The 72,089-nt window shown below is 44.6% G+C and overlaps 1 protein-coding gene across 1 annotated transcript; it reads left to right on the top strand.

Annotated features, from left to right (window-relative positions):
* Nucleotides 1–19,953: 19,953 nt before the first annotated feature.
* Nucleotides 19,954–47,811, top strand: SLC17A9 (solute carrier family 17 member 9). The gene is made up of 13 exons (XM_044299009.1): nt 19,954–20,339; nt 29,644–29,841; nt 30,369–30,508; nt 30,941–31,040; nt 31,124–31,254; nt 31,958–32,054; nt 34,306–34,402; nt 34,671–34,758; nt 36,701–36,735; nt 41,525–41,640; nt 41,745–41,800; nt 43,166–43,195; nt 46,899–47,811. Exons 1-13 carry the CDS (start codon nt 20,212–20,214, stop codon nt 47,054–47,056), a joined length of 1,374 nt encoding a protein of 457 aa, XP_044154944.1. The 5' UTR covers nt 19,954–20,211; the 3' UTR covers nt 47,057–47,811.
* The last annotated feature ends 24,278 nt before the right edge of the window (nt 47,812–72,089 follow it).

The following is a 72,089-nucleotide window of genomic DNA, read 5'->3' on the forward strand; positions in this document are numbered from 1 at the left end:
TCCTAAACTAAGGAACCAGAGAGTAAGCCCTGTAACAAACCTGGCTCTCTCCCTTACTGCTCAGCCTATGCAAAAATCTCTATGGTAGAAGATTGCATATCCTCGTTCCTCGACTGTATGGCACCTGAACACCCTATAATAGTGAGGGGACACGACCACCGGCTCCCTACACTTAATACGGAGGGAGTCAGGGTCACCTAGGATCCAGCAAACAGGAAAACAGAAATGAATGAACAAACTTATCTGTAGAAGACTCAGTAGTAGCATCCAGCATGCACACACTCCAGGAAGTTGTATAAACCGCAAAGTGATGCAGTATGGGAAGGGATTTAAAGGGATGCAATCAGTGCAACTACATGACAGCTGAGAGAGGCTAACGAGATGAGAAAACGAAAGCAAAACAAATGGAACCTCAAGAAGGAGGTTCTAGTGAACGTCTGTCAGAGCTTCTCAGATGTCTGGTGGTGACAGAACTACATTGGCCAGGTGGATATCCCTAATTGTGAATCACCACAATTGTAGCCTCAGAAAAGGATGGTGGTAACTCTGAAGTCTCCAAGGCATATTTGAACAACTTGCTTAACCGGGCACTAAGGCTCTCCCCCTTCCCCATTCTTGCACAACCCCTTTAAAAGTAAATTATGAAATGCTTCTAATTGTACTTCATTGTATAATAGAAACATCTGCCAAGCAGAAAACTTGGACAGGCTTGAATCATGGCTTTAAAGCAAGACCAGTATCCACCCATCTGAGCTAGAGCAGGGTGAAGTGTGAGCATGTACTTGCAGCGCTCACTTCATCTTGTGTGAAGAGCAGTATCTGTGATTTCCCTCTTCTGCTCCTCTATGGCTTCAGATTGCTCCAGGGGGAGGGGTAACATAGACCTTTGCACATGTTATCACTTCCCTTATCAGTACTTGCCATTTGGTTGTCACAAATGGTTGTCGTTTGGTTCTCTTTTTTTGCAGTTTCTTTACTCTTGCATGAAGGTGTTTGTATTTTTACACATGGCATGCTGTACACTCAGGGGCATAGCTAAAAGCTCATGGGCCCTGGTGCAAGAGCTCAGCTTGGGCCCCTGTCCCTCAGTGCTTGTTGGCAATGGGCAGGGGAGCACATATCCTTCCTGCTGCCTGAGGCAAACATTGAAAGGGCACCCCCTCATGCCAAATTCTTAACCTAACTCCTTCCCTCCAGCCAGAGGTGTAAATTGGCCAGTATGCACTTTCTATAATGCTCCTGGGCCCGGTAGCGACTGCTACCTCTGCACCCCCTATAGCTACACCCCTGTGTACACGCTACAAAATGTAGATTACGGTAGCATAGTAGCCATTTGTGGTATATATTTTAACACACTCGAGGTTGACCAACAAACATTGTACAGCTTCGATTTCAGTGTTTTTGATAGCACAGGCTCTTGTTGATGTAGATTCGTGTCATACTGGATATCTTATCATTACTACATTCATCTATTACTTTTACGTTGTTTTTGTGTACATGTGAGTTTTAAGCTTAAATGTACAATTTTTTTAATCATTTCAGTTTGTATTAAAGTTACATGAAGGTGGACATAGCTGTCAACAGTACATTAAAGGGGTTTTCTGAGATTTTCATATTGATGGCCTATGCTTCCTAGGCCATGTAGGTCACATGTCAATCACTAGTGAATGGGGATGAGCTGTAATATCAAGCATAGCTGCTATCCAATGGACGGCGCTGTGCTTGGTAAACTGCGATACTCACCAGAGCTCTGGTAAGCACCGTGGCTTCCTCAAACAGCCGATCGGCCGTGGTGCCGGAAATTGGACCCTTACTGATCTCATATTGCTGACCTATCCTGAGGATAGACCATCAATATAATAATTCAGGAAAACATAAGATTATCTGCTTTCAGGAAATACAGTATACCGGGTTTGGGTGTGTAATCCCTGTATTTCATAAGTTTGTTCCTGGAAAAAAAATCCATCTTGAAAGTAGATTTTTTGATTCTGGACCAAAGAGAACTCCAGCTATTAGAAAAGTATCCTATGAATCTTGTTGTACCAAGCAAAATGGCCACCACAGGCTGAGAAACAGATGGAGTAGAGAAGACAGGGGACTCTTCAAGCACAGTGTCCTCCCCAGCCAAGCTCTCCTTCCCCATGACCATTTTAGTTGGCACAGCAGGAACAGAAGAACCCCATTCACCCACCACATGGGGGTCCCAGAGGCAGGATAAATTATTAATGGAAATGGTCAGATTACCCCTCTAACAATGTACAGTATATGGACCCCCACCTGTATAAAAATCGGTGTACACATGCATTAATGGATAAGTGTAGAAAATGGAAACGTGTCAGAGTTTCCAATTAGTGCCGATACTAATCCACCATATTGAGCATGCCAGTCAACAAATTCAGATGAGAAGACAAAGTGAAGGGGCAAAAGTAACTTCAGCCATATGAGGGTGGTTTACACATGTATAGTTAAGTCTGGTCTATATGGTAGTTCTCAGCAGTGTTCTTCTGATCCAGGGGACGGGATGTACTGATCATCATCGTACAATGACTCCAAAACACCAGCCACCCACCTAATGTGTATGGGGACCTCCTGACTCTTTTGACGGAGATAAGGATTCCCTAAAGCAACTATTGTCGTCAGTCGCTGGCTTACTAGAGGAGGAGACTGCTCCTATTACATGCATTTTGATTCGTTTGCGATCATTTTAAGAATAATCTGCCCATGTAATAGGGCCTTAATTTGTATGGTTGGCCTTGACGGCAGGAGGATGTATTCTGGATAGATCAGCATCTGATCGGCGGGGGTACGACACCCGGGACCCCCGGCGATCAGCTGTTTGAGAAGGCAGCGGCGCTCCAGGAGTGCCGCGGCCTTCTCAAACAGCTGATCGGCGGGAGTCCCCGGTTTAAACAAACTGCAGAACCCCTTTAATCTCACGCTGGGATCTCCTAACTCAGTTCTGCCACATTGTATTTACAAACCTCAGATATTCTTTGGCAAATATTGATCATTGTGATAAGGATATATAGTGTCAATACTGTGCCGGAGAATAAACCTGTGTGCTCAGCAAGAACAATTTGTATTAATTACTGGCTCATCATGGCTACTGACTTTATTATGTATGAAGTGGGGCAGATTTACCAATGCGGTCTAAGATTAAAGGCGCCCATACACCTTCAATAGCTGTTGACTGAACCCGTTCAGCTAGCAGCTCTCTCCTGACTCCTCCATACATATACTCATGTGCAGCGAAGCCGCCCCCCAGGGCCCTCTGTCGCAACCCAGATTTAGGCCTCTTGCACACAGCTGTTGTGGTTCCGTTCCGTGCATTGGGGACCACAATTTGCGGTCCCCAATGCACGGGCAACGTCCGTACGGCGGCCTTGACGGATCCAGACCCATTCAACTTGAATGGGTCCATGATCCGTCTGTTCCGCAAAAAGATAGAACAAGTTCTATTTTTTTTGCGGAATGGAAGCATGTATCGGAACCCCATGGGAGCACTCCGTAGTGCTTCCGTGGGGTTATGTTCTGCACTGCATCTCCGGATTTGCAGACCCAATCAAGTGAATGGGTCCGCATCCGTGATGCGGAATGCACACAGCCGGTGCCCCGTTTATGGCGGAACCGCCGTATGCGCCCCGCAATACGGCCACAAGAGCACAACAGCCGTGTGCAAGAGGCCTTAGTAGGAAATGCCGAGTGGTGTAGTGCGGCCTAAATGTCTCTTTATGTGTGTCATAGTGCTCCTACCTGGATACTACTGGACCCCAGGCTTTGGCTCCGAAGCAAAAAAAAGGGGGAATAATTGAGAGATTTGAAAGAAAGATTGAGTCCAGACCTTGTATGTAGTTAAACAGCAGGAGCAGCTTTACTTGAATAAACGTTTGTCAAAAAACATCTTTAAGCTTTGTCTTGGTCCCAGCAGGCTTTGGTATAAACTAGCAGGCCTTCTCAATAACTCTGCTTGCTTTCTCACTCTCTCTCTCTCTGCTGTACTGACAGGCTTGCATAATACTCCGCTTTACTTCTTTAACACGTTAGGGACCGGGCTCATTTTCAACTTAAGGACCAGGCAATTTTTTGCAAATCTGACCAGTGTCACTTTATGTGTGAATAACCTTAAAACGCTTTGACTTATCCAGGCCATTCTGAGAGTATTTTTTCATCACATATTGTACTTCATGACACTGGTAAAATGGAGTCAAAAAAAAAATCATTTTTATTTATAAAAAATACCAAAATTACCCAAAAATTTGAAAAATTAGCAAATCTTTCTTTTTCTACTTTTATAGTAAATAGTAATACCTCCAAAAATAGTTATTATTTTACATTCCCCATATGTCTACTTCATGTTTGGATCATGTTGGGAATTACATTTTATTTTTTGGGGACGTTACAAGGCTTAGAAGTTTAGAAGCAAATCTTGAAATTTTTCAGAAATTTTCAAAAACTCACTTTTTAAGGACCAGTTCAGGTCTGAAGTCACTTTGTCAGGCTTACATAATAATAGAAACCAAAATAATAGATTTTACAAACGTCGTCAACCCTTTAGGTGTTCCACAGGAGTTAATGGCAAATGGAGATACAATTTCAGAATTTAAATTTTTGGGCTAATTTTCCATTTTAATCAATTTTTTCCAGTAACAAAGCAAGGGTTAACAGCCAAACAAAAGTCAATATTTATTGCCCCAATTCTATAGTTTGTAGAAACACCCCATATGTGGTTGTAAACTACTGTACAGGCACACAGAAGGGCGTAGAGGGAAAGGTGCGCGGTGTGGTTTTTGGAAGGCAGATTTTGCTGAACTGGTTTATTTACACCATGTCCCATTTGAAGCCCCCCTGATGCACCCCTAGAGTAGAAACTCCATAAAAGTGACCCCATTTTGGAAACTACGGGATAAGGTGGCTGTTTTGTTGGACTATTTTTAGGGTACATATGATTTTTGGTTTATCTATATTACATTTTTGTAAGGCAAGGTTACCAAAAATAGAAATTCTGAAATTTCATCTCCATTTGCCATAAACTGTTGAGGAACACCTAAATGGTTAATAAAGTTTGTAAAATCAGTTTTGAGTACCTTGATGGGTTTAGTTTCTTAGATGGGGTCGCTTTTATGGAGTTTCTACCCTTGGGGTGCATCAGGGGGGCTTCAAATTGGACATGGTGCAAAAAAAAAAAGGCCATCAAAATCTGCCTTCCAGAAACCATACGGCGTTCCTTTCCTTCTGCGCCCTGCCGTTTCGTCATACAGCAGTTTACGACCACATATGGGATGTTTCTGTAAACTGCAGAATCAGGGTAATAAATATTAAGTTTTGTTTGGCTGTTAACCCTTGCTTTGCTACTGGAAAAAAACTGTTTAAAATTGAAAATTTGCCAAAAAATAGCTGTTTGGCATTTTTTGCGGGATGAGAGGACGGTTTTATTGACACTATTTTGAGGGACATATGACTTTTTGATCACTTGCTATTACACTATTTGTGATGTAGGGTGACAAAAAAAAATACCTTTTTTTGCACTTTTTTTTTTTTTTACCGTGTTTATCTGAGGGGTTAGGTCATGGGGTATTTTTATAGAGCAGATTCCTACAGACGAGGCGATACCTAATATGTCTACTTTTTTAATTTATTTTATGTTCTTTCCATACTTTTATTACCGCAGTCATAGAAGTAAAACATCTAACTGGGTATTTACCCATTCTGTACAGAAGGTTTGTCAGAGACTCATAAGAACCCAGGAGTGCCGCTTCCAACACTATTGCCGGGTTATTGGCATCTGCCCTTACCCACCAACTTGAATATGTCAACTGGACAGCACAGTAATATCTATACATGCCTGGCAAAGCCAGCTCATCCCTAGTGTATGGCTCTTTTAGAGTTTCCCTGGCCAGCCTGGATTTTAAATTGGCCCAGAGGAATGGAGTCAGTAGTTTGTCGATTGCCACGAAGTGGGGTTTCTGAAGCACAACTGGCGCCGCCCTATATACATATAACAGTTTGGGTAAAATTATCGTGTTAAAGATATTGATACGACCTACCAGGGACAGAGCGAGAGTCTCCCATGCCTTGTTTTCGGTTAATGTATTCCACGGTCGGTAACATGTTGAGTGGGATAAATTGCTGTATATCTTTATGCACTATTATTCCCAGATATTTAAATTGATCAACCACCAATAATTTGCATATGGGCGAGACCGAGGTTCCCTCCTCTTCATCAACCAAATATAGCACTGATTTGGCCCAATTAACCCTCAGACCATAAAAACTGCCATATTCATTTACTACCTCCAAAAGCGCCTCCAGTGACCCAACAGTGTCTCCCAGATACACCAACATGTCGTCCGCATATAAGGATACCTTCTCAGTTATCTCCTCGATGTTACAGCCTTCTATACGGTTACAGCTATATAATAGACATGACAGAGGTTCCATTAACCAATGCAAATATTAGTGGCGATAGGGACATCCCTGTTGTGTACCTCTATGTATGGGGAACGGTTCTGACAGATATCCGTTAAATCCGACTCGGGCGTGTGTTGCCGGTATAGGAGTCGCAACCATTGCAAGAAGTTCCCTGGGAACCCAAATCTCTCCAGGATCTCCCATACAAAGATCCATTCTACTGAGTCAAAGGCCTTTTCATTATCTAATGAGGCTATAGCTCTATTGCCCATATTATCATGCTTGATCTTTATATTAGTTTAAAGGCGTCTAAGATTGATATCTGTAGATTTCCCCGGCATAAAGCCGGATTGATCTGTCACCACCACAGATAGGATAACCCTCGTCAGCCGTAGTGCCAGTACCTTAGCCAAAATTTTGGCATCCAAATTTATAAGTGAAATAGGTCGGTATGAACTTGTCATGGAAGGTGTACAGAAAACTAGAAGACACAAAATGAAGATCCGACTGACTGGATCCTAAACTAAGGAACCAGAGAGTAAGCCCTGTAACAAACCTGGCTCTCTCCCTTACTGCTCAGCCTATGCAAAAATCTCTATGGTAGAAGATTGCATATCCTCGTTCCTCGACTGTATGGCACCTGAACACCCTATAATAGTGAGGGGACACGACCACCGGCTCCCTACACTTAATACGGAGGGAGTCAGGGTCACCTAGGATCCAGCAAACAGGAAAACAGAAATGAATGAACAAACTTATCTGTAGAAGACTCAGTAGTAGCATCCAGCATGCACACACTCCAGGAAGTTGTATAAACCGCAAAGTGATGCAGTATGGGAAGGGATTTAAAGGGATGCAATCAGTGCAACTACATGACAGCTGAGAGAGGCTAACGAGATGAGAAAACGAAAGCAAAACAAATGGAACCTCAAGAAGGAGGTTCTAGTGAACGTCTGTCAGAGCTTCTCAGATGTCTGGTGGTGACAGAACTACATTGGCCAGGTGGATATCCCTAATTGTGAATCACCACAATTGTAGCCTCAGAAAAGGATGGTGGTAACTCTGAAGTCTCCAAGGCATATTTGAACAACTTGCTTAACCGGGCACTAAGGCTCTCCCCCTTCCCCATTCTTGCACAACCCCTTTAAAAGTAAATTATGAAATGCTTCTAATTGTACTTCATTGTGTAATAGAAACATCTGCCAAGCAGAAAACTTGGACAGGCTTGAATCATGGCTTTAAAGCAAGACCAGTATCCACCCATCTGAGCTAGAGCAGGGTGAAGTGTGAGCATGTACTTGCAGCGCTCACTTCATCTTGTGTGAAGAGCAGTATCTGTGATTTCCCTCTTCTGCTCCTCTATGGCTTCAGATTGCTCCAGGGGGAGGGGTAACATAGACCTTTGCACATGTTATCACTTCCCTTATCAGTACTTGCCATTTGGTTGTCACAAATGGTTGTCGTTTGGTTCTCTTTTTTTGCAGTTTCTTTACTCCTGCATGAAGGTGTTTGTATTTTTACACATGGCATGCTGTACACTCAGGGGCATAGCTAAAAGCTCATGGGCCCTGGTGCAAGAGCTCAGCTTGGGCCCCTGTCCCTCAGTGCTTGTTGGCAATGGGCAGGGGAGCACATATCCTTCCTGCTGCCTGAGGCAAACATTGAAAGGGCACCCCCTCATGCCAAATTCTTAACCTAACTCCTTCCCTCCAGCCAGAGGTGTAAATTGGCCAGTATGCACTTTCTATAATGCTCCTGGGCCCGGTAGCGACTGCTACCTCTGCACCCCCTATAGCTACACCCCTGTGTACACGCTACAAAATGTAGATTACGGTAGCATAGTAGCCATTTGTGGTATATATTTTAACACACTCGAGGTTGACCAACAAACATTGTACAGCTTCGATTTCAGTGTTTTTGATAGCACAGGCTCTTGTTGATGTAGATTCGTGTCATACTGGATATCTTATCATTACTACATTCATCTATTACTTTTACGTTGTTTTTGTGTACATGTGAGTTTTAAGCTTAAATGTACAATTTTTTTAATCATTTCAGTTTGTATTAAAGTTACATGAAGGTGGACATAGCTGTCAACAGTACATTAAAGGGGTTTTCTGAGATTTTCATATTGATGGCCTATGCTCAGGACGGATCATCAATATGAGATTGGTCGGGGGTCCTACTCCCTGCACCCTGTCGATCAGCTGTATGGAAAGACTGCGGCGCTCTGAGTGCTTAGGCATCTTCCTAGGCCATGTAGGTCACATGTCAATCACTAGTGAATGGGGATGAGCTGTAATATCAAGCATAGCTGCTATCCAATGGACGGCGCTGTGCTTGGTAAACTGCGATACTCACCAGAGCTCTGGTAAGCACCGTGGCTTCCTCAAACAGCCGATCGGCCGTGGTGCCGGAAATTGGACCCTTACTGATCTCATATTGCTGACCTATCCTGAGGATAGACCATCAATATAATAATTCAGGAAAACATAAGATTATCTGCTTTCAGGAAATACAGTATACCGGGTTTGGGTGTGTAATCCCTGTATTTCATAAGTTTGTTCCTGGAAAAAAAATCCATCTTGAAAGTAGATTTTTTGATTCTGGACCAAAGAGAACTCCAGCTATTAGAAAAGTATCCTATGAATCTTGTTGTACCAAGCAAAATGGCCACCACAGGCTGAGAAACAGATGGAGTAGAGAAGACAGGGGACTCTTCAAGCACAGTGTCCTCCCCAGCCAAGCTCTCCTTCCCCATGACCATTTTAGTTGGCACAGCAGGAACAGAAGAACCCCATTCACCCACCACATGGGGGTCCCAGAGGCAGGATAAATTATTAATGGAAATGGTCAGATTACCCCTCTAACAATGTACAGTATATGGACCCCCACCTGTATAAAAATCGGTGTACACATGCATTAATGGATAAGTGTAGAAAATGGAAACGTGTCAGAGTTTCCAATTAGTGCCGATACTAATCCACCATATTGAGCATGCCAGTCAACAAATTCAGATGAGAAGACAAAGTGAAGGGGCAAAAGTAACTTCAGCCATATGAGGGTGGTTTACACATGTATAGTTAAGTCTGGTCTATATGGTAGTTCTCAGCAGTGTTCTTCTGATCCAGGGGACGGGATGTACTGATCATCATCGTACAATGACTCCAAAACACCAGCCACCCACCTAATGTGTATGGGGACCTCCTGACTCTTTTGACGGAGATAAGGATTCCCTAAAGCAACTATTGTCGTCAGTCGCTGGCTTACTAGAGGAGGAGACTGCTCCTATTACATGCATTTTGATTCGTTTGCGATCATTTTAAGAATAATCTGCCCATGTAATAGGGCCTTAATTTGTATGGTTGGCCTTGACGGCAGGAGGATGTATTCTGGATAGATCAGCATCTGATCGGCGGGGGTACGACACCCGGGACCCCCGGCGATCAGCTGTTTGAGAAGGCAGCGGCGCTCCAGGAGTGCCGCGGCCTTCTCAAACAGCTGATCGGCGGGAGTCCCCGGTTTAAACAAACTGCAGAACCCCTTTAATCTCACGCTGGGATCTCCTAACTCAGCTCTGCCACATTGTATTTACAAACCTCAGATATTCTTTGGCAAATATTGATCATTGTGATAAGGATATATAGTGTCAATACTGTGCCGGAGAATAAACCTGTGTGCTCAGCAAGAACAATTTGTATTAATTACTGGCTCATCATGGCTACTGACTTTATTATGTATGAAGTGGGGCAGATTTACCAATGCGGTCTAAGATTAAAGGCGCCCATACACCTTCAATAGCTGTTGACTGAACCCGTTCAGCTAGCAGCTCTCTCCTGACTCCTCCATACATATACTCATGTGCAGCGAAGCCGCCCCCCAGGGCCCTCTGTCGCAACCCAGATTTAGGCCTCTTGCACACAGCTGTTGTGGTTCCGTTCCGTGCATTGGGGACCACAATTTGCGGTCCCCAATGCACGGGCAACGTCCGTACGGCGGCCTTGACGGATCCAGACCCATTCAACTTGAATGGGTCCATGATCCGTCTGTTCCGCAAAAAGATAGAACAAGTTCTATTTTTTTTGCGGAATGGAAGCATGTATCGGAACCCCATGGGAGCACTCCGTAGTGCTTCCGTGGGGTTATGTTCTGCACTGCATCTCCGGATTTGCAGACCCAATCAAGTGAATGGGTCCGCATCCGTGATGCGGAATGCACACAGCCGGTGCCCCGTTTATGGCGGAACCGCCGTATGCGCCCCGCAATACGGCCACAAGAGCACAACAGCCGTGTGCAAGAGGCCTTAGTAGGAAATGCCGAGTGGTGTAGTGCGGCCTAAATGTCTCTTTATGTGTGTCATAGTGCTCCTACCTGGATACTACTGGACCCCAGGCTTTGGCTCCGAAGCAAAAAAAAGGGGGAATAATTGAGAGATTTGAAAGAAAGATTGAGTCCAGACCTTGTATGTAGTTAAACAGCAGGAGCAGCTTTACTTGAATAAACGTTTGTCAAAAAACATCTTTAAGCTTTGTCTTGGTCCCAGCAGGCTTTGGTATAAACTAGCAGGCCTTCTCAATAACTCTGCTTGCTTTCTCACTCTCTCTCTCTCTGCTGTACTGACAGGCTTGCATAATACTCCGCTTTACTTCTTTAACACGTTAGGGACCGGGCTCATTTTCAACTTAAGGACCAGGCAATTTTTTGCAAATCTGACCAGTGTCACTTTATGTGTGAATAACCTTAAAACGCTTTGACTTATCCAGGCCATTCTGAGAGTATTTTTTCATCACATATTGTACTTCATGACACTGGTAAAATGGAGTCAAAAAAAAAATCATTTTTATTTATAAAAAATACCAAAATTACCCAAAAATTTGAAAAATTAGCAAATCTTTCTTTTTCTACTTTTATAGTAAATAGTAATACCTCCAAAAATAGTTATTATTTTACATTCCCCATATGTCTACTTCATGTTTGGATCATGTTGGGAATTACATTTTATTTTTTGGGGACGTTACAAGGCTTAGAAGTTTAGAAGCAAATCTTGAAATTTTTCAGAAATTTTCAAAAACTCACTTTTTAAGGACCAGTTCAGGTCTGAAGTCACTTTGTCAGGCTTACATAATAATAGAAACCAAAATAATAGATTTTACAAACGTCGTCAACCCTTTAGGTGTTCCACAGGAGTTAATGGCAAATGGAGATACAATTTCAGAATTTAAATTTTTGGGCTAATTTTCCATTTTAATCAATTTTTTCCAGTAACAAAGCAAGGGTTAACAGCCAAACAAAAGTCAATATTTATTGCCCCAATTCTATAGTTTGTAGAAACACCCCATATGTGGTTGTAAACTACTGTACAGGCACACAGAAGGGCGTAGAGGGAAAGGTGCGCGGTGTGGTTTTTGGAAGGCAGATTTTGCTGAACTGGTTTATTTACACCATGTCCCATTTGAAGCCCCCCTGATGCACCCCTAGAGTAGAAACTCCATAAAAGTGACCCCATTTTGGAAACTACGGGATAAGGTGGCTGTTTTGTTGGACTATTTTTAGGGTACATATGATTTTTGGTTTATCTATATTACATTTTTGTAAGGCAAGGTTACCAAAAATAGAAATTCTGAAATTTCATCTCCATTTGCCATAAACTGTTGAGGAACACCTAAATGGTTAATAAAGTTTGTAAAATCAGTTTTGAGTACCTTGATGGGTTTAGTTTCTTAGATGGGGTCGCTTTTATGGAGTTTCTACCCTTGGGGTGCATCAGGGGGGCTTCAAATTGGACATGGTGCAAAAAAAAAAAGGCCATCAAAATCTGCCTTCCAGAAACCATACGGCGTTCCTTTCCTTCTGCGCCCTGCCGTTTCGTCATACAGCAGTTTACGACCACATATGGGATGTTTCTGTAAACTGCAGAATCAGGGTAATAAATATTAAGTTTTGTTTGGCTGTTAACCCTTGCTTTGCTACTGGAAAAAAACTGTTTAAAATTGAAAATTTGCCAAAAAATAGCTGTTTGGCATTTTTTGCGGGATGAGAGGACGGTTTTATTGACACTATTTTGAGGGACATATGACTTTTTGATCACTTGCTATTACACTATTTGTGATGTAGGGTGACAAAAAAAAACACCTTTTTTTGCACTTTTTTTTTTTTTTTACCGTGTTTATCTGAGGGGTTAGGTCATGGGGTATTTTTATAGAGCAGATTCCTACAGACGAGGCGATACCTAATATGTCTACTTTTTTAATTTATTTTAGTTTTACAAAACAATATTTTTGAAAAAAGTAATTATTATATTTTTTTGGGGTGTCTCAAAAAAATTGGGGAAGGGAATTATAAATTGAGTACTCCATGGAAGTGTGATATTCCCTGAAGCAACCAATAATGCAGAGGCCCGGATGATCAGTGCACGTGTCACACTGAGTGGTGGTGTCCTTCCGTATCCCCCTCTTGTGACACACTCTGCACCTTTTTTGGGTCCGTCTCTTCTTTACAGGCTAGGGCAGCGCTAAAGTACGCCAATCAGTGCCGGTGACATCACTAGGCTTACTGCTGGGCTGAAGCCTCCGCCTGGCAGCCCTAAGGAGCCCGGTACGTCACCAGAACTCCAGAAAATGCCTTTGCTTGAACTGCTCCAATGCTCAAGTTAGGGGGGCTGCCTGGGTGAAAATGGGGATATGTCCAAAGAACTATTCCTCTGGCCCCCTCTGCCATTTGCGCTGCCACCTGCTGGTGAACCAGGCACAGTACATGTAACAAAACAGTTGCATAAAGATATTATCATTGCACCATGTAGAGGACCTAAACAGAAATACACAGATGACATTCAGGTTAGCCCATTTGAGATAGCAGCCAGGTGCAGGAGTAGTAACATCACTCCGGGGTGTTACACATGTATGTGTTTTCAATGGGGGGAGGAGAAGGTCCCTGCAGACTCCCCTGACAGCAACGTATCCCCCAGAGGCTGACATTGAAATTTAACAGGCCCACCCAATCTTTCTTTTCCCCAACATCATCTGTCAGGGGGAGAGTCAGGAGCTTCCCATTCACATTAGGTTGTTGTGTGGTCCCAACAAAAAATGGCAGTTTCCCCCGACAATAGTTCAAACCCTTTAAGACAGCCAATTGTTAGAGTTTAGGAATGCTTTTACTTTCCCAAGCAATTTATATATTTTTTTTAAATCCAAAAATTAGAATTTCTCTGCTTTTAAGATACACGCTTCACAAAATATGTATTAATTAACATTTCCCAACATCTACTTCATGTTGACTTCATTTTGTAAATGTTAGAAGGCTTAAGCTAGTTTCACCCTAGCACTAGGAATCCAGCAGGCTGTTCTGGCAGGGAACAGTTGGCCGGAACTCACTGCAATCTTGAACGCCTCTGTCTAGCTGTAACCTTGCAAATATGCCTAGAATCGGCCAGATTAAAAGAGGTTATCAAGGATAGGTCATCATTATCACATTGGTGGGGGTCCGAATCCCAAGTGAAGGACCCTCACCAATCTGATATTGGGTTTCCTACACCCGGGACTCGGACCCCCAGAGGATCAATATGAATTTCCGGATAACCCCTTTAATCCATTTTTCCTGTAATACAGCAAGAGTTAACAGTAAAACAAAACTCAACATTTATTACCCTGATTCCGCGATTAACAGAAACACCTTATATGTGCTCGTAAAACGCTGGACACACCACAGGGCTCAGAAGGGCGGGAGCACTATATGGTTCTTGGAGGGCAGATTTTGCTGGAATGGTTTTTGGTCATTATGTCACATTTGAAGAGACCCTAAAGGTACCCCTATAGTGGGAACCTCCAAAAAGTTACCCCATTTTGAAACTACACCGCTCAAGGAATTCAACCAGGGGTGTAGTGAGCGCTTTTATTACACATTTTATCCTGACTACAGCAAAACCCCATATGTGGTGGTAAACTGCTGTATTGGCATACCGCAGGGTTCCGAAGGGAAGGATCGCCATTTTGATTTTCGAAGGCAGACTTGGCTGGTCTGTCAGTAATAGCCAAGCCCCTGTCCTGATTGAGCAAGCACAGCTCCTGTGCCCCATACATGTACTGTGCTGTGTGCAAATGCTTTATTTGCTGTGCTGTACATGTAAGGGGTCAATGTGCATGGGGCCCTTGAGCGACTGTAAGTGTAAAGAGGTTTCTGAGCCCTTAGATTCCTAGTAGATGCATCTATTGGCCCGATAACGTGGTCGGACCATGCTCCCATATACCTAGAACTAGCTCTCCCTTACATCCATTTAAGACACACCCATTGGCGATTGAACGACACTCTTTTGACCAACCCATCAACTCGTGATAAACTACGCTCTTCATTGTCTCAGTATTTTGTGGAGAATGCCCCTACTGCGCCTTCACCGGGAATTCTGTGGGAAGTGCATTAGGCAGTTCCGTGACATGTGCATTTTCCTTTCTTTTCGATTGAAAAAAGATAAAGAGGTACAGTATCGTAAGTGTCTATGTACTCTTCTAATGGCAGAACAGTCTTGCCTTCCATCCCACAACGTGGCTACTGTGACAAATAACTGATTTGAGAGCTCAAATCTTTAGCCTTATCATCAACAGAGCGGTTGATTCGCCACATACCCTTCTGGCCCGGAAACTTAAGTAACGTTTGGTCGTTTCCACCCTGCACACTATTAGAGATTGCCAAGGCATACTTCAATACCACCCTACTTCAAACTATTCCATACATATTATTCGGCTCTGTACTCCCTTCCCTCTGCTCTTCCTAGGGATGAGACAAGACTAAATTCCCTTCTAGATTAGTTTTTCTCAGAATGCCATGTGCCATCACTAACTTCTCAAGTCCTAGCCCACCTAATCCAAAATATCACAGTGGGCAAGATTGGGGAAACAATATCTGAATTGCCTAGTGGAAAGTCGTCCAGCCAAGACAGAATTTCCTATAATGATTTTAAGATGTTTGGGGAATTACTAATCCCTCATATGGCTCTGCTATTTAATGGATTCCTACGAGTGGATAAAACCCCTGAAACAATGCTGGGTGTTGGGGCAAAACCCCCTACATCTATGATTGTTGGGGTCCCAATTAATGTGGATGTATAAGCGCTCGGAGAGCTGACACAGACACACAGCTGATTCAGGTTCTCTCTACTTTATTACACACAAGCATTTAATCTTTGTAACGCTACAGATAAACATAGACAAATCAGGCACCCCGCCAAGGGGGTGGAAATTAAAACTAGTGATTTGATTAGTTATTCATATAAGGTAATACTTCTGCACAATACTAACCGAATTTTTAATGGGTAAAAACTTCTACATCATCTTATCTTCTTTAGTAGCACATTCCAAAACACAGAGAGAACATAACTCTCTTGCACGTCAAACTCTGATAAGGGAGCGGCTACCTTAGCCTTGTAGATAGAACTCCCCACATCCTTCCAGCTGGCTGATTAATTTTCCACATATGCGCAAGATGGTGGAAATACTTGAATGTGGATTCTCATCCCTCACACTGGGTACCTACATAACTATTGTCCCGAAGCATGGCAAGGATCCTACAAACTTTCAACCCATCAGTCTATTCAATTCGGATCTGAAAATATTTACAAAATTGTTAGCGAACCAGCTGAATGTTTGGCTTCATCACCTGTCCTGGTCCATAAAGATCAGGTTGGCTTTGTCCACCTCCGCCAGACAGGAAATAACACTATAAGGGCCATTGACCTGGTAGATGTGGTTAAAAGGGAGGAGTGGGGGTTCTTTTGCTAAGCTTAGATGCAGAAAAGGCATTTGACCGCCTGAATTGAGACTTTATGTTCCGTACATTACACCACTTTGGTTTTAAGGGCCCATTTCTGACTGCTCTGAGGGGCCTCCACTCCTCCCCGAAGGCTGTGATTAGGCTGCCACATGCCCACTCTCCCTCTCTTTCGATCTATAATGGGACAAGACAGTGATGCCCTTTCTCCCCCCCTCCTCTATGTTCTCAGCATTGAACCCCTAGCGGCTCTAATACGTAAAAGCCCGGACATTCAAGGTATTCTGTTTAGAGTTAAATCATTTTCTATCTCTCTTTTCTCTGACAATGTGCTGCTCTCCCGCCCCAACCTCCACACGGTTTTGGACAGTTATAGTAAGCTATTATAAGCTTAATACTTCTAAGTCCAAGGCGCTACCAAATAATATCACCCCTGACAGACTTCATCTCCTCCAAAGCAGTTTTAAATACACTTGGCGTACCCACTCCATCTTACTCCTAACTACTCCTCTCTCTATAAGGCTAACTTCCCACCATTGTTATCAGAAATGAACACCCTTTTTACTAAATGGAAATCACTCCCAATCTCTCCCCTCGGTTGTATAGTGGGCATAAAATTTTTCATTCTCCCTAAATTCCTATTCCTCCCTCCCGGTGAGGGTGCCTGCTGCAGCTCTTCGCTCTATACAGTCCGCTTTTGCAAATTATTCTGGAATTATAAACGATACATGTTCTCCGATCAGGTTTTGGTAGCTCTGATTTTGAATGGAGGTCTGGCCCTCCCTAATATTGCTTCACGTTATTTAGCAACACATCTGAGGCATATTGCCTCCTGGTCTACGCTCCATTCATACAACCGATAGACCGAGATTGAGCAATTGTGGCTGCACCAACTCACCTGGGAACTATAATTTGGGGCTCCCCTACTGCCATCCTTGCCTCTGAGTTACTTTCGGAATAACCTTGAGACACTACGCTCCCCTCTTCTGTTTTCTTCACCCCTCATCTTCTGGGAAACTCTGAGGCGTGAATGGTTAGACCGTTGACAGGGCAGGGCTCTCTCGCTTTGTTGACCTGAAGGACCCTCATTATGCTCGGATTCTCCCTGCCAAACAAGTTTCAATATCGCAGAATACTCCATTACTGTCGGAGTGTGTTGGGATCAACGAATGTCCCCACCCTCTTCCCATTTGAACGTATCTGTCCCCGGGGGCCCTTCCTCCAAAGGCCTTATCTCCTACATATACCAGATATTATCTTCCTCAGACTTCTCTATGGGTTTTAAACATCCCTACATGCGGAAATGGGAGAATTGGTTGCAAAGGGAGGTTCCTCCCAGAGACTTGGTGAACCATATGGAGAAGGGCACATTCTAGTTCCTCTTCCATAACATACAGGGAGATCCAATAGAAAATTCTAACGTTCTGGTATCATACACCGGATGTTTTACATGCTATGAACCCTGAGGTGCTCCCAAAAGAAAGCCTCTTTATTTCATATCTTCTGGTCCTGCCCAATTATAACACCATTTTGGATACAGGTTACGTGATTCATACAGGCCATTTTAGATACTCCTATTCCTAGAGATCCTCTGACACTAAGTGGTCGAGGTGCCAGGCTGCTCCTTCACATATTAACTGCTGCCAAATGTCTGATTGCCCTTCATTGGAGATGCTCTATGCCCCCTACGGGTTCTTACCTCTACACTCGGATACAAGATATTAGAACTCTGGAATATTTGGTTGCTCTTCAGCGGAACACGATGACCAAATTCTTGAAATGCTGGCAAGCATGGGACACTGGCAGGACTATGATATCCTTATAGACATGGAGAGACATAGTTTCATTTTACATACCTTTATTGTTATATTGTGCAATGTTACTCGAGTAGGTCCAATTATTATACACTGTTTGTGATTTAATATATTTTAAAACTCAATAAAATGTAAGTGGGGGGGGGGGGGGGGAACTTGGCATGGCAACATTCCTCTGTTATTCCTCTTGTATATAAATACAGTGATCCCTCAAGATACAATGATCCCAGGATGCAATATTTTCAACATACCCTCTGTCTGTGCCAAGATGAACTGCTCCTCTGGACACCGGGTAAGGGCGGCTCCATGTTATTTTTCAGGTACACTGCTGTAGAAGAAGCTCCTGTCCTCATCATAGAAAGTCAATTACAGCTTCCAGGCGTCTATTCCTGACTGTTATATGTAAGGACCTAGGACTATGTGACTTAGGGCTCATTCACACAACTGTGTGCTGGTCGTGCCCATATTGTGGTCTACAAATCACTTGAAAGGGTCCGCAATCCGGAAGATACGGAGAGGAAGGCCACGGAAGCACTATGGGGTGCTTCCATGGCATTTCGGTCCGTGCCTCAGCACCATTAAAAAAAAAATCTCTTTTTTTTTTTGCGATGTGGACGGATCGCGGACCCATTCAAGTCGAATGAGTCTTCATCCATCAGCGCAGGCCACACAGACTGTGCCTATGCATTGGGGACTGGAATTTGCGGTCCCCAATGCACGGCACAGGCAGCGCATGAGCCCTTATCTTGGGATAATATTCTGGGCCTTTGGAACCAATTACCAGTTTTCCATAGAGTTATCAAGTTACAATGGTAATCCTGGAACCAATTAATATTGTAACTTGAGGGATACGGTAAAATAACATTCCCTTTATCAATAGGTTGTGTTCCCAAGTTGTCAATTACTCGTAAAATTCCAGGAGGAATAACAGAGGAACGGAACAGCTCAGTGAAGCTTACTAACACAAGATGCATATTATTTCATGGGGAATTAGTGTAACAGATTCTCTGTGAGATAAACCCTGTTGATATGACCTGGGGGGGTCTCCTCTTGTATTAAGCCTCATGCAGACGTCCGTGGAACACGGTCCGTGAGATACCGGACTGGCATTGGTTGCTATGACGCCGTGCGCTCCTGCAATGCCAGTCCAATATCTCACGGACCGTGTTCGGGCGTCTGCATGAGGCTTTAAGGTACAGATTTGTTGCAGAAATGTCTCCTACTGTCCCATTCCCTTCAAGAGGAATCTGTGTGCTAGCCACTAATACAATCCCATTCTGCTACGTGGGAATATACCCCTACGCAGAACAGAGTGTTCCCGCTCTGGCGGGCCAGCCTGTTCTGATTACATGGTCAGCCATTCACTTAAAAGAGGTTGCCCTCACGTGGAAAAAAAATTACAAATTCTATACAAATAAATGATCATAAAACTAAGGGCTCATGCACACAAATGTATTTAGTTACCATGTCTGATACGTTTTTTTATTTGGCCCTTATGCGGAAGCATTCTCTTCAATGGGGCTGCAAAAAAAACAAAAAACGGAAATTACTTTTTGTGCATTCCATCTCCGTAAAATAGAACATGTCCTATTATTGTCCGTATTACAGGTCCAGCTGTTCCGTTCCGCTAAAGACGGAATGCACACAGACGTCATCTGTATTTTCTGCGGACCGAAAATTTATTCGGTCAGATTCATGATCCCTAATAGGCATAATAAAACTATAATTATAAAAAATATACAAGAGTATTCATTTCCTGGTTAGACTGGGTTAACCTGTTCCCAGGTGACCCTCCCCTGGCTCTAAGCTGATGTGTGTCACTGACTCCTGCGTGGGGAATGTAGTAAATGTCAGTGCGTGGCTTCCTGCCAGTGTATACTGCTGCTCCAGGAACAGGAAACCAGCACTGACAACGTGGAGAAAAGTTTCTCAGTGATGCAAAAAAAGAAAAAAAGTCCCTCCCACTAGAAAAAGTTCCAGCTACAAATACACAGGATTGTTCATAGCTGCAGGGAGTCAATGCTCAGCACTTTAGAGAGTCAGTGTAAGGAGTCAGGGCTGTGATTAGTACTCAGTACTCGACAGTGATTTTGAGAGTTAACGCTGTTCTGTAGGGAGGCGCACGGGTCATTAGTAATTGAATGCACACAGCTTTAGGGAGTCAATGTGCAGCTTAATTTGCCATGCTTCTAGGTGCCAGTCTGGGTTAACGCAACATCTCCTCTTTTATTGAATGGCATCTGTTGTGGGCAAACATGCCCACAGAAGCGACTTGGTACGATTGCTACAAGATGATCAGCTACAGACCCCTCAACATGTGGACCGGATGAAGAGAAACAGCGGAGACCCTTACTGGTCGAGGTCAGTAAACGGACTGCGGTATGGAGCCCACAGAGCTTGCAATCTAATGAACTAAGTGTTACGCTAGGGCTGCAGGGCGACATTTCATGGAACGTATTTAAATGATGTCGTGATGCGACAAAATCCATCCGTCAGATTATTATTTTTTTGTGACCGCCGTGCCGCAGCATGCAGTGACGTTGGAATACATCACATGAAATGTCGTGCGACACCTGTCTCTGTAGCCGTAGCCTTAGACTTTTGGCTTATACTACGTAAATTGGGCACAGAGTCTGCCACACCTGTGAGTAGATACATAGGTGACCATGTCATTGCTTAGCAACACTGCGCAGTACAGCGGTCGTAGCTTCACATGTGTTTGCGTCGTTTTTCCATTTTATACTGTCTATTGTATGAGGATCTTCTTGGTAGCGATGGCTGAGAGTTGTAGTTCCATGTTACATAGATGTTTACATTATGGCCCACATTTACTAATTGTTTTACACCAGTTTTTGGCACCGAGCTTCATAAAGTCGCAATTTGTGAAAATAAAAACCCAAAAGATGCACAAATATCCAAATATTAAAAAAGAGAGGCGAAGGGTACTTTCATACTTGCGGTTTTCTTTTCCGGCACTGAGTTCCATCACAGGGGCTCTCTACCGGAAAAGAACTGATCCGTTTTATCCTAATGCTTTCTGAATAGAGAGCAATCCGTTCAGGATGCTTCAGGATGTCTTCAGTTCAGTCTTTTTGACTTTTCAGGACTGAGATAATACTGCAGCATCCTACGGTTTTATCTCCGGCCCAAAAAAATTAACACTTGCCTGAATGCCGGATCCGGCATTTTTTTTTCCCATAGGAATGTATTAGTGCCGGATTCGGCATTCAAATTGCCACATTGACGGATCTGGTATTCCAGTCTGCACATGCGCAGACCTTTTAAAAATGTGAAAATAATAAATTCCGGATCCGTTTTGCCTGATGACACCGGAGAAAACCGATCCGGTATTGCAATGCATTTTTCAGACTGATCAGGATCCTGATCAGTCTGAAAAATGCCTGATCAGTCAGAAACAATGACGTGCGTTTGCATACAGTTTGCCTGATCAGGCAGGCAGTTTAGGCAACGGAACTGCCTGCCGGAATCAAACAACGCAAGTGTGAAAGTACCCTAAGGCGATATGGGCTGCAACACCCGTCACACTACAGTCATGAGAAATCCAACTTGGCTCCCTCTTGGTGTGTACCTTAGGAACTTGTAACGCTGTGCAAACAGCATTTCAATCATTTAAAAAAGAGGATGCAGCAGTGCGGAGTTTGTCAAACGGAGCAGTTCTCATTTTGTAGCGTGCAAGAAGCGCCACGTGTATCAGATACAATGGAGAAGGTGGTGACAGGTGCAGGGGTAAACACTGAACCAGATTTACTAATCCTATGGATGGCGTAAGGTTAGATCAGGCGGGATCAGACATTTTCCTCTGACTCTAGACCAACGATTGGTTGGCTTACTTTGAGACAGATTTTTATGCAGGAATTGCTTTGCAATTTTGGCGCAATGGAGCATAGTAAGCTCCACCCCCTTTTCACAAAGCTCCACCAACTATCCACTAAGCCTTCCCTTTGTCGATCATGTGTAGATAACCTAGATCTGTGATGGCTAACCTCCGGAATTCCAGCTGTGGTAAAACTACAACTCCCAAGATGCACACTTGCTTGGCTATTCTCAGAACTCCACAGAAGGGAATGGAGCATGCTGGGAGTGGTAGTATCACCACAGCTGGAGTGCCGGAGGTTAGCCATGACTGCCCTAGATGCACCAAATTGCAGCAATTGGTGCCACTTTTTAGACAGCTGTGGCGCAGACACATTAGTAAATCAGGTGCAGCAGTGCTGATTGTATCAGATGCAGTGCGGTTGAGTTTGCCAGGTTTATATTTACTAATCCTGTAGACAGCTTAAGCTTAGACCGGACAGTCTAAAGATGCGCCAGATGCATCACAGTGGCTCAGGCTAGATGATAAATTCGGGGCATGTTACTATAGTCTTACTTTACCTATTGGTTGGCTTACGCTGTGACTGAATTTTGTGTCAAAATGTTGATGCAAGTTTGACATAAAATATCACATTTTAGGTTGCACCCCATCCCCACCAAGCCATGCCCCCTTGGTGAGCTAGGAGCAATCAGATTTTTTTAAACATAGGGGGAGATTTATCTAACATTTGGAAAATGAAAGGTGGTGTCTGGTTGCTTTGGGCAACTAAGGGCTCTTTCACACCTGCGTTATTGTCTTCCGGCATAGAGTTCCGTCGTCGGGGCTCTATGCTGGAAGAATCCTGATCAGGATTATCCTAATGAATTCTGAATGGAGTGAAATCCGTTCAGGATGCATCAGGATGTCTTCAGTAACGGAACGTTTTTTGGCCGGAGAAAATACCGCAGCATGCTGCGCTTTTTGCTCCGGCCCAAAAAACTGAAGACTTGCCGCAAGGCCGGATCCGGAATGAATGCCCATTGAAAGGCATTGATCCGGATCCGGCCTTAAGCTAAACGTCGTTTCGGCGCATTGCCGGATACGACGTTTAGCTTTTTTTAGAGTGGTTACCATGGCTGCCGGGACGCTAAAGTCCTGGCAGCCATGGTAAAGTGTAGTGGGGAGCGGGGGAGCAGCATACTTACCATCCGTGCGGCTCCCGGGGCGCTCCAGAGTGACGTCAGGGCGCCCCAGGCGCATGGATGACATGATCGCATGGCACGTCATCCATGCGCATGGGGCGCTCTGACGTCATTCTGGAGTGCCCCGGGAGCCGCACGGATGGTAAGTATGCTGCTCCCCCGCTCCCCGCTCCTACTATGGCAACCAGGACTTTAATAGCGTCCTGGGTGCCATAGTAAGGGTCCATTCACACGTCCGTTTTTTCTTTCCTGATCTGTTCCGTTTTTTCAGGAACAGATCAGGACCAGATCTGGACCCATTCATTTTCAATGGGTCCTGGAAAAAATCGGACAGCACAATGTGTGCTGTCCGTTTCCGTTGTTCCGTTCCGCATGTCCGTTTAAATATAAAACATGTCCTATTCTTGTCCTGAAAAATCGGATCCTGGTACAATACAAAGTCAATGGATCCGCAAAAAACGGATGACATTCGGATGTCATTCCATATGTCATCCGTTTTTTGCGGATTCCGTTCCTGGAAACACATAACAAATTATTATTTTTATTTTTATTTATTTTTTTCAATTTTTTTTCAAAGAAATCCAAACAACTTTATTTGATTATTGAAATGTATACATGTTCCCGTTTTTTGCGGATCCGCAAAAAACGGATGACATACGGATGACATACGGAAACATTTTCAGGAACAACGGATCCGCAAAAAACGGACCGTTTTTCAGGATGAAAAAAAACAGGACGTGTGAATGGACCCTAACACTGAAAGCATTTTGAAGACTGATCCGTCTTCAAATGCTTTCAGTACACTTGCGTTTTTCCGGATCCGGCGTGTAATTCCGGCAAGTGGAGTACACGCCGGATCCGGACAACGCAAGTGTGAAAGAGGCCTTAGCCAGTTCTACTTTACACCAGTTTGATAAATCTCCCCCATTGAGTCACGTTCCACAACCAGATGTTGATGCAATCACATTAGTAAATGTGATACGTTGTATCTGTAGCAGCAGAATCCAAATGCTACGAGCAGTAGAAATGAGTTTGTCGTCTAGAACAACTTATGGCCATACCACAGTGCTTGTTTTTTCACACAGGACTGAAGATAAAACCTTTTGCACCATCTTTGTAGCTTGTCCCAATGTTAAAGCAACCTCAAAGGGTTAAACGATGCATCCAGCTCTGCAGTATATCTATCTGGTACCAAATAAACCAATGCAAGCTGATTGTACAAGATAAGAAATCCTGGTGTGTTTTACTAGATGCCATCTTTACTGATCACAAAATGCTGCCATCGAGCAGCCAGTTAGGCTCTTCTGGTAAGTTCGGACTGGTAGACCAGGGCCGTCACCACAGGATACCACAACATGCAATTATAGAACTTATCTAAACCCTTTCAAATTCTTTACTAATCCTTTTCCTATTACTTGTGTATAGCAGATGGAGCTCAGTTTTCCTGATCTTCTGCATAGACTGAGTTATATGATGAATTCTGCCTTTCAAGCTGCCACCACTAGAGGGAGCTTCCAAGCTACTGGTTTGTTATTGATATTAGCAAGTGACCCCTCATTCTCTAGATCGGTGGTGTCCAAGCTGTGGCTTGTGAGGAGCGAGTAGTAGACATGGAAGACACCGAGGATTTGTCTTCCCTGTTCTTTTCTCGCTTATTGCACACAAACGTGTGCGCTCCGTGGCTGTATTGCGGACCGCATTTGCGGATCCGCAATACACGGGCACCGTTCCATTTGCATTCCGCATCACGGATGCGGACCCATTTACTTCAATGGGTCCGCAAATTCGGAGATGCGGAACGGAAGCACGGGACGGAACCCTACGGAAGCACTACGGAGTGTTTCCGTGGGGTTTTGTCCCGTACTTTCATTCAGCAAAAAGATAGGACATATTCTATCTTTTTGTGAAACGGCCGGATCGCGGACCCGTTAAAGTGAATGGGTCTGCGATCCGCTGCGGCTGCCCCACGGTGGATGTTCGTGCATTGCAGCCCGCAAGAGGCCTTAGGTTGTGCTTATACATAGCGGCTGCGGAGCGACTATCAGCTGGGCGTAAAACTGCAGCAGTTTGCTAAGAAGTGCCACAGTTTCTCAGCAACAGGATGTGCTTCACCTCGATCTATATCCCTCTCTAGGAAGGTTGAAGTGTGGATAGCAGCACTGCTATGTAGACCAGGTGCTAAACCCCAGGCAAAATCTCAGACTGGAGATCCTCAGGCCTCATTCACATTTCCGTTTTTCCCTTTTTTTTCAGTCTGTTCACATTTCAGTATTTTTTTTCCCCCTTCTTTTTTTTTTTTTTTTTTTTTTTTAATCATGGGGACATGCACTACTTTAATCCGTGATGTGGACCAAGCACGCCAATTAAAGTCTATGGGATACACACCGGTGTTTTGTCCGTCTTGCGTCTGTTTGTCAGTGAAGACCGATAGTAGATTCTTTGGAAATTAATTTTCAGCTGAGCAATATCAGTGAATTATGGATGACACACGGATGGTAAAAACGGACACGCAGACCAACCACGGATTCTTCACGGATGAAACGTACGCTTTTTTTTACGGACGTGACACTGAAATGTGAACGAGGCCTCAATGTAGTATAAGTAGAAGGAAAGACAGCCCTCTGGATAATATGAAATAAGTGGATCCCTTTATCTCTCTATCTATCTGTTTTAGGTAATTGCTTTTTAAACAGGTTCTCTGCTTTTCCTAGCCTCAGGTTATGATGAACAGTGATGGCCAGTTTGCAGTGTTCGCCGACGAACACATGCGATCTGCCATCTTCACTCCAAAGCCCGGCGATGCAGAGGTAAGTCCTTACCTGTGCCTGCGCCGCGAGCCGATCTGAAACACATGCGGTCACCGGGAGCAGGCAGTTCCGAGAACAGAATGGGGGCCTGACTGCCAGCACCCCCAGCATTATGATGAGATCACAGCCTTGGTATAAGCATTGCATTCCCTTCAGACAGCTGATGCCAGGGGTGCTGGCAGTCCTGAGGATAGGTCATCAATATAGGAAAAGCGGAGAACCCCTTTCAGTAATTCTCTATGGTCACGCTTGTTATGCTTTAACTTTTCCTGCCCTGGTGCTGAGATCAGCTGAGGGGTGGGGGAGGGGGACATTTCACTTTTTGCATTCCATTAGTTCCTGCTTTTACATTGTATCCTTATGCCTCATTGAGCGCATTCCTTCCCGATAATCTGACCCTCTGAAGGTGCCACAGATCCCCCAATGATTGAGCGAAACGATTGTGCGGACTAAACAGCCCTCCGCGGCCAAGAAACAATGCAGCTGTATGATAGCGGGAGCCATTACTCGTCCTCATACTGTGGAGGTGATCGCTGCATGTAAATGTAGAGCTTCACCTCCACTAATGAGCAACCGACTGTCAGGAGGGAACCTGAAAGAAGATAAAGGATAAAGCCTCATTCATACATCAGTGTTTGGTCAGTGATTTCCATCAGTGATTGTGAGCCGAAACCAGGATTGGAGCCTCACAGAGATGAGGTATAAGGGAAAGATCTGCACCTGTTCTGTGTTTAGAGCCACAACTGGTTTTGGCTCAAAATCACTGATGGAAATCACTGACCGAAAACTGACTGTGTGAATGAGGCGTAAAGGACAGATACAATATCTTTTTTTAAATTCACTCCTCATTCTGGCTTCCAAAACGGCATCAGGAAATCTGAGTGGGTGGCCGCACCCTAAAGGCACCTGCACACGGGTGCAGGTTTGAAAACCTTTGGATGGATTCGATGCAGTTTTGCAGCAGATCTCAGTCTTTGCAACACAAAAAAAACTGCACAAACAATTGACATGCTGCATATTTCGAAATCCACATGGCAGGTCAATTTCTGCACAGAAAAACCCCGCATGTACACGAGGTTTGTCTCATCTCATACACTTTGCTGGTTCTGTCTGTATTACACTTCGTTTTTTTTTCTGCATGAAAACCTGCACGGAAAAACTGCCCGCAATCTGCAACGTGTGCTTGTAGCCTAATGGATCAACATTTGCATTTTCCCATCTGCTGCTTTAAAGGGGTTGTCTGGGCATTTTAATATTGATCCAACACCCAGCACCCCCGCCAATCAGCTGTCTGTTTGAGAAGGTACCAACGCTCTCGTGGGCACCTCTGCCTTTATGCAGCTTACCAAGCACTGCACTGCACTGCACATTGTATAGCGGCTGTGCTTGGTATCACGCTCAATGGGGCTGAGCTGCCCCAAGGCCACGTCGCCGATGAACGTGACGTCATTGGCCTAGGAAGAGCTGTGAGAAGGCCACAGGAGCACCTCTGCCTTCTCAAACCAGCTGGGGTCCTGGGTGTTGGACCTCCCACTGATCAGATACTGATGATCTATCCTGGGGTTAGTATTAAAAACTGGGAAAACCATTTTAAATGAAGATCTGTGGCACCAAAGCTGTCTGCCAGTCACTTCCCAGACTACTGAAGTAAGATCCACCAGACAGGAAATAAGTATCTGATTGGTGGGGGTCCGACCACTGGGACCTCCACCGATCCCTGAGTCCCTGAATGAATAGCGTGACAGTCCCTCATGCATGTTGATGAGACTGCTGAAGAGGAGCCAAGTACAGCACTTGGCCTTCTCTGGAAGTCCATAGAGATGAACGGAGTGACAGCTCTTAGGCCCCCACCAATCAGATACTTCTGGATTGGTGATTAATTGTTTTGGTGGTTAAACCCCTTTAAGACAGTTTCGTCAGGAAAACCTCTCTCAATATGTCCTAATAGGGTATATAGTTGCCGTAGGAGAGGAGGGTCATCCGTCTGGGAACCCCCTCTATTAGCTAGAGGTAGTTAGCTGTCTTTTCTGCAGGTTTCAAAGCTAAAATCTCCTAACTTTCCCTGCTTGTTCAGTGTCTTTATAGAACATGCTTCAGTGATTTGCCTTCTGGCCAGTGTTGTCTTTAGGAAAAATTCCTGCAAACTTCTTTGCCCATTTGGATGGATGAAATTGATATAAAATCATTTAACTTTCCAATAATTTCCTGCTTCATCAGTGTCTGCATGGAGTTTTTTTTCCTAGCGATTTGCATTCTCGTAGACTGTAAGCCCTCGCGGGCAGGGCCCGCTCTCCTTCTGTACCAGTTTGTAACTCGTCTTGTTCATGCTTAGGGTACTTTCAAACTAGCGGCAGGACGGATCTGACAGGCTGTTCACCCTGTCGGATCCGTCCTGTCGCTATTTCGCCGTGCCGCTCCGTCCCCATTGACGAGAGGCTGCCGGACTAAACAGTCGGACATGCAGTACTTTTAATCCAGCGGCCTCTCGCCGTGCACTGCCGTGCTGCGCCGGAGCTCCGCTCCCGTCCCCATTATAGTCAATAGGGACAGAGCGGTAGTCCGGCAGCACGGCGAAATAGCGGCAGGACAGATCCGACAGGGTGAACAGCCTGTTGGATCCGTCCTGCCGCTAGTGTGAAAGTAGCCTTAGTACAATTGTCTGTATTATGTATGTGTATCCCTTTCATATCAAATGAATGCTGCTTTAATAATATATATTTTTAATTTTTTCCTATCTAAAGTGCACCATTCTCTGGTTTCGCTTAAAACGCTGTTCGTGTACACCGCTGAGCTGTCAGCGATGTATTCTCAATGGGCCGCAGCAGCGCTGTGAGTACGGGCAAGAGTGCATATTGCTGCTCCTGCCTGAACTCACTGGAGGATTACCAACTCTTGGCATAGCACATGGGTACCCTATACCCATGTACTATGCCTGGATTAGCTGAGCGGAGCGGGCTCCTGCCTCTGCCTGCTAAGCTAAGAGACCTGCATGTCAGCTCTCTTAGCATCGCGGAGCAGGCAGCAATATGCGCTCTTGCCCGTACTCCCAGCGCTGCTGCGGCCCCATTCATAAAGTGTCTACTGCCCGTACTCTGTACACTCCTGAGCTGTCAGCCGTGTACTGGGAACTGAGTTTTAAGCACACCAGCTTTAGGTAGAAAAAAAGTTGTAAAAATAGAAAATTCATTAATAAAGTATATTAGAGTTAGTTTTATTAGAGCATTAGGGAGCACATATTAAAAGTTTAAATAAAGGTTTAGTTACTCTTTAATATTGGGAAGCTCCTTTTAAATCTGCATAGATATCAATGGCTCATATTCTGGGGAGCAATAAACTCCAGTATTTGTCTGGTTTTATTGTATGACTCCCAATTTAGCTGCCTGTAAAGCCAGTGTTACCAGTTCATCTACAGAGAAACGGACACTGGAGAGTGCTGAGATTATATTCCGAGGGTTATATTCAGCTGTTATCTCTGTTTGCTGGAAAGCTGGGTGACACTCCACTATGACTATTATTAGCCTCCTCAGGGCTTGTCACCCAACTTCCTCAGGTTCCACTCATGTTTCAATATTCTGCTGGACTTGCCATTCAGGAGTGTAGAAAAAGTGTGTAGTAATCCCTGTGGGAGCTGTAATATCAGCCATATTGATTGTCACTCAGCTTTCCAAGGTGCAGATATGAGCCAAGAGGGCCACCCATATCCATAAACATGAACAACTTTATTGTACTGGGGCCACAAAATAGGTTGTCTGAAATGGAGAACCATTTTAAATCCACATGATCCGCTAGATTTCAGGACGTGTCTTATCACCAAAGTATTCTTAAGCAATCTCTTGTTATAGGTTGGAGACCCGTGTCTGGACCGCAGCTCTTCTGATGGGAACATGCCTCCTCTACTGTGCCCGGGCCAGCATGCCAATTTGTGCGGTGTCAATGAGTGGGTCCTTTGGCTGGGACAAGCGGCAATCTGGAGTGGCCCTTGGCAGCTTCTTCTGGGGGTACTGTGTAACCCAGGTGGTAGGGGGACATCTGAGTGACAAGTGAGTTCATCAAGTATTCCGTTGACTCATATAAGGTGACATAGAGATCCACTGTTTTAAGTTCTTAAAGTGAACCTGTGCTTTTAGTTGTCTTGGTGCCTTCAATGAGGGACTAGGTAGCTGAGACCTCCATAAACCTTGGTGCAGTGGGGCCTATGCTCATGACAACCTATGGCTTTAGGCTTGATGGTTAAAGAGGACCTGTCCCCACTCCTGACATGTCTGTTTTTAATAGCTACCTGCATTCCATCTTTGATAACAATTCTGGAGCATCTATTCTTATGTCTGTATGTTCTGCTATTCCTTTATTATTTCTACTAGAAGTTATGAATGAATTGCTAGCAGTCTGCAGTAAGGGTACAGAGGGGAGGTAACAAGTTGGGAGGGTGTACAGTCTGACAATGGATGGAGTGAGTCTGTGCAGGTACACACCTCACTCACAATTATGTTTTACGGGGATGGTTACTTTAACATTTTAGTTAACCTGTTGTGTCTGATATGATTTTTTTTTTTTTTTTTTTTTTTAGAGTGGGTGGAGAGAAGGTTATTCTCTTATCCGCTCTGTCCTGGGGCTTCATCACAGCAGTGACCCCTCTGGCTGCCCACATGACCAGAGACCCCCTCCTCTTGGTCAGTCTTCTACGCTTTCTAATGGGACTTCTGCAAGGTAATCCTCGGGGGCGTGTTCCGAAATGTAAATTTAATCCCCAATCTTGTAAATCAAGCCGTATTGCAATGGATCCCAAGATTGTATCCTTATCAAGTGACCAGGGGAAGTTAGGTCATCAGCTGACCTCTTCCTGCAATGTGTCACGTGACTCCTTTCACCTATACTTATTGGTTGAGAGGACAGGGGAGGGGCTTATGTGACAAGCTGTTTTCTACCCCGCTAACTGGCTTTTACAGGGTGTATAGTAAGTTCACTGATGTCATCTAGTTCACTGTCCTTAAAGCATATGAAACATGTAGCAAATGAAGTGTCCTATTTCTGGGGGAACTTTCCCTTTGAATGCCATCATGTCTGATGACTGTATGGCTGTTGTATTTTATACTGTTATTGTTTTCTCTGTTAACTCTTTGCTTTCTCTTTCTACATAAGGCGTCCACTTTCCTGCTCTGGCAAGTCTATTTTCTCAGAGGGTTCGGGATAATGAGCGAGCGTTCACCTGCAGCGCTGTGGGCTGTGGTTCCCAGCTTGGGTATGTGCCAGTGACACTCGGCAACTACAAATACAGCCTGTGAGTCAGGAGCTAAACCCTGGTCTTCTATGTTCTTGTTTCAGGACACTGCTGATCGGTGGGGTCGGCTCGGTGTTGTTGGAGTGGTACGGCTGGGAATCTGTTTTCTATTTTGCTGGGTTTCTCACCTTGAGCTGGGGATATTGTCTGAGTACCTATTTACTAAAGGAAAGAGGTAAATTGGGGAACTCCACCCAGAAATAGAAATTAATTGTGTATGAGATCTGCCAAAGGAGACGCCTCCAGGTTTAGCCTACAGCTGTTCTCCATTAGTAGTGTTGGTAATGGAGTTGTCAGGTCATGGCTCTTCTCCCAGTGAAGTGGTGACAAACACTATGGGGGCCATTTACGTTCATAAATACGCCTATTGCGACTTTTCCCCGTTCACTGCAGGTCATCATTTTCTATGTCTTATTTCGGCGTAGAAAATAGTCTAAATGTATGCCAGCAATGAAGCTGGCTTAGATTTATACTGGCACTGGATGCGCCGAAGTTATGTAGAGGCCAGCGGATCCAGAGCATGGGCTTATTAAGACCGGCGTCTAAACAGCCGATCTTAATAAATGTCTCAGGAATTTGGACTCTTCAGAGGGTCAACTACATAGTCAACACAAAGCCTTAAAAGACCCCAGCCATTTGTGCCCCTGAAATTAGGGGACAAGCAGTATGAACATTACTGAGGAGGTCCTCTCCCTTCAGAAGTAATATTGCCTACTGCAAATAATAACCAGACCCTAACTCATTTCCATACCAAAATCATCTTTACATAGGGAAACCCACTGAGCCCCTAGGCCAACATCTCAAGCCATGTTTATTTTTTACCTGATATTCTTAAGATGTATTGAGGTTCTTATTATAACCCACTGTGTCTTTCCTAGAGAGAATTCTCACTTTTGAAGAACTGGGGAAGGGGTTCTCAATGTCTGCGCAAACCAGCGTGCCCTGGAGACGCTTATTTAAAAAGGCACCTGTGTGGTAAGTGGCTCTTCTATGTTTCTGTTTACCCTGGGTATGTGCAGTCGTCAGGCGGTGTACGACAAGGGGTCCCTTAACGTAAAGGTTTTCGTGACACCAGTTGCAATGGAGCAACAAGAGTCCCTTAAAGAAATGGTGTTGTTGGTACCCAGGTGTAGGAATGCCAGAGTGGTGTAGGGTGACCTACAATGTCCCTTTAAGTGTACAGTCGTGACCAAAAGTTTTGAGAATGACACAAATATTTGTTTTCACAAAGTTTGCTGCTAAACCGCTTTTAGATCTTAGTTTCAGATGTTTCTGTGATGTAGTGAAATATAATTACACGCACTTCATACGTTTCAAAGGCTTTTATCGACAATTGCATGACATTTATGCAAAGAGTCAGTATTTGCAGTGTTGGCCCTTCTTTTTCAGGACCTCTACAATTCGACTGGGCATGCTCTCAATCAACTTCTGGGCCAATTCCTGACTGATAGCAACCCATTCTTTCATAATCACTTCTTGGAGTTTGTCAGAATTAGTGGGTTTTTGTTTGTCCACCCGCCTCTTGAGGATTGACCACAAGTTCTCAATGGGATTAAGATCTGGGGAGTTTCCAGGCCATGGACCCAAAATGTCAACGTTTTGGTCCCCAAGCCACTTAGTTATCACTTTTGCCTTATGGTACGGTGCTCCATCGTGCTGGAAAATGCATTGTTCTTCACCAAACTGTTGTTGGCTTGTTGGAAGAAGTTGCTGTTGGAGGGTGTTTTGGTACCATTCTTTATTCATGGCTGTGTTTTTGGGCAAAATTGTGAGTGAGCCCACTCCCTTGGATGAGAAGCAACCCCACACATGAATGGTCTCAGGATGCTTTACTGTTGGCATGACACAGGACTGATGGTAGCGCTCACCTTTTCTTCTCCAGACAAGCCTTTTTCCTGATGCCCCAAACAATCTGAAAGACGCTTCATCAGAGAATATGGCTTTGCCCCAGTCCTCAGCAGTCCATTCACCATATTTTCTGCAGAAGATCAATCTGTCCCTGATGTTTTTTTTGGAAAGAAGTGGCTTCTTTGCGGCCCTTCTTGACACCAGGCCATCTTCCAAAAGTCTTCGCCTCACTGTGCGTGCAGATGCGCTCACACCTGCCTGCTGCCATTCCTGAGCAAGCTCTGCACTGGTGGCACTCCGATCCCGCAGCTGAAACCTCTTTAGGAGACGATTCTGGCGCTTGCTGGACTTTCTTGGATGCCCTGAATCCTTCTTAACAAGAATTGAACCTCTTTCCTTGAAGTTCTTGATGATCCTATAAATTGTTGATTGAGGTGCAATCTTAGTAGCCACAATATCCTTGCCTGTGAAGCCATTTTTATGCAACGCAATGATGGCTGCACGCGTTTCTTTGCAGGTCACCATGGTTAACAATGGAAGAACAATGATTTCAAGCATCACCCTCCTTTTAACAGGTCAAGTCTGCCATTTTAACCCAATCAGCCTGACATAATGATCTCCAGCCTTGTGCTCGTCAACATTCTCACCTGAGTTAACAAGACGATTACTGAAATGATCTCAGCAGGTCCTTTAATGATAGCAATGAAATGCAGTGGAAAGTTTTTTGGGGGATTAAGTTAATTTTCATGGCAAAGAAGGACTATGCCATTCATCTGATCACTCTTCATAACATTCTGGAGTATATGCAAACTGCTATTATAAAAACTTAAGCAGCAACTTTTCAAATTTCCAATATTTATGTAATTCTCAAAACTTTTGGCCACGACTGTACTTGTGCATGTGTCACGATCAGGGCCATCTTTAATATTGATTGGAACCCAGGGCAAGAGGAAGAACACAAGTGCCGCTGCGGCATTCATGGGTCCATACTTCATTAACTAAGTAGCAGAACATGTAGGGCATACATGGGGAATGTCCCTGCACTTACTATTATTTCTGGGTGCTGGTCCGTTAAGCCGCTGTGGCCCCCGTTACATTCTCCCGCGCTGTATGCTAAGTAACAGCATCGGAACACAAGGGAGGAGACATCAGCTTTTCTCTGTGGGCGTTCCTTCTCCCTGGCTGTAGCGCTGTCCAATCGCAGTGCAGAACGTCACAGCCAGGGAGAAGGTGAGTTGTTGTTTTTTCTCCCTGGCTGTGACGCTCTGCGCTGCCATTGGACACTTAGTTAATACCTAACAATAGGCCATCAATATGAAAATACTGGAAAACCCCTTTAAATCTTGAATCCAGCCATATGTTTTATGTATAATTTTAGGGCAGTGATTATCGCCCAGCTCAGTGTGGCCAGCACCTCATTTACACTGTTTTCGTGGGTTCCAACATTCTTCAAGGAGCGGTTCCCGGATGCCAAGGTGAGAGCCATGTGACCCAAAAGACTTGTCATGCTAGCGATGTTTTCATATGACTGTCCTGTGCCACCTACTGGTATAGTATAAAAACTGCAGTCCATAGAAGCGAATGGGTACTAAGAATGCAACTCAAAAGTTTTGCAATTTTACCTCTATTAAAAGTGAGAAAAGTTGTCACTGAGCATGAGAAGGCTGACATCTACCACTGGACTTGTTTATCCATTCTCAAACATCGGATCTTTATATTCTTGACCAACTTCTTATATTCCAGGGTTGGGTATTTAATGTTGTACCATGGCTTGTCGCCATCCCATCGGCTATTTTCAGTGGGCTCTTGTCTGACTACCTCATCACACAAGGTAAGGAAGAGCCCAGAAGACCAAAAAAGGGCAAAGTGACCAATGTATGGCCAAATCTAAGGCATATAGGAGTCTTCCTGACCATTTTGGACACCATTAATATGAATACTTGCTTGATCGGCAGAGAGAACATCAGGGAGATTCCAAAAATGGGACCAAAAAGTGGTGCAATTTTTTTTTTTTTTCTTGTGTCCTGCCTATTTAAATAGAACCAACCATACTTAACAATACTGTTGTTGGTAACTCTAGGGCATGTAAGTATGTAAAATATAAGAAAACGAACTGGATCGCACATCCCCAATACCATGCTTTTATCTAACTGCTGCTCAGCATAATTAACATCGCTTCTATGCTCTTTTCCCTTCTGGTATCAGTACTCCTCCCCATTCGACCCAGGTGCTTTTAATTAGCAGGAGTCTGCGTAAGGCCCCATGCACACGGCCGTGTTTCACAGCCGTGTGCGGGCCGTGGAACCGCGGCCTGGATCCCTCCTGAGAGCAGGAGTGCACGGCGTCACTGGTTGCTATGACGCCGTGCGCTCCCTGCTGCCGCCGCAATACAGTAATACACTGGTATGATCTATACCAGTGTATTACTGTACTGTGCCTGCAGCAGGGAGCGCACGGCGTCATAGCAACCAGTGACACCGTGTGCTCCTGCTCCGCACACGGCTGTGAAACACGGCCGTGTGCATGGGGCCTAAGGGTATAAATTCCTACCTCTCAGTTGGAGTTCCTGAGAGTATGTGATAAGCTGAGTTCCACACCTGTTCACATGGTGCAGTACTGCACGGTGGCCATTGTTGCTTTGGTTCTGTCCCAGTGGGTTGGTGGGGCCCAGTGCCAGGGTGGCTTTGCCAGACAGCGGGGGCACTGTTTGACTGCTGGGTCCTGCTTCCTGCTGGGGCGGTGCTGCGGCGTCGGTGGTCCCCGTGCAGCGCTGCACCAAATTTAGAATAGGGTCCCATTCGAAGAGGCAACCTTGTCGTGGTGAGTGGACCTGTGCTTTTTGATCAAATTGTATACTAATGCCTCATGTACAGCATGCAGCATAGGGGTAGGTATACGATAAATTGCGCTGAGAAGCGATGTTAATTATGCTGAGAAGCAGTTAGATAAAAGCATGGTATTGAGGATGTGCGATCCAGTTTTTTCTTATATTTTACATCTAGGGCATGTAAGACCCGACCTGTGGAATGCCCACCTAAGGGCAGGGCTTATAAAAGCCTCACCCATTTTGGGCTAGAATAGTCCCAATCTGCCAGGACTGTCTCTGAGAATTAGTGACAGTCCCTCCCCTGCAAATTTGGGACTGTTGACAACTATACACAACCTAGAGCATTTAAATTACAAATAGGAGATCTGACCCCCTGCAGCACACCCCAAAACTGATACAGACCATACTATAGACCTCCTTAATAAAGATAGACCCCAACTCAACCCTTTATACAGACACCAGACCAGACACCCCCATTAGTATGTGCTGCCAGGCATGATACGAAGCAGTCATTTTGATTTTCTTCTGATTGATAACTGAAGAAGGGGTCAGTTTGCGTTGATTTCACTCTAAATTAAAATATTTGTGGATATCCTGCTTTTTTCAACTACTACAATCAGCAGTGCCTATTGGAATGCTCTGCAGTTTCTTCCTGTGCACTGACAAGAAAGTCAGTGAGGGCAAAACTGCCTGCTGATGGTTTCCTTCTGGACATAAATTAACAAACATTAACTTCATGGAAAATGTTTTATAATTTGATCAGTCAGCCATAGAGATGATCTAATGAAATAAAATAAAATTGATAACATTTGTCATGTCCACTAGATGGCGATGTTGTTATTGCAGTTTATGATGGTCTTCCTTGTGCTTCTCCATTAGTGGTGGATTTCTTGCTTACATTATTTACCTCTCTAATGATTGTGGAAATATTTCTATCTCTTTCCAGGTTATAAAACTATCTGGGTCCGGAAGCTCATGCAGGTAACGGCTCTCTGACATTTCTTGTCTCTTCTGCCGAAAGACTATGCTTGTCAGATTCAGCAGAGCTGAATGCAGCGTTTATCAAGTGAAGCAGGTCTCTGCAGGATGCAGTCTTGCACATGACATTACCAGAGTTGCCAACCGTCCAGAAATTTCTGGACAATCCATAAAAATGGCAAACATTTTTCATGCGTCCGTGAAAACCGTTAAAAAAAAAAAAAAAAAAAGGTATCCATCAATTCTTTTCAGGCTGGTGGTAGTTGACTAGATTATTTTGGTGGTAATTACTAGTGTTGAACGAATCAAAGTTGACAAAGTAGAATTTGATCTGAATTTCAGGAAAAAATTGGTTGGTTACGAATCCGAATTTCCTGTGTTTTTTTTTTTTTTTAATTTATTTTTATTATTTTTTCTAAAATGGCTGCTGAACATGTTACAAAGTGAAAGTAAGAAGCCCGGGAACGAGGGATCACCCATAATGCCGTGAAGCCAGCCAATCAGCAGATGGCCAACCCCTGTGATGTCAAAGCCATATAAAAAGCCGCCTCATGCCCGGTCTCCACTATTTTCCAGTGAACTTGGTGCAGGGAGAGAAGTGACAGTGATTTAAAAAAAAAGCCTTTATTTGTAAAAATTTTAGTTTGGAACAGTTTGGGGACAGCGCAGGGAAAGTATAGGGAGATAATAGGAAGACTTTATCCACACTATGGGGAGAGCATAAGGAGGGTACAGGGGCTAATAGAACTGTGTCCCTTTGGTTAATAGATGAGCAATTTTATTACACCTTGATGCACTATTTGGGTGAAAAAGCTGTTTAATACTACTGCTATTGTGGTGTCTACATCGTTTTATACATACGTAATACTATAACGCCTTGATTCTGTAATTGGGATGAAATAGCGCTCTAAATATTTTTTGGTTTTACACCTTGTGTTATAGATAAGTAATTGGGGTGAACTAGCATTCTAATACTACTTATTTTGGGGTGTCCACAATGTTTTATATATAACATAAGTAATTCCATCAGGCCATGATTCAGTAATTTGGGTGAAATGGCACTCCATTTTTTCACTTATTTGGTTTTACACCTTGTTTTTACATAAGTAATTCCTCTAGGATCTGTTTTTTGGGGGTTGATCTTGTGACGGATCAGAAGAAGGAAAAAATAAAGAGTGACGTCAACACAAACTTACTGCTGACTGCTGTAAATTGTACCCCCTCACAGTAGTATTGCCCTCATTGTGCAACCTTCACAGTAGATTTGTACAGATGCGTGCCCCCTCAAAGTAGTTATACCCTCCCTGTGTCCCTTTCACAGTTGTAATGCTCTTTTTGTGCCCCTTCATAGTAATAATGCCCACTGTGCACCTTCATAGTAATAATGCCCATTGTGCCCATTCACAGTAATAATGCCTATTGTGCCCCCCTGAGAGCCGGCACCCCAGGCAGACCGCCCCCACCCCCTTAGTACGCCACTGGTCACGCCTATAGCTAATAGTAATGTTTCAGCCTCTAACAGAAAAATATATATTTTCAAGCATATGTTATGGGCTGATATGTTGTGCCAAATAAGACATTTTGTATGATCCTGGATGTGCATTCTGGTGTGTACAATTTACATATGGCATGAGGCCCGGAGACTGGTTCATCCAGTACTTGGTGATCTTAGGACATCTATGCTGTTCCATTGTCATTTATCATTTTGCTGTCCTGAGTGTTTCACATGCCGAGGTTGTTGGGTTTAGTGCAGTAGTGTTAAAGGGGTTGTCCCACTATAAGGACTTATCCACTATCTACAGGATAGGGGGATAAATATCTGACTGCAGGGCAGCCCTGTGATCATAGGAATGAGATGTGAGAGGAATAGAGTTGTGGTCCCGCGTGTGTAAGCCGTGTATCTTGGTGGGCTCCCCAGGATACAGTGAACGAGGAAAGCAACCCCAACACCAGGTTTTGCCAAAATAAAATTTTACTTAAAGGGGTTCTGCAGTTATTTTAAACTGATGATCTATCCTCTGGTCGCCGGGGGGTCCCGGGTGTCAGACCCCCACCGATCAGATGCTGATGATCTATCCAGAGGATAGATCATCAGTTTAAAATAACTGTAGAACCCCTTTAAATGTGGCAATAAACACAAACACAAATGCTGGGAACATTCAATAAATTTACATACACCCAACCTGAAGGCTGAGACCCTTGTGCTGCACAGCATGGTGACCTCCGATGGATGACGGAGGATAATGCAGTAATTTACCTACTGGCTGGCACAACTCGACTGCCACACCTTACCTGTTATTACCCTAAAAAAACAAGAACCACTATTTGGGTGTGTGGTACGGTCTAGCCTGCAGTGCAGCACCACAGCTTACAATCTTACAAAGCTCTATTCCCCCTCCCATAACTGGTCCTGTAGCACGTGCCTGAGTATTCCTTCTGAGCAAAACGCCAGCCTGGCTTGAGTTTGTGAGAATTGTATCAGCTCTTCTATGTGAAATGTCACTTTAAGTTATGGAGTACTTGAAATAAACAGCTTACAGGCCTGGTCTCAGTCTCTAGGTGCCAACACTGTGATGAGGTGCGTGCACGATCTTACCGACCCGGGTCTGCTTTGCATCTACAGAACAAATGTCTCTCTAACAAGCATGCGGTACCGCAGTGTATGTTGCTTTGTTCCTCTGCTCTCATCAGTGTTCCTGGCCACAATCTTCCTTCCTCTGGACAGGATCAGGGTCTTGGACATGATCAGCTTCACTTAGCTGCAGCTCTGGTCACTAAGGGATGCTCTCACACCTGGATGCCGTCAGATTCACTGCTCACACAGTTCCTTAGTTTTTACCTCCCTCTAAGATGGCTGCTCTCTCCTTTCAGTGCAGTTTCTAGGTAAAATTTCTCTCAGGGCGAGTGTCAAAAAAACTCCTTCCCCCCTCACAACTGCTCGATGAAATAAGTGTCTCCCCATTGTAAAAAATGTGGAACCACATTGCACGGACGGTCACAGTGACGCACCCAGTGACCCACTGTCCCATAGACTCAGGCTCTCACTCACAGCAGGCTTCCTTCTCAGCACTGCTCTGGGCGGGCGGTAACAGGCAGGCAGTGTGGGCGGCGGTGCTCACCTCACTCACTGTACGTCACGCAGTGCGCGAGGTACAGTGAGTGAGCGCCGCCGCCCGCACTGCCTGCCTGTGGGGGGACATTATTTTTAATAAGGATCACTATGGACATTATTTAGAATGGAGGCTGCTGTGGATTTTATTATAACTGTATAATGTCTGATAGGCCTAGTCCTGAGTTATATTACCCTGCCCTGTATAATAATGTACCCTGATACCCCTTAGTTATATTACTCCAGCGGGGTAATATAACTAAGGGGTATCAGGGATGGGTACATTATTATACAGGGCATGGGCAGGGTAATATAACTCAGCTCAGGACTAGGCCTATCAGACATTATACAGTTATAATGAGTAATGACACCAACAGCAGCCTCCATTCTAAATAATGTCCATAGTGATCCTTATTAAACTTAATGTCCCCCATTTTCATGTCTCCCACAGTGGCCCCCCCATTGTAATTAATGCCCCCCCAGACCATCACTCTCCTCACAGCAGGCATCAGCACTGCTCAGGGGCTCAGGGCGGGCGGTAACAGGCAGGCAGTGCGGCGCTCACTCACTCACTGTATGTCATGCGCCTGCACCGCCTAGTGGGAGGAGCAGGCGTGTGACGTCAGTAAGTGCCGCCCGCACTGTCTGAAGAGTGAGAGGACTCGGCACTCGGGCACAGGTCAGGCGAGATGTCAGAGGGAGGGAGCCAGGGTGCACGGCCGAGAAACGACAAGAGGGCGCCCCTGCCGGCAGCGCCCCGGGCGGCCGCCCGTCCCGCCCGCCCCTAGAAACGGCCCTGTCTCCTTTTTCCTCTTTAAACTTTGTGTAAACTCCACCTCTCTCATGAATATGGAGATATATATGCAGTCTGTAGCTGTGTTTAGGAAACAGCGGCATCTTGTGGCCAAACGGCAGAATGTCAGTCCAGAACATTCAATTTAATCTACACAGTGTTCAGACAAGGAGAGCTGTTTCCCCATCTCACACATGCATGATGATGCTCCATTCAAAAGAGTTATCCCATGATTAATGTAAACAATGAAAATTCGACATTATATAGTACAGAGAGAATCTCTTTCTAACAAAGCTAGAACCAGCTCTGTACCTCACATGGATCCAGAGATCTCCCTATTCATTGCTCTGCTAGGTTTATATCAAGATGGCAGCTCAGGAGGTATGTCCTTTCTGCTGCAGCTCTCTCCTTGTTAAAGCTCAGCAGGCAGTTGAAGGATGGAACTGAGCATGTGCGGCCACCTCAGCAAGGTGGACAGAGAAATCAGAAAAAGAACAAACAGGTGGCGCTATACAGATGCATTTTATTGAATAACTCATCTGGCTATACTACATTTTTAATTCCATGCAATTACAAAAAATATCTAGATCCAAGTGCTTGTCTGCAGAACATTTTTCGTGGGACAACCCCTTTAACTCCATTGGCCTGCCAAGGAGAAGCATAGTTCATTGCTCGGCTATCTCTGGCAGTCCCATAGAGTTGGAGTGGCAGCAACCTTTTTTGTAGTGGCCTTTTAAGACTTTTTTGTCCCTTGTCCCTTTTTTTTCTCTCATATGCACAAAAAAAAAGTTAAAAGTTTAAAAGTTGCCAGGCAAGTTGAGCTCTGCTACTTCTCTATGCCCTTAGTGTTCTGTTTCTTAATTGTAAAAGCGCTTGCTTTATGTTCACAGTTTTTTGGAATGGGGGTCTCCAGCCTCTTCGTCTTCTGCTTGGCTCACACAAACAGTTATTGTCAGGCTATTGTGTTTGCATCCGTGGCAGTGGGACTACAAACGTTTAACCACAGGTAGGGGTGAGGGAGCCTCTGGTGACAGATATTGCTGCTCCTGCCAATCAACCACAGTCTCTTATAACATACACTGGATAATATGACTTTTTTTCCCCTTACAGTGGTATAACGGTCAATGTTCAGGATCTTGCCCCGTCCTGTGCTGGCTTCCTTTTTGGTGAGTATATATGTTTTCTGAATAGTCAGCGGTCTGCAGACATAGCCCTGGTTAAAGTGCATTGTGCTTGGTGATGTAAGACTTGCATGGAAACCCATGTCATGAAGCTCCCGGTGCACAGTTTTTGGGCTGATGTTAATGCCAGAGCAGGTTTGGAGTGCGCAGAGCGCCGGTGACTTTTGGGCACTATGCACCTCGGCACTCAACCGGAGACTCTGCTCTGTAACTTTCCGTAGTCGGCCACTTCATGAATGAGATACCGCAGTTCCTAAACTCTTCCACTTTGCAATAAAATCGCTCACAGATGATCCTGGAATACCAAGGAGGGAAGAAATGAACTGACTTGTTACAACAGTGGCATCCTGTTACTAGACCAAGCTGGAATTCAGTGAGCTCTTCAGAGTGACACATTTTCTACACGTACTAAGGGGGAGGGGTACAATTATTTTTTTTTTTAAGTATTGGGGGGGGCACTAAAGAAAATACCCGCCCCCGGTGCCAAACACCCTAGGCACGCCACTGTTTCTACACCTGTGGCAATGGGACTGAATTCAGTGATTGAGGAGTGTCCCATTTAGTTTTGTCCATATTGTGTATCTTGTACTTGTCCTGAGTTACATCCTGTATTATACTCCAGAGCTGCACTCGCTATTCTGCTGGTGGAGTCACTGTGTAGGTACATTACTTATCCTGTACTGATCCTGAGTTACATCCTGTATTATACTCAGGAGCTGCACTCACTATTCTGCTGGTGGAGTCACTGTGTAGGTACATTACTTATCCTGTACTGATCCTGAGTTACATCCTGTATTATACTCAGGAGCTGCACTCACTATTCTGCTGGTGGAGTTACTGTGTACATACATTACATATCCTGTACTGATCCTGAGTTAAATCCTGTATTATACTCAGGAGCTGCACTCACTATTCTGCTGGTGGAGTTACTGTGTACATACGTTACACTTAAATGCAAAAAGAGAGCATGGATTGTACAGCCACGTGCATTGATCTGTTGTTTCTCAGCATCATTTATAAACATGTACACAATTCACTTTGTTTACTCTTCAAGTGGGTCCCTACTCTAATTTGGTGTAGTGGCATGTGGTTACCACTGCCGCCATAACACAGAACCTACAGGTGGCAAGACCCAGCAGTCCAACAGCACTCTTGCTGTCAAGCTAAACCCCCTTGGTATTGGGCACATGTACAGATAAGCATGAGGTCAATGCATGGTATATCGATGTACGATCCATGTTCTCCTTTTTTGTATATATATATTTTTTTAAACTTATTTTTTTTGTGTCGCTCAATCCAGTCAGGTTGATCTTTTGTATTATAACTTGTCCTCTTCACTTCTTATTTAAGGTGTGGCTAACACAGGAGGAGCGTTACTTGGTAAGTCATATACCAGTTAGACAACCTACTAACATTTGCATTTAACGGATCCAGCAGGCTGTTCTGGCAGAGAACAACTTGCCAGAGTTCACCGGATCCAGCCTAGCCAGATGCTGCTAGCTGGAACAGCCTGCCGGATCTGTTAAACACAAAGTCCAGTTAGATCACACTAATAATGCAGGGTATAGTAGCTGTGCCTACATGATCACCACAAGAGCCTGCCGGTGATTGACAGTAGGCTTCGGCTGGCGTTAGAGATAACAGTGATTGCACCATCTAAGAGGTTTGTCAGAGTGACTGTCATTCCTGGGTGCAAATGATACAGTGCCCTATTAAAGTATTCACCCCTTGTTTTTTTACCTGTTTTATTGCGTTACAACCTGGACTTAAGAGATGAACCCAGACATATCCCCTTCTTCCCCCACTCAGCCCCTTTAACATGCGCATCGGAGCATTTCATGCTCTGATGCTCTCCCTTGCCCTGCACTGAATATAGCAAAGCAAGGGCTTTTTCTGGAGATCCGTGACAACCGGGCTCTTCATAGGTAAAGTAGGCGAGGACTTCCACCTACCAGTGTTCCCGGTGACGTCACTGGCACTAATGGGCGGGCCTTAGCGCTGCCCTAGCCTGTAAAACAGCTTGGGCAGCACTAAAGCCCGCCCATTAGTGCCGGTGATGTCACTGGGAACACTGCTAGGCAGAAGCCTCTGCCCAGCAGTGCAAAAATGTAAACAAAGAAGCCCTTGCCCTGCGCCATTCAGCATTTCATGCACTGATGCTTATGTTAGAGGGGCTAAGTGGGGGAAGATGGGGAAATGTCCAGGTTTAGATTTGAACCCAGACAACCCCTTTAGAATGGACGTTAATTTACATTGTATGTAATGGACCTGACAAAACAGTCCAAATTATAACAACTGAAAAGTTGTGAGTGACGAGGTACTTCCTCCCCCACAACTCTGAATACAAATATGCAATCAAAAGGGACACATGATTTCTGTATAAATGCACTGGTTCTGAAAGGCCCCATAGTCTTCTCCAACACTACTAAGCAAGAATCATGAAGACCAAGGAACTCTCCAAACTGGTCAAGGACAATGTTATGGAGTAGTATAGATCACTGTTGGGTTTTAAAACTATCCTGAACTTTGAATATCCCAAAGAGCACCATTTGAATCCATTATAACAGAATATGGAACAAATATAAACCTGACAAGTAACTGTCACCCACCAAAACTCACAGAATGGGCAAGAAGAACATTCATGACAGATTCAACAAGGAGACCAATGATAACACTGAAGGAACTCCAAAGATCCACAGCGAAAATGGAAGCATCTGTCCATTGGCCACTATATTTATGGAAGAATGGCCAGAAAAAAAGCAATTTTTTATAGAAAAACTTAAGATAAAATGTTTAGAGTTTGCTGAATCGTATGTGGCAGATTTCCTAAACTCAGAGAAGAAGGTTGATGAGACTAAAATTTAACTTTATGGCCAACATTGGAAATGCCACAGTGAAGCATGGTGGTGGTAGCAACCTGCTGTGGAGAGACTTTTTATCGGTAGGGGCTGGAAAACTGGTCAGGATTGAAAGAAAGATGGATGACCGTAAATACAGGGAAATCCTGTTTCAATCTGCCATAGATTTAAGACTAGGATGAAGGGTCGCCTTCAAGCAGGTCAATGACCCTAAACATAGAGGTAAAAGCTAGTCATTGACCTAGTCAAAGCCCAGACCTCAATCCAACTGAGAAGCCATGACAGGACTTGACTGCCGTACACCAACACAACCATCTAAGTTGTAGAACTTCAGCTTTACAAAGAAGAGTGGGCAAAAATCCCAGTGTCTGGATGTGCTAAGCTAAAGAGACATCTGTAACTGAAGCTAAAAGTGGCTTTACAAAGTATTGACATTCAGGGGGTAAATACTTATGCATTTGCTCATAAAGGTTCTCAATTTTTTGTCTTAATTATTGTTTGTGTTACAGTTAAAAAATATTCTGCGACTTCAAAGTTTTATTCCAGTTTTAATACAATAAAACAGGAAAAACACCAAGGGGTGAATACTTTCATGAGGCACTGTGAATGTGACCATTGCGAGAAATTTTCTAAAAGAAGATCTATGTTATGGCAATGCAAAGCAAAAAGAAAAAAAAAGTTATAAAGCCAGATAACCATTGCGTGCAGCTATTTTTGACTAGCTGAATTCCGGAATTTATGCCGTGGAACGGGCAGTTCCCCGCTGTTCCGATTTTATAGTTAAAGGGGTCCAGCGGGCAGATGTGAATCCAGAGAACTCCGGCAGGTTATTCTTTGCCCGATGAATTGCTGTGACGCATGTATGAAAGTAATCTTACTGATCCATACAGTAAAGGTAACTCATTGTTACAAAAAATGAATGGCTCTTAAAGGTGTGCAGGAAAAACAAAAAATATTTGTGGCACCAAGGGGTTAAATTTGTTTTAAACTTTTAGGTCATGCCCTTCCTGGAAAACCTCTAACTACCTAATACTTCTCACATTTTTGTTACCGATTCCTCTCCTTTCTGGAAAGTTTGCTGCAATGTGTCAGTGCAGGGAAAATGGATCAGTCTGGAGTCTGTTTAGCTCACAGAGGATTGTCTAGAGAGGATCCATCTGTAGCAAATCTTCAGCTGTGAGATGTCTTTGGTGTGTACAGGAGAGCTGTACAAGTTTGCGTAGCTGTGATCCCGGACTTTTTTGGTCCAAGATCCTGAATTTATACCCTTTTTTGCCACAAGATGTCTCCATAACACGACAAGTGATCTCCGCCTGGCATTGTACTGGGCACACAAGGTGGACCTTTTCCTCATTACATGAACGTGTTGATCCTTACATTTGACATGGGTGCCATAGGTTCTTAGATGCTGAGGGCTCTCTGCTCCTTGGCTCTTATGAATTTGTCATTCAGTAATTCTCATTGTAACGAATGGAACTTTATACTTTCTAGAAGGCAATTGTCACAGTATTACTAATAGTTAACAATTAAAGGGGATATATGGTTTTGAGAACAGATGCATCTCCCAGAAGCATCCATTATATTGGTCGACGTTTCAGTCCTACATTGCCCTGTGGTCGGGAGTTAAAAGCTGGATTCCCTTTGTCAGGCTAAGGCTTTATTCAGACGTCAGTGTTTGGTCAGTGATTTCCATCAGTGATTGTGAGCCAAAACTAGGATTAGAGCCACACTAGGAAATCACTGACCAAAAAACTGCTGTGTGAATGAGGCTTAAACCAGTTAAAACCACTGTAGGGCTATCTTCTACTGGATAGTATCTTATATTGGTGTGCCCCATGTGGTGTTCAATGAACTATACAATATAGTGCATATATATCAGTGATACAGTGTGGTGCCATACAATTGTCTACCTAACAGTGCAGAAATAATATATTGTACGGTACCTAAGCTACTACTATCATGCATCGCTCAAATAAGACTGCCATGTAGTGCCAAACAGCTCCATACATGAAGTCCTCTAACAACAGTGCCATACAATGTCTAAATAAAAAGCTATACATTTCATATTAAAATGGTGGTCATTTGCCTTTAGTTCCAGGACAGGACAACCCGTTAAGGAAGGGTGACTAATATGCCCTGTGTTACCTTCATTCTTATGTGAAATTATTACTTTATTTTCCCTTCTCTCTTTTTATTTTTTTTTTTTTTATTTTTTTTTACCCTAGGTGTAGTTTGGGTCTATCTCTCTGGTTACCTCATAGAGACCACTGGTTCCTGGGGTCCCATGTTCCATCTGGTGGTTGCTGTGAATGTGTTGGGTTTAATTGTGTTTCTGGAGTTTGCCAAATCTGAGAGAATGGACATGGAAACGATCCACATCTAACTGGGCAAGGTCAAATGGAGAAGTTATAATTAATCAAGACCAGGTGGATCTGCAGAACATTTATGGCACCAAGGTTCCGTAAGGCCCCCAAGGTGCATTACCACTTCTGCACCTTGATACTATTGCTAATGGGCTAGTATAATGTCATCAGATGTATTTATTTCCAGATCCTGCAAAATGTGTATTCATAATCCTGTTATGTAACTGTTTACATGTAATGTGCCTGGTCTGCCAGCAGGTGGCAGTAAACATGGCAGAGCTACAGGTACAGAGAATGGAGCTTTTCCTTCCATTCTAACACCCCCTCTGTGGTGTGGTGGGCGTGTCCCACTTGCTGCAGGAAGGGTGGAGTTCTAGTGAGAGTTAGTTCAGTTCAGCTTACCCCCCTCCTAGGGGAAAGGTCGAGTGGAGAGTACCCCCTGCTAGGGGAAGAAAGCAGGAGCCCGTCCCTGCTGGATGAGCCCTGCCTTGGTCAGCTTGAGCCCCTTCAGCTCAGCTGGACCTAGAGGCCACAGCAAGAAGTCTCAGAAACCCAGGAATAAAGTGTTCCCTGGACAAAGCTAGAGACAGACCAGATTAAAAAGTGAAGTTCAGCCTAAAGAGGAAGCTAAGTTCTATAGCTATCCTGTTGGCACAGCAGAGCCAGAGAGCAACAGACGTAGCAGTGAGGAGTTTGCCTGCCACAGTTAATGCCAAAGCCTGCTGGAAATCAAGACAAAGTCTGTAAATCGTTTGAAGGAAAGTTTATGCAAAGTAAAGCTGCTGTTCAACTATATGCAAGGTCTGGACTCAATTTATTCCAATCACCCCTACTACTGCTACCCCTTTTTTCTGCTTCGGACGACAACACCTGGGGCTCCAGCGTATCCAGGTAGGAGCACCGTGACACGTGCACACCAACATAAAGGGACATTTAGGTCACTCTACACCACTGTGGCAACCCTACACCTGGGTACCATCTACCACAGTATCACTAAAAGTGGCCCTGTGCCCTTGTTGCTTCACTGCAACTGGCGTCACAACAAACTTTCACTAAAAGGGACCCCTGGCCCCCGTCCAGTTTGTCGCAGTTCCATCTTGGTTCGTTTACTGTGTTTTCTCAAGATGCCAAAACAATCATGTCAACCAAAGAACTTCAGTTAAGGTGCCTCTAGTGGCCAAGAAAGGATGAAAACATAAATTTGTTGAGATCAACCATAATGACTCCATGGAAGATATGGAGAACCCAGAAGTCATTGACATTTTTTTTATGTATTTAATTTATTATATACCACAAATAACTTGATATAAAAACTGATGGCTGTGAACATACATGACCTGATGGATAATCCTGTCATGTCACTTGTTCCCTCAGTGTAAGGCCTCATGCACGCGGCCGTTGTTTTGGTGCGCATCCGAGCCGCCGTTTTGGCACCTCGGATGTGGACCCATTCACTTCAATGGGGCCGTAAAAGATGCGGACATGTCCGCGCTTTGCGGAAAAGAATAGGCATTTATATTAAAGGCTGTCCGTGCCGTTCCGCAAATTGCAGAACGCACAGGGACGCTATCCGTGTTTTGCGGATCCGCGATTTCCGGACCGCAAAACACTCCATGGTCGTGTGCATGAGGCATAAACCAACACTATGAACACCCAATCCCACCATGCCTTTCATCAATCTTTCATGGACTCAATATGCCCCTCAGCGAATACCTTGGGGTGTCTTCTTTCCAAAATGTGGTCATTTGTGGGGTGTTTGTACTGCCCTGGCATTTGAGGGTCTCCGCAATCATTACATGTATGGCCAGCATTAGGAGTTTCTGCTATTCTCCTTATATTGAGCATACAGGTAATGAGATTTTTTTTTTTTTCCGTTCAGCCTCTGGGCTGAAAGAAAAAATGAACAGCACAGATTTCTTCATTCACATCAATCAATGTGGATGAAAAAATCTCTGCCGAAAAATGTGCAAAAAACATAGGAGCTCCGCCCAACATCCAAACCCACTCAGCTCGTATGCCCTGGAAAACCCGATTTTCTCCATTCACATCAATCGATGTGTATGAATAAATCATTGCCGGATTTTATTTTATTTTTTATAAAAAATGTTTGCCAAAGCATAAAAAGACCGCCCCTCAGCTCATAAGCCTCTGCAAACGTTTCTTTTTTACTGCAGAGTAGAAATCTCATCTTGCAGCGCCGCATACACCGACTTTTGTGTAATCTGACAGCAGCGCAATGCTTCTGTCAGAATGCACATCAGTGCTGCAGCTGGTTGATCGGTTGGTCCACCTAGAAGGTAAAAAAACAAAAACAGGCCGCAACGCAATACATTTATTAACATTAACTTTATATGACATTTGAAACAGAACATTAACTTTTATAAACTTTATTGAACTTTTGGAACATTAACTTTTTTGCTTACCTGTGATTTTTTTTTTTTTTTTTTACCTTTTTATAGGACAAACCTCTCCTTCCCCATGGGACAATGTGCAAAGTGCAAATCGCCCAAAGATGTGGTGAAGTACATTATGCACTTTGTCCCAGGTGAAAGGAGAGGTTTGCAGCAGCTGTGAGTGAAAGGGCCCTAAGACCCCTGTGTGCCTGTCCTGTGTCATGCAATCCCTATACTAATAGTGTACCTGTGTGTGGTACTTCCGGAAACACTCCCCTAAGCATAGGGCAGGGTGGTCAGGGCAGTCAGGACAGAAATAGCGGGTGTCACTCCTTATTCGACGCCCGCTACAGACACAACATTTTCTTCAGGGTGGCGCTTGGTTTGAGGTACCAGCAACGACATTGGGGAAATGTCGCTTGTGTAGACGGATCACTACACTGGTGGTTGGGGCCACAGAACCTCCTGGATACAGGAGGTTCTCGATGATCTCTTCTTGAAATTTGAGGAAGGATCTTGTTCTCCCAGCCTTACTGTAGAGAACAAAACTATTGTACATGGCCAATTGAATTAGGTATACAGACACCTTCTTATACCAGCATCTGGTCCTGCGGGAGAGTAAATAAGGAGCCAACATCTGGTCATTGAAGTCCACCCCTCCCATGAGCGAATTATAGTTGTGGACACAGGGGGGCTTTTCAATGACTCCAGTTGCTCGTTCAATTTCGATTGTCGTGTCTGCGTGAATGGAGGATAGCATGTAAATGTCACGCTTGTCTCTCCATTTCACCGCAAGCATATCTTCGTTACACAAGACAGCCCTCTCCCCCCTTGCAAGACGGGTGGTAACGAGCCGTTGGGGAAAGCTCCGGCGACTAGGTTGCGAGGTGCCACACCAGCCAATCTGTTCTAGAAACAAATGCCTGAAGAGGGGCACACGTGTATAGAAATCTTTCACGTAAAGATGGTACCCCTTACCAAATAAGGGTGACACCAAGTCCCAGACTGTCTTCCCACTGCTCCCCAGGTAGTCAGGGCAACCGACTGGCTCCAGGGTCTGATCTTTACCCTCATAGACACGAAATTTGTGCGTATAGCCTGTGGCCCTTTCACAGAGCTTTCACAATTTGACCCCATACTGGGCGCGCTTGCTTGGGATGTATTGTTTGAAGCCAAGGCGCCCGGTAAAATGTATAAGGGACTCGTCTATGTAGATGTTTTGCTCAGGGGTATACAAATCTGCAAATTTGGTGTTAAAGTGGTCTATGAGGGGCCGAATTTTGTGGAGCCGGTCAAAAGCTGGGTGGCCTCTGGGACGAGAGGTGCTATTATCACTAAAGTGCAGGATGGTCTCAAATCGTGTCCTGGAAATGGCAGCAGAGAACATGGGAAGGCCCATGTTGAGGAGAAGGCCCAGAAAAGTTTTATATTCGGAAACTTGGACAGGTTTCCACCAGAAAGACTGGACATAAAAGCTTCCCGGGTTGGCGCCTATAAATTGAGTGGCATACCGGTTTGTTTCTGCCACGACTAAGTCCAAGAGCTCCGCAGTCAAGAACAGCTCAAAAAACCCCAGTGCCGATCCGATCTGAGCTATCTCAACCCGAACTCCAGACTGGGCGGTGAAAGGGGGAACTACTGGTGCGGCTGAAGTTGGGGGCTGCCAATCAGGGTTTGCCAGCACCTCAGGGACTCTAGGGACTCTACGGGCCTGTCTGTGCGGTGGCTGCAATGGGGGAACTAATGCACGTGCCACCGTACCAGCTTCAACTGCCCTTCTGGTGCTCGCCACTTCACCGTGTTCTACGGCAGTGCTGGTACTAGGTCCAGGATGGGCTGCGCTGCTGGTGTATGCCTCACCACGTAATCCGACAGCGCCAGCCCCACTCTGCTGTCCTTGAAGCGAATCCTGCGCAACCTGTGGTCTAGCAACACGGGGCCGGGTACGCCTGGTGGTATCAGGGACCTAAACCTCATTGTCCGAACTTTGGGTCAGACTGCCACTGCTTTCTACAGGTTCGTATTCTGACCAGCTGGATTCGTCAGATGAGGGTTCCCATTCCTCATCCGACTGGGTCAGAAGCCTGTAGGCCTCTTCAGAAGAATATCCCTTACTTGCCATTTGGTCAACTAAATTTAGGGGGTATTCCCTGAGACTACCCAAGAAAAAAAAGCAAGCCTGTCTTACAAATGGGAGGCTAGCGAACTACCGGAGGCCGCTGCGATTGATTAAAAAAAATATCAAAACTGACTTTTTTATCGCCGCAGCGCTTGCGAAGTGATTGTGCAGTGATAAAAAAAAAAAAATAATTTTTGTCACTGCGGCGGGGCGGGCGTGGGTGAACGCATGTGTGGACGACCGATCAGGCCTGATCGGGCAAACACTGCGTTTTGGGTGGAGGGCGAGCTAAGGTGACACTAATACTATTATAGATCTGATTGTGATCAGTTCTGATCACTTACAGAAACTATAAAAGTACCAATGCTGATTAGCGATACGCTAATCAGTGACTGCGGTGCGGTGGGCTGAAGCTAACTACCTAACAAAGGGGCCTAAACTAACCTAAACCTAACAGTCAATACTGGTGGGAAAAAAAAGTGACAGTTTACACTGATCACTTTTTTCCCTTTCACTAGTGTTTGACAGGGGTGATCAAGGGGTTAATTGGGGTGATGGGTGGTTGATCTGGGGCTAAATGTGTAGTGTTTGGTGTACTCACAGTGATGTGTGCTCTCTGCTGGAACCAACCGACGAAAAGGAACCAGCAGACAGGACAGAAGCCATTTAACACTATATATTTATAAATATAATGTGGTAAATGGTTTCTGATTCGATTTTTTTTAAAAGTCACCAACCTGCCAGCGCTGATCATTGGCTGGCAGGCTGGTGACAAACTTCTCCTGCGCCTTTTTTCGGCCCGTACTGCACATGTGCGTGCCGGCTATGCTCGAAATCTCGCGTCTCGTGAGAGGACGCGCCGATGCGTCCAGGAGGAATAACCCGGCCGCCCACAGGACACAATCCTGCTTTAGGCGGTCGGGAGGTGGTTAAGATAATCCTCTCTGTAGTTTGGCCTAAAAAAATTGAACTTAGGCACCCCCTTCAAGCTCAGTACTTAGATACAGGGAAAATTGGTTACCTGGAATTTTGCTTTCCTTGAGTCCGAAGGCAGCACATAATGGGTTAATATTGTCTTATTCGTTTCCTAGGACCGCCCACCTAGATAAATCACACAATAGATATAATGAGTATATATACACGCCCTCCGCCACCCTGCTTAGTGTTTCTTAAAAAATAGTCAGACCATAACTGCAGTACAAAAAAAATGTATTAGGGAGGGTAAGCAAAACAAAATTTCAGGTAACCAATTTTCCCTTTCCCGTTTCGTCCTTGGCAGCACATAATGGGATTGTATAGATCATAAAGGGGGGTGTACTAATATAAGACTGCATTTAGAACCCCAGTGCCGAAGGCTGAGCTCTTAGCATTGATGTCCAGTCGGTAATGCTTCACAAATGTTGATGGAGTGGACCAAGAAGCTACATTACAGATATCTTCTATAGACACTTGTGCTTGTTCTGCCCAGGATGCTGTTGTAGTTGTTGTTGAGTGGGCTCTTATCGGAAAAGGAGAGGATTCGCCCTCTAATTTGTAGGCTTCTACAATAGCGGTTTCTATCCATCTTGCAAGAGTGTCCTTAGATGCTTTCTGACCTCTTATAGGTCCAGCAAATAACAGAAACAAATTTTCATCTGTTCTGAATTCTTCTGTTCTTAGAAGATATATTTCCACTGCTCTTTTGACATCTAAAGTATGTAACAGAGTCTGCTCTTCATTGGAAGGTTCTGGAAGGAATGTTGGAAGAAAAGATTCCTTATTAACATTAGAAGATGATGGAACTTTGGGCAGAAAAGATGGCATAGTTCGCAATAGTAACCCTTCTGGTAGGGATCTTAGGTACGGATATTTTGATGATAGAGCTTGTAATTCCCCCAGTCTCTTTGCAGTAGTGATGGCAATAATGAATAGAACTTTATAAGAAAGCCATTTCAGTTCAACCTCTGATAATGGTTCAAATGGAGGAACTGTCAATTTCTTTAACACCAAGGATAAGTCCCAAATAGCTATCAGGTGTCTATATACCGGCTTCAACCTTTTAACTGCCTTGAAGAATCTAAAAATTATTTCCGAATTTGCTTTCTGTCATAGCATTGATTGCAGTCATGTGGACTCTCAGCGTATTTGGTGGAAGCCCCTTTTGAAAACCGTCCTGTAAGAACTGGAGAATTGAAGCTACAGAAATTTCTGTATGATTAGTTTCAGACATCCAAGATGCAAATCTTTTCCATATCTTTTCATATTTAGCATTAGTAGAACCTTTACGGGAAGAAAGTAAGGTATTGTTCACTGATTCTGAGAGACCTTTCTCTTCTAACTTTGATTTCTCAGTCTCCAGGCTGTAAGATGAAGTCTGTTCAGGTTCTGATGATATAGACCGTGCTGTAATAATAGATCGGGGTGAAGAGGAAGCTTCCAAAACTCTCCTTTCGACAACTGGAGTAGAAGGGGAAACCAAGGTCTTCTGGGCCAAAAGGGGGCTATTAATATAGCTTGAGGCTTCTCTACTAAAACTTTTTGTAGGACTTTCAGGATGAGGGGAACTGGAGGGAATAAGTACACATACAGGCCTTTCCAGCTTATTGAAAATTGTGGGGTTTTCAAATTTGTTTAGGGAGCAGAAATTTGGTAGCTTCCTGTTCAGTCTGGATGCCATTAGATCCCATTAGATTCCTGTTCAGAAGATCCGCTTAAATATTGGAATAGCCTCTGATATGCACTGCTCTCAAATTTTGTAGGTATAACCCAAGCAAAGATCTCCTTGCATAGGTTCAGTAGGCATAGACTCCTTGTCCCCACCTGTTTGTTTAGGTAAAAAACTGCAGGAAGGTTGTCTGACTGAACCAACACTGACTTGCCCTTGAGATCTGCTTGGAAATGACGTAAGGCCAGCTTGATTGCCTTTAGTTCCCTGAAGTTTGATGATTGTTGTTTTTCTCGGTTGGACCACCAACCTTGAATCCACTTGTTCTGGAGATGTGCTCCCCACCCTAGAGCAGAAGCATCTGTGGTAATTACTACAGGAGACGAAACTGGAAGATTTTCCCCTTGGATAAATTTGTTTCCTTTAACCACCACTTTAGACTCGAAATCATGGATGGTTTCAGTCTGACCTGAGCTCCAAGATTGTGATTGTAATGCCAGACCCGTAACATATTCTGTTGGAGATCCCTGATATGAAACTTTGCCCAGGGAACAGCATCTATCACAGCTGTCAGGTGCTCAAGAGTCTTCATTACCCTGTGAACTGAAGGTTTTGGGGAAGATATTAAGGCTGTCACTTCTCTTTTCAAGGATACAATCTTCTGGACTGGTAGATACAGAGTCATGGTACATGTGTCAATCTGAAACCCTAGGAACCGTTTCGATGTGGTAGGGTAGGTGTTGGATTTCTCCCAATTGATTAGGAATCCTAAGGCATGGAGTAGCTTGATGACCTTCTGTAAGTGTAGCATCAGCATGTTCTCTGATGGTGCTGTTATAAGCCAGTCGTCCAGATATGAAAACACCTCTATGGATTGAAGATGAAGATTTGCTACTGCAATCACTGCAATTTTCTTGAAAATCCTGGGTGCTGAAGAGAGGCCGAAGGGCAGGGCTTTGAACTGGTAATGTTGTATCTTTCCGTTTTTGAAAATTTTCTCGAAGACCTTTTTATTGGTATGTGAAGGTAAGCGTCCTTTAAATCTAGTGACGCAATGAAATGACCTTTTTTGAAGCATGGCCGTGACTGATCTTATGTTTTCCATTTTGAAATGGATCTTCTTGATATAACTATTTACGTAACGAAGATCTATGATCAGACGCCACTTTCCCCCTGGTTTGGGCACTGGGAACAACCAGGAATTTACGCCTGCTCTTTTTTGATGTATTGGAACTGATTCCAATGCTCCTTTCTGTAGGAACTCTTCTACTAGCTCTGCAATACGGGGGTCCTCTTTTTGATTTAAAAGGAAATGATCCCTTGGACGGCGATGAAATTTCAGAGACTAGCCTTCTCTTATAATTTCCAGAGCCCATTCATCTGAAGTAATTGTGGCGAAAATAACCTCGCCACTGGGTTTTGGAGGGGCCTGTTTGCCAGCCTCTTGCCTCAGGATTATTTTGTTTTGGTAATTGTATTTTGCTGATTGCGTCAAAGACAATGCCTATTCTGTTATTGAGTGCGTCACAGGCAATGCCATTGTGTTTGTTAATTGCATCACAGACGATGCCATTGTGTTTGTTGAATGTATAGTTTTTAAACTGTAAAACTGTAAAGGATTGGCTACTATGTTATGTCCTCAGTTCCCAACCAGGTCCACGGGGGTGGTATTCTTGTTGGAAAATGTGTATATAAGTCAATGCTTGTGTGTTCAATAGAGAGTTCCTGTTTTACCCTTAATCATGTTGAGGCTGGTGTTTGGGTAACTGATCGACACTGGGGATTGCTATATGCTGAAGATTTGCTATACTACCCTGTCTATAACTACTAGGCTAGGCTATAACAATAGTAAGAGCTGTTCCTGTTCCTGGTTCCTGTGGTGGTTACAGTGTCGAATGGAGTATCAACGGAGGTACCCAGTCGGGGTGCCAGGAGATCGGTTACAGTGGTGGCAGCAGTGCGATGGCATCCTAGTGTGAGGAGAAGCAGCTCAGAGACACCGTTCGTGGAGTATATTGAAGGCAACGCTAGTATCCGTACAGCGCCCCTGGCTACAGCAGGATGGAATCGGCTAGTCTTCGGACAGCATTCCACTACGAGGAGGAGGATGTCCCGGACTGGAGGCATGCAGTCCGGAAAGGCGTCTGGCATGAGGCCCTGGAAGATGTACAGCATCGGTGGGGCGAGAGTCTCCCCAGTGAGGAGCAGCAGTTGCGGATGTGAGTGGCCCTGCGAATGCCCCTTCTGGGAGAGCAGCCCCTGGATGAGTGGGTGACAGAACTCGAGAGCCTGGTATGGAAGAAGCTTTGGCTAGACGACGCCTACCAGGCACTCTGGTAGTATGTGATTCGGCACTCCCCCTGGATGGCTGAGCACGACAGACCCGAGGGTGAGGATTATGATGGCCCTGGCCTGTTGTTTGAGTCCTTCACAGAACCGGAGTTCTGAGATGCTGGAGAGTCCCGGTTCTGGGATATCTATGACTACAGGGAGGCTATGCATGATTGGGCTACAGCGAGAGAGGTGATTATGTTTGGTAATTGTATCACAGGCAGAGCCCATTGTGTTTTGGTAATTGTATTTTGTTGATTGTGTCAAAGACAATGCCTACTCTGTTATTGAGTGCGTCACAGGCAATGCCATTGTGTTTGTTAATTGCGTCACAGACGATGCCATTGTGTTTGTTGAATGTATAGTTTTTGTTTTTTAACTGTAAAACTGTAAAGGATTGGCTGCTATTTTATGTCCTCAGTTCCCAACCAGGTCCACCGGTTGGAAAATGTGTGTATATAAGTCAATGCTTGTGTGTTCAATAGAGAGTTCCTGTTTTACCCTTCATCATGTTGAGGTTGGTGTTTGGGTAACTGGGGATTGCTATACGCTGAAGATTTGCTATATTCCCCTGGCTATAACTGCAAGCTCTTGTAAGAGCTGTTCCTGTTCCTGGTTCCTGTAAAGGTTACAGTGTCGAGTGGAGTGCTTGGAGTCCTCGGGAAGCACTAGGAGCATCCTTTAACGGAGGTACCCAGTCGGGGTGCCAGGAGATCGGTTACAGTAATGTTTTGCCAGGCTGAGTAATACTGAGTAAGCCGACCCCCTACTTCTTGACTTATGGCATCAGAAATTTCTTTGGATGGTTTATCATTCGATCTTTTCCTGGATTTTTCTGATAAAAACCCAAGGAATCTGCGATTTGTTCTTCCTCTGGTAGAGCGTCCGCGAAATTCTGATCTTTGAAACTGCTGCCTTCTATAGGGACGAAAATACCTTGTCTGGTTTCTACGCTTGAATTACTGTAAATCTAAGGCTTTGTCATCTTTATTGGCTTCTAATAGCTTGTCCAGCTGAGAGCCGAATAATCTTCCAGGTTCAAAAGGAAGAGAACATAGGTTATTCTTAGAAGAACTATCTCCTGACCATAGTTTCAGCCAGATAGATCTTCTTATGGAATTAGAAAGTGCCATGTTTTTTTACTAGGCCTCTTAGAGTATCCACAGAGAAGTTGCAGAGGAAATCTGTTGCAAGCTTCATAGTGGGCAACTGCTGGAGTAATTCTTCTCTAGGAATCCCATCTTCTATATCTCTTCCAAGATGGCTTAACCAGACCCTTAAGGCACGAGCTACTGGCACAGTGGCCATAGTGGCTTTTTAGGTGAGGCTAGATAAGTATGTAGCCTCTTCAAAAGATTGTCTGCCTTTCTATCCATAGGGTCTCTGAGTAATGTAGAATCATCAGATGGAAAGAATGATCTCTTTGCAAGTCTAGTGACAGCAGGGTCAACCCTAGACAGAGCTTCTCACTTAGCTGACTCGGAGGGATCTATTTTGTACATGGCTCTAAACCTCGACCCCGTGTCCATCTTCTTAATGGGATATTTCCATTCCTTTTGAATGACAGAATCCAATACCGGATGACTAGGAAAAACACGTGCTTTTTTCCTTGGAAAGTAGAACAAGCTCTCCTCATCCTGATCAGTAGTTGTTTCCCTCTTTGATTCCATTATATTTTTTATTTCTTTTATCAAGCGGTTTGTATTTTCTTTCTTGAACAGGAAATTATCTTTAGCAGTAGTTAATTCTGATTCTGAGTCTGAAGATATTTCTCCTTCAGAGCGAGGAGATTCCTCTGCAGACGTAGAAGATGGTACAGGATCCGATCTCTTCTTTAAAGTTTTCCTTTTCTTCTTGGACTGAGCCAAAATGACTCTAGAAGTGCAACCAGCTTTTTAGTATTGTCATCAGAAGCATCTTCTGGTTGAGTGCAATCTGCGCAAATATTAGTAGGATAATTATCCGGCAATGGTTTCATGCAGAAGATGCACAAAGCATGCTTTTTCTTTTGTTTCGTTGTAGGTCTAACAGGAGAGGATTCCAGGGAATGAGTAGTTAATTCCCTACTACAAATCCCACAGTAGTCATCCAGATGATCATCAGACAGGGGCTGTTCGCAAGACTGACATAGTCTGTGTCTGTGCTTTTTTGTTCTTTTGACCCCCTTGCTTGAATGGCTGGACATCTGTTTTAGAAAGAAACAGGAATATATTAGAATACAATATAGCCATCAATTTCCAGGTAGACCTGACCTAGGACAGGACTTGTACCTTAAATGAGGCAAGAGCTCGGCTGCCAGGCACACCAGGTAACATGGCTTTGCGCTAGACCGCTTGATATACTTAACTTTGGCGCCAGAAGAGGGAGAGAGAGGCGGGCATTGATGACATCAGCGCTCCTGTGCGCTGCGTTCCATGGTGCATTCCACTGCCTGCACCGGAAGTCGCTTGAGTAAATGCCGCTGAATTCGCCTCGCAAGTAAAAATCTCCCCGCTGGGCTGCGAATAAGCGGATACAGAGCAGTGCCAAGGACACCCCACATGGCTAAGCTGGACTCTGAGCCATGTAACCTGGGACACACCCCACGGTATAAGCGGCTAACATAACAATAGGTGGGCTTCTTCCTTCATCCAGAATGAGGACAAATAAAAAACGCAAAGCAGGGTGGCGGAGGGCGTGTATATATACTCATTATACTAATTGTGGGATTTGTGCGAATGAGACAAGATTAACCCATTATGTGCTGCCGAGGACGAAACGGGAACATGACAATACCAAGCTCTGTACTTATATAAAGCAGCAGGACCACGCTACATGCATGGATACAGTAACAGAACCAAGCTGTGGGTATAGATACAGTACCAGAACCAAGCTGTGGGTATAGATACAGTACCAGAACCAAGCTGTGGGTATAGATACAGTACTAGAACCAAGCTACGTGCATAGATACAGTAACAGAACCAAGATGCGTGCATAGCTACAGTTACAGGAACAGAACCAAGCTGCATGCGAAGATTCAGTAACAGAACCAAGCTGTGTGTATAGATACAGTAACAGAACCAAGCTCCATGCATACCTACAGTTACAGTAACAGAACCAAGCTGTGGGTATAGATACAGTACTAGAACCAAGCTACGTGCATAGATCCAGTAACAGAACCAAGCTGTGGGTATAGATACAGTACTAGAACCAAGCTACGTACATGGATACAGTAACAGAACCAAGCTGTGTGTATAGATACAGTAACAGAACCGAGCTGTGTGTATAGATACAGTACCAGAATCAAGCTGCGTGCATAGAGACAGTAACAGAACCAAGCTATGTGTATAGATACAGCAATAGAACCAAGCTGTGTGTATAGATATAGTACCAGAACCAAGCTGTGTGTATAGATACAGTAACAGACCCGAGCTGTGTGTATAGATACAGTCACTTCTACTGGCACTCTTTTACCCACATACAGTACTTCTACACATGCCGGCACTCTTTTACACGCACACTTCTACACATGCCAGCACTCTTTTACACGCACACTTCTACACATGCCGTCACTCTTTTACACGCACACTTCTACACATGCTGGCACTCTTTTACACACATATAGTACTTCTACACATGCCAGCACTCTTTTACACGCACACATCTACACATGCCAGCACTCTTTTACATGCACACTTCTACACATGCCGGCACTCTTTTACTTGCATACTTCTATACACATGCCGGCACTCGTTTACACGCACACTTCTACACATGCCGTCACTCTTTAACGTGCAAACTTCTACACGTGCCGTCACTCTTTTACGCGCACACTTCTACACGTGCCTTCATTCTTTTACATGCACGCTTCTACACATGCTGGCACTCTTTTACACGCACGCTTCTACACATGCTGGCACTCTTTTACACGCACGCTTCTACACATGCCTTCACTCTTTTACGCACACACACTTCTACACATGCTGGCACTCTTTTACATGCACACTTCTACACATGCTGGCACTCTTTTACATGCACACTTCTACACATGCTGGCACTCTTTTACACGCATACTTCTACACATGCTGGCACTCTTTTACATGCACACTTCTACACACGTCGGCACTCTTTTACATGCATACTTCTACACATACTGACACTCTTTTGCATGCATACTTCTACACATACTGACACTCTTTTAAACGCATACTTCTACATACGCCGGCACTCTTTTACACGCATACTTTTACATACACGCCGGCACTCTTTTACACGCATACTTCTACATATACTTCCACTCTTTTAGGCCTTCTGCAGGCGACTGTATCTGTTTTGTTGTATGCACAATCTTGTACAGGGGGCGGGGCTTATCACAGACAGCTTCTAAGCAAGGAAGCTCACTTGCTGGTTCGGTGCCCACCGAGGATTTCCCCAGCTCTCCGGTGGGCCAGTCTGAGCCTGCTTATGGTAGTGTATGCACGGTGTACCTCAAGTGTCTTGACACTTCCACAAACAGCATGTATGTTCTCCTACATGTACAGAGGTATATGCTCGTCACAGGCCTAGTTTCCACGTACAGAGGTATATGCACTGCTCAAGTCTTGTCTCCTCCAGGTACAGAGGTAAACACACTTCGTTGGTCTTGTCTCCTCCAGATACAGATGTATATGCACCTCATGGGTCTTGTCTCCTACATGTACAGAGGTATACACATCTCATGGCCCTCTTCTCTTCCACATATAGATGTATGTACATCTTAAGGGTTGCTTTTCCTCTATGATCAGAGGAATGTGTACAGCATGGGTCTCATCTCCTTTATGTACCAGGGGCAGACTGGCCATAGATCCCACAGGGAAATTTCACTGTGGGCCAATGTCCATGGGGCCATCTGAGCCCTGCTCTTGGCTGCGAGCTGGGTACATAAGAACCTTATGCTCTCAGCATTAATTAAAGCTAGTAGAACCAGGTACATATGTACCTGTCCGGTGACAGCAGGTGCTCTCCTGAACTCAACTGTATCGCCATCCTCAGGAAGGTAATATAGTTGAATACTGCACCGTGGGTAGCAGTATTCTGTGCTGCACTGTGGTATTTAGTTCTGCTGGGGTGGTATTTTTTGCTGCACAAAGGTATTGCTGTCCCACCTACTTATGTTATCCCTGTCTTCTTGTGTTGGCCCTACCTTTTATCAGTTTGGATTTGCCTAACACAGGGGGCCACTTTTATTTATTTTTTGTCCAGGGCCACTTTAAGATCCTAGTCTGCCCCGCCATGTACAGTAGTGTATACACGTAATTTGTCTCATCTCCTCCATGTACAGTGGTGTATGCACCTCAGGGGCCTCACCTCCTCTTGTACTGTGGTAATATGCACCTCAGTGCTCTCATCTCCTCCATATACAGTGGTATATTAATCTGAGTGCTCTCATCTCCTCCATGTACAGTAGTATATGCACCTCATGAGTCTCATCTCCTCCATGTACAGTGGTGTATGTGTACCGCCCCAGAGGTGCATTACCACCTTTGCACCTCGCTACTATCTCTAATGGGCTAGTATAATGTCATTCTATGTATTAATTTCCAGGTCCTATAAAATGTGCATTTCCTATTTTGCAACTGTTCAAGTGTATTATGCCTGGTTCACCAGCAGGTGGAAGAATCAATGGCAGAGCTATAGGTACCTAGAGTGGAAGAGGAGTTTGCCTGCCACAGTTAATGCCAAAACCTGCTGAAAACCAAGATAAAGCCTGTAAACTGTTTGGAAGAACGTTTATTGAGAATAAAGCTGTTATTAACTTCATCACAAGGTCTGGACTTAATTTATTTCTTCAAATCCCTCGATTATTCCCCCTTTTTGCTCTGCTTCGGATGACAACGCCTGGAGTTCCAGCGTATCCAGGTGGGAGCACCGTGACACATGCGCAACACCATTAAGGGACATTATAGGCTATCTTACATTCCTCTTGCATTCCTACACCTGGGTACCATCTACTACTTCACTAAAAAGGGGCCCTGTGCCCTTGTTGCTTCACTGCAACTGGTGTCACGAAAAACATTTGCTTTAAGGGACCCATTGCCGTGCGTCGCATATGCCTCAGGTGCCTCACCGCCTCATGTACGGTGGTATATGCACCTCAGTGGTCTCATCTCCTCCATATACAGTGGTGTATGCACCTCAGTGGTCTTATCTCCTCCATATACAGTAGTATATGCACCTCATGAGTCTCATCTTCTCCATGTACAGTGATGTATGCACCTCAGTGGCCTCACCTCCTCATGTACAGTGGTATATGCACCTCAGTGCTCTCATCTCCTCCGTGTACAGTGGTATGTACACCTCACGAGTCTCATCTCCTCCATGTACAGTGGTGTATGCACCTTAGTGCTCTCATCTCCTCCGAGTACAGTGGTATATACACCTCAGTGCTCTCATAGAAACATAGAAACATAGAAACATAGAATGTGTCGGCAGATAAGAACCATTGGCCCATCTAGTCTGCCCAATATACTGAATCCTATGAATAGTCCCTGGCCCTATCTTATATGAAGGATGGCCTTATGCCTATCCCATGCATGCTTAATCTCCTTCACTGTATTTGCAGCTGCCACTTCTGCAGGAAGGCTATTCCATGCATCCACTACTCTCTCAGTAAAGTAATACTTCCTGATATTACTTTTAAACCTTTGCCCCTCTAATTTAAAACTATGTCCTCTTGTAGCAGTTTTTCTTCTTTTAAATATTCTCTCCTCTTTCACCTTGTTGATTCCCTTTATGTATTTAAAAGTTTCTATCATATCCCCTCTGTCTCGTCTTTCTTCCAAGCTATATATGTTAAGGTCCTTTAATCTTTCCTGGTACGTTTTATCCTGCAATCCATGTACTAGTTTAGTAGCTCTTTTCTGAACTCTCTCCAAAGTATCAATATCCTTCTGGAGATATGGTCTTCATTACTGCGCCCAATACTCCAAATGAGGTCTCACTAGTGCTCTGTAGAGCGGCATTAGCACCTCCCTCTTTCTATTGGTAATGCCTCTCCCTATACACCCAAGCGTTCTTCTAGCATTTCCTGCTGCTCTATGACATCGTCTGCCTACCTTTAAGTCTTCTGAAATAATGACCCCTAAATCCCTTTCCTCAGATACTGAGGTTAGGACTGTATCACTAATTTTATATTCTACTTTTGGGTTTTTACGCCCCAGGTGCATTATCTTGCACTTATCAACATTAAATTTTAGTTGCCAGATTTTTGACCATTCCTCTAGTTTTCCTAAATCCTTTTCCATTTGGTGTATCCCTCCAGGAACATCAACCCTGTTACAAATCTTTGTGTCATCAGCAAAAAGACACACCTTACCATCGAGGCCTTCTGCAATTTCGCTGATAAAGATATTAAACAATATGGGTCCCAGAACAGATCCCTGGGGTACCCCACTGGTAACAAGACCATGGTCTGAATATACTCCATTGACTACAACCCTCTGTTGTCTGTCCCTCAGCCACTGCCTAATCCATTCAACAATATAGGAGTCCAAGCACAAAGACTTCAATTTATTGATAAGCCTTCTATGTGGGACAGTATCAAAAGCCTTACTAAAGTCTAGATAAGCGATGTCTACTGCACCTCCGCCATCTATTATTTTAGTCACCCAATCAAAAAAATCTATAAGATTAGTTTGACATGATCTCCCTTAAGTAAACCCATGCTGTTTTTCACCTTTCAATCCATGGGATTTTAGATGTTCCCCAATCCTCTCCTTAAAGAGGACCTTTCACCAGAATAAAGTATCTAAACTGACTATACAGATGTGTAGAGCGGCGCCCAGGGACCCCCCTGCACTTACTGTTATCCCCGGGCGCCGCTCCGTTCTCTGGTTATAGCCTCCGGTATGTTCATAGTTAGGCTCCACCCAGGGGAACCTGCTGGCGTCTCTTTCTCCTAAGCTGTAGCACTGGCCAATCGCAGCGCTCAGCTCATAGCCTGGCTATGAGCTGAGCGCTGCGATTGGCCAGCGCTACAGCATAGAAGAAGGAGACCGCAGCAGGTTCCCCTGGGTGGAGCCTAACTATGAACATACCGGAGGCTATAACCGGAGAACGGAGCGGCGCCCGGGGATAACAGTAAGTGCAGGGGGATCCCTGGGCACCGCTCTACACGTCTGTATAGTCAGTTTAGATACTATATTCTGGTGAAAGGTCCTATTTAAGTATGGTTTCCATTAATTTCCCCACTATTGATGTCAGGCTTACTGGCCTATAGTTGGCCGATTACTTCCTACTACCTTTTGTTCTGAATGGGCACAACATTTGCTAATTTCCAATCTTCTGGGACGACTCCCGTTACCAGTGATTGGTTAAATAAATATGTTAATGGTTTTGCTAGTTCACCGCTAAGCTCGTTTACTAGCTTTGGGTCTATCCCATCAGGCCCCTGTGACTTATTTGTATTAATTTTAGACAGCTGACTTAGAACTTCTTCCTCTGTAAAGACACTGTCAGGGAACCAGGGGGCCGTTTCGTATCGGGTTTGCAGGCGCGGGCGGCGGGCGCAGATAGCTCCTCCTCTTCTACCTGACAGGACACCTGACGTCAATGTGGCCAGTGCGCCTGCGCGAGTCGGACGCCGGGTGCGCGGTACACAAGCCGCGTGCGCAGGGATACAAGCGTAGTGCACATGCTCCATTCCAGACCACAGGTGCTACTCAGGCTGGGGGAGGGCTTCAGCCTCCGTCACCGCCCTCAGCCTTATGATTGGCTTCTGACTAAGGAAGCCTTTTGGTTGCCCGGCAACCAGGGGGGCGGTCCTGGGTTCACTGTGTACTTAAAGCCAGTCAGAGCCTTGACTCATTGCTGAGTTATTCAACCTTATGGTGAACACCCAGCTCCCTCCTGTGAACCTGTTGTTTAATCTGACTTCCCAGCTACCGACTTCTTGCCTGTTTCCTCGATTACGATTTCTGCTGCCCGCCACGACCCGGAACTGGAACCGACTACCCGATTGGATTGACCTTTTTTGTACTACGCAAATTTTTGGGATTATTTCGTCCCTGCCAAAGGATTCCATACCTGATCCCCTATTCCAGTCCTGACAGACACATGCATCAAAAGATGCATTAGTCTTCCTTCCTAACTGAGGTCCTTTCCCTTCATTTTCCTTTGTAAAAACTGAACAGAAGTATTCATTGAGGCAGTTAGATAGTTCTTTATCTTCTTCCATATACCTTCCTTCTTTAATTTTTAATTTGGTAATTCCTTGTTTTAGTTTCCTTTTTTCATTTATGTATCTGAAGAATGTCTTATCCCCTTTTTTCACTAACTGAGCTAATTTATTTTCTGCCTGTGCTTTAGAAGCTCTTATAACTTGCTTGGCCTCTCTCTGCCTAATCTTATAAATTTGCCTGTCATCCTCATGTTGTTTTTTTTCTATAATTACTAAATGCTATCTTTTTGTTTTTAGTGATTTTGGCCACTTCTGCTGAGTACCACAGTGGTCTCTTCCTTTGTTTGCCTTTACTGACAAGCATCATGCAATTATCTGTTGCCTTAAATAGTGCCACTTTTAAGTAGTCCCATTTCTCCTGGACTCCATTGAAACTGTTTCAATCTGATAGGGACTCATGTACCACTAATCTAATTTTAGAAAAGTCAGTTTTTCTAAAATCTAAAACCTTTGTTTTTGTTTGGTGTGACTCAGTCACTGTGTCGTCTAGCCCTGCTAGCGGTAGCACCAGGAAGACATCTCACAACACCATTTTCCTCAAACTTCACACCTCTTATGATAGTCACTTACCAACAGCTGCTTACTATCAGTCCTCACCTTATTCCTTATCTTTGGCTGCAGTCTTGCATACTTTAGGCATGGGAGATAATTGTTCCTCACCCACTGTGCCTGAGCCATCCTCCATGTTGCTCTTGCGCTCTGAAAGTGCTGCAAATAAATTATGGAGCGCCACAGACTGTGGGACATGTCTTATATCAACAACTTTCAGTCTACCAGAACCTGCAATAACCCATCTTCCATTTCTAGGGGGCTTCTGTGTCAGTAGCATTGCAACGTTCCCAGCCTGATTTTGTTTAAGAGTTCATTTACAAATCTCAGATTTCAAAAATGCTATTTCCTGCTGCATTATGGAGAGCTGTCTACAGATCAGACAGCATTCAAACGTCCGAAGAGTGGAACATGAACATGTACAGTGGTGTATGCACCTCAGTGGTCTCATCTCCTCCATATACAGTATTGTATGCACCTCAGTGGTTCATCTCCTCCATGTACAGTGGTATATGCACCTCAGTGGTCTCATCTCCTCCATATACAGTGGTGTATGCACCTCAATGGTCTTATCTCCTCTATATACAGTGGGATATGCACCTCAGTGAACTCACCTCCTCATGTACAGTGGTATATGCACCTCAGTGACCTCACCTTCTCATGTACAGTGGTATATATGCACCTCATGAGTCTCATCTTCTCCATGTACAGTGATTTATACACCTCTGTGGCCTCACCTCCTCATGTACAGTGGTATATGCACCTCAGTGCTCTCATCTCATTTGTGTACAGTGGTATATACACCTCATGAGTCTCATCTCCTCCATGTACAGTGGTGTATGCACCTCAGTGGTCTCACCTCCTCATGTACAGTGCTGTATGTACCTCAGTGTTCTTATCTCCTCCATGTATGGTGGTGTATGTACTGTACCTCAGTGGTCTCACCTCCTCATGTACAGTGGTATATGCACCTCAGTGGTCTCATCTCCTCCATATACAGTATTGTATGCACCTCAGTGGTGTATGCACCTCTGTGGTCTCATCTCCTCCATATACAGTATTCTATGCACCTCAGTGGTCTCAACTCCTCCATGTACAGTGGTGTATGCACCTCAGTGGTCTCATCTCCTCCATGTACAGTGGTGTATGCACCTCAGTGGTCTCAACTCCTCCATGTACAGTGGTGTATTCACCTCTGTGGTCTCATCTCCTCCATGTACAGTGGTGTATGCACCTCAGTGGTCTCAACTCCTCCATGTACAGTGGTGTATGCACCTCTGTGGTCTCATCTCCTCCATATACAGTGGTGTATGCACATCAGTGGTCTCAACTCCTCCATGTACAATGGTTTATGCACCTCAGTAGTCTCATCTTCTCCATATACAGTGGTGTATGCACTTCAGTGGTCTCAACTCCTTCACGTACAGAGAAGTCCTCTATGTGCACTGGTATACACACCTCATGACTGTGTCACCTCCATTTGCAGAAGTATATTCAACTTATGGGCCTCATCGTCTCCATATACAGAGTAATACACTAATACACATGGGTCACCTCAGGGGTCTGTGTTCCATGTGCTATGCACCTCTGTATCTCTGTCCCCATGTCTCTGTGCTAGAAGGAACGTGTAGAGATTTATTTTCTCTCTGTGAACTGGACAGGATGATGTCTCAGTAACACTATTATCTGATATGAGGCATTTCTGTATACAATCTGGAGTTACTGGACTGAGGTAATGTGCCCGTATTTGCTCCTGGGGCTGCACATTGTTACAGACATAAGACTTGCCCTCCTTTATGCCCCGGTGATTGGACATTATTGATAGACCTGCATGATTTTCCCCTCAGTTCCCACTAAGAGCTGAGTCCATATGGCCAGGCTCCTGTCTGCCGTATGGAAGTGTTAGTGGCACTGTGGATGAGCTAATGTGAGCCAATGGCTCTATCCCAGAGGCCTCTGCTCTGTGCCAAGTGGACAGATGGTGCTAGGCCATTCACTCGCACAGCTCTGTCCTGCTATTTGGACACTGACGGAGTGAATGGTCATCTCCTGTGATATATATACTGCTATGTCCTGCCCAGTGTGATGCCCGGGCAGCCTGCGAGGAGGAGGGGAAGAGGGGGGCATACCAGTGCTGCGAATACACATTGTATATTTGCAAACCAGAGTGTGGAAGGTCAATCTGTTGTGCAAATTCGCTGCTGGCTCTGCTGAACAGATGTTGCACTGCTGCAGCCAGCCTAATGGAGGGGACCTATTCCAGACTCGTAATATCCTTTGCACTCTGGTCAGGTCTGATTGCAGCGTCGTCCCTCGTGCCCCATCAGATTCTTGTTCCTGTTACTTCTGGAGGGAGATTGCTGCTGCCTGACCTTGAGAGAACAGTCCGGTGTAAACATCTAGATCAGCTGGAAATAGCGCATAATATGGCTGCCGGGGATTGCCATTACTACTGTATATGACCTGATTTTGCTTTTTCAGAGTTTTTGGAACATTCCAGGATTTCAAACCCCCACCGATCAGATATTTCTGGCCTGTTCTGAAGATAGGCCATCGATATTAAAATTTCTTTATGTACATAAAACCAGAATTGTATTGATACTATATAAAAAGTACATTATTATCTACAACTTTCCGGCAGCCGTGGAATCATTATCTACTAAAAAAGTTCAGCAGTTTTCCAATCTATTTAGTGTTTCAGATCATCACTGCCAAGACCTCTGCTTGTTGTCAATGATTGAAAGCATTCCTCACATCCAGAGGAATGGTTTGGACAGATGTAGTCAAGAATTTTCCCGTTCGCTGAGAGCAAGCAGAGATCTTGAAAATAGTGAGGATTTGAAAACACCTAGTAAAGTTGCATGCATCTCCATAAAACCCCTTTTAAACAGGGATGTACACTGGAGGGAGCTCCATACTGCAAAATCAGATAGAGCGCCACTTTATCAGGCGCACCTCCCTCCCCATAAGCCATTTTGAATGGCCACTTTAAAACCAGCAAGTCTACAAGGCTTGGATTACAACCCTTGTAGTCAGAGGAGCAGCCATAGATGGTGCACAGGTAGCATTCTCACCCAGGCACATGTGAAGACACCAGTAGCAAAAAATGGCACATGGGGGGAGGTGGCACTCTCCACCAGGATAGATCAGATAAAGAAAGCCTGTGGCCAGGGGCGTAGCTATAGGCGGTGAAGAGGTAGCAGTCGTTACCAGGCCCAGGAGCCTAAGTTGACCCAAAGACCCTTGTGACACATAAGAAGATACCAGTATTATAGAAAGTAGATGCAGGACAAGTTACACCTCTGGATGGAGGGAAGGGGTTAGGCCAAGAATTTAGCATGGAGGAAGGGGGGGGGGTGCTGTTTCAATTTTTGCCTCAGGCATCACGAAGGCTATGTGCTTGCCTGCCGCTGGCCACAAAGAACTGAGGGAAGGGGGGCACAAGCTGAGCTCATGCACCAGGGCTCATGAGCCTTTACCTACACCCCTGCCTGTGGCCCCTATACCTACTCTCTCTGTATCCCGGCATGGGTGAGTAGTAGATACAGGATATATTGGTCCATGGTCCCGTAACGTCCCATCTCTGGCCACCTTTATGAGTCTCCCCTTAAAGTGTTAACTTGACCAAAGTGCTTGCAATCAATACTGCCACCACCAGCAGCTCGCCCTGTTCTTCTCCTGTCTCGGAGTTTGATAAGACAGCCTCCGGCTCTATTTTTCTTGTTGTTACAAAGGCCCCTGTCCTGACATTCGTTTGATTTGTGCCTTTGACGAAGGGGTTGTCTCTATTATGTTTAATTGAAAAGAACTGCGGACTCGGAGCATGAATATTCAATGCGGTCCCGTTTGGTGGCATTCCAGACACCCTGATGTTCTGTGATTCCTTTCTGACTCACAGCTAGGAGGCCTGTCAGGCTTCGAATGACAGCAGGAAAGCTATTAATTGAAATAGCTTCATTAATTAGTAATTAAGAGCGGGGTAATGACTATGTCACACATCATATTTCAATGAGTGCCCTTCATGTGTTATAGGGGCTTTAATTAAAGAATATGCATTTTAATTAAAAAGCCAAGGTTGGCCTGTGGCCTCCACAAAGACTGAAGTCTGGGGGAAATTTGCAGACAGGTCCATAGTTTGGATTAACGGGGTTGTCCAGGATTCGAAAAAAAAAAAAGGGCTGCTATTTTCCAGAAACCGAACTACAAGTTGTGTCAGTTGTGGTTTTTGCAGCTTAGGTCTATTGAAGTGAATGGGACTGAGCTGCAATACCACATAAAACCTTCTGATAGGTGTGGCGCTGTTTAGCTAATTCTAAATTATATGGACATTATGTTTTGAACGGATTAACCCTGTTTTAGGTGGCTGTGCTTGGATTATAGATACTTAGACCAGACATGAAAGATATTGGACAGTCTGAAGACAATCAGGTCAGACTTCATTGCTTGGACTAAAGTATAGGTCAACCTATGGCAACCCCATCGACGCAGTCATTCAACTGAACTAAGGCCTCTTTCAGAGGGGCATCCCGGATTTGCTCCGGATGCGTTCCGTGTGCATTGTGGGAAACCCGCACGAGTGCGCACACAATTTCAGTCAGTTTTGACTGCGATTGCGTTGTTCAGTTTTTTCCATGCGAGTGCAATGCATTTTGCACGCGCATAATAAAAAACTGAATGTGGTACCCAGACCCGAACTTCTTTACTGAAGTTCGGGTTTGGGTTCAGTGTTGTGTAGATGTTATTATTTTCCCTTATAACATAGTTGTAAGGGGAAATAATAGCATTCTTAATACAGAATGCTTACTAAAATGTTGCTTGAGGGGTTAAAAAAAAATAAAAAATGTACTCACCTCATCCACTTGATCGCGCAGCCGGCATCATCTTCTTTCTTCTTCTTTGAGGACCTGCAAAAGGACCTTTGATGACGTAATCACGCTCACCACATGGTGAGCGCGGTGACGTCAGCGCAGGTCCTGCTGAATGAAGATAAAAGGATCTTCTATCTTCATTCAGCAGAACCTGCGTTGACATCACCACGCTCACCACGTGGTGAGCGTGATTACGTCATCAAAGGTCCTTTTGCAGGTCCTCAAAGAAGAAGAAAGAAGATTATGCCGGCTGCGCGATCAAGTGGATGAGGTGAGTACATTTATTTTATTTTTTTTACCCCTCAAGCAACATTTTAGTAAGCCAAAGTATGTAATGGTACATAGTCAGATTGGCTGACTGCTACCAGTGGGGTACCATAGTGGTCAGTACTGGAGGAAATATTTCAGGGCTCAGTATCTGAAGGATCACCATTATAACAGGGTACCACAGGAGTCAGTATTGGAGAGGATTGCTATTAATAGTGGGGTACCATAGGAGTCAGTATTGAAGGGGAGCATCATTACTAGTAGGGTGTCATAGGGGTCAGTATTGGAGGGAATTGCTATTAGTAATGGGGTATCATAGGGATCAGTATTGGAGGGAAGCACCATTACTAGTAGGGTTGTTCAGGAGTCAGTATTGGAGGGGAATCACAGTTTGTAGGGGGGTTCCCTACTATAAGAGCCGTCACATTATGGAACTGTAAGAACAGTCACACTATTGGACTCGCTACAGTAAAAGCAGTCACACACTATGGAACTCTCGTCTCTGAGCAGTCATATCTTGGAACTCTTTTCTCTGAGCAGTCATATCTTGTAACTCTCTACTGTAAGAGCACTCACACTACAGAACTCTCTACTGTAAGAGCACTCACACTACAGAACTCTCTACTGTAAGAGCACTCACACTACAGAACTATCTACTGTAAGAGCACTCACAGTACAGAACTCTC

This window comes from Bufo gargarizans, chromosome 6, assembly GCF_014858855.1.
Source record: "Bufo gargarizans isolate SCDJY-AF-19 chromosome 6, ASM1485885v1, whole genome shotgun sequence".
In the NCBI taxonomy this organism is placed as follows: Eukaryota; Metazoa; Chordata; class Amphibia; order Anura; family Bufonidae; genus Bufo; species Bufo gargarizans.

Bases quoted from the DNA above. Each gene is read 5' to 3' on its own strand.
- SLC17A9 (XM_044299009.1), top strand. From the start codon at position 20,212: ATGGCATCTGTTGTGGGCAAACATGCCCACAGAAGCGACTTGGTACGA. The intron at 41,641-41,744 runs GTAGGGGTGAGG...TTCCCCTTACAG, and splicing joins CTACAAACGTTTAACCACAG to TGGTATAACGGTCAATGTTC. The intron at 43,196-46,898 runs GTAAGTCATATA...TTTTTACCCTAG, and splicing joins CACAGGAGGAGCGTTACTTG to GTGTAGTTTGGGTCTATCTC.